This window comes from Vulpes lagopus, chromosome 21, assembly GCF_018345385.1.
Source record: "Vulpes lagopus strain Blue_001 chromosome 21, ASM1834538v1, whole genome shotgun sequence".
NCBI classification, from domain to species: Eukaryota; Metazoa; Chordata; class Mammalia; order Carnivora; family Canidae; genus Vulpes; species Vulpes lagopus.
Window position 1 is genome coordinate 1,163,010 of NC_054844.1, and position 54,500 is coordinate 1,217,509.

At 49.3% G+C, this 54,500-nt stretch overlaps 2 protein-coding genes across 5 annotated transcripts; one reads left to right on the top strand and one right to left on the bottom strand.

Annotated features, from left to right (window-relative positions):
• The first annotated feature begins 2,111 nt into the window (after positions 1-2,111).
• On the top strand, positions 2,112-6,855 carry TMEM121B (transmembrane protein 121B). Its single transcript, XM_041735498.1, has one exon. It carries the CDS (start codon positions 2,230-2,232, stop codon positions 4,051-4,053), a length of 1,824 nt encoding a protein of 607 aa, XP_041591432.1. The 5' UTR covers positions 2,112-2,229; the 3' UTR covers positions 4,054-6,855.
• A 4,568-nt stretch (positions 6,856-11,423) lies between these two features.
• IL17RA (interleukin 17 receptor A) lies at positions 11,424-35,233 on the bottom strand. Of its 4 annotated transcripts, XM_041735685.1 has the most exons (13): positions 34,389-35,233; positions 24,573-24,597; positions 23,704-23,850; positions 22,665-22,777; positions 21,275-21,401; positions 19,666-19,713; positions 19,363-19,526; positions 18,659-18,742; positions 18,201-18,285; positions 17,445-17,456; positions 17,107-17,208; positions 15,033-15,074; positions 11,424-14,437 (listed from the first exon to the last, which is right to left on the bottom strand). In XM_041735685.1, the coding sequence occupies exons 1-13, from the start codon at positions 34,530-34,532 to the stop codon at positions 12,936-12,938; spliced, it is 2,595 nt and encodes an 864-aa protein (XP_041591619.1). In that variant the 5' UTR covers positions 34,533-35,233; the 3' UTR covers positions 11,424-12,935. The 4 variants fall into 4 exon arrangements, with proteins under 4 accessions (XP_041591619.1, XP_041591621.1, XP_041591620.1 ...); XM_041735687.1 differs by lacking the exon at positions 17,107-17,208; XM_041735686.1 differs by lacking the exon at positions 17,445-17,456 and having other exon boundaries at positions 34,389-34,764.
• Between the last annotated feature and the right edge of the window lie 19,267 nt (positions 35,234-54,500).

The window sequence follows — 54,500 nt, forward strand, 5'->3', positions numbered from 1 at the left end:
GCTCCCCAATCTGCTTTTTAACCTGGACTGTCTCAGCCCTGACATCTGCTGTTACCTGCTGTGGTGCTCACATGTGAGTGCAGGCTGCATCCGCTGTTTGTTCCCCACCTTACCCCACGTTGGTGGGCCTTGGCACCAGCTGCCATAGCAGAATCTCTCACACTGTGCAGTCTGTGAAGACCCGCTCCAAGTACCACTGTCCTAATGAGAGCAGCTTTGCTCCCTGGCACTTACTGGAGTGCAAAGCTGTTGGGGACAGACCTCTGAGTGTGGCCTCAGGAAGGAATCCAGCCCAGAAAACCATCATTAGTGCCTTGAGTAAATGTGTCCTAGGAGGCTAAGACAAGAGCTAAGTGGGATGATGATGATAATACCAGCTGCCTGTAGCTGAGTACATACTCTGTGCCAGACACTAGGCTAAACACTTTGAACTCATGACCTCTCTTAGTATAACAGCCTGTTAAGGTAGATATTGGTCTCTTTTTGCAGTTGGATAATGTGAGGCTCAGGGAGGGGAAATAACCCCTAGTTCAAAATCACACGAACTAACTGGCAGAGCCGAGACCACTGTCTCCAGAGCTCATGTTCTTGCCACCAAATATCTCTGGCATGACTGGACACAGAACTTTTTAAAGGTTGTGTATGCCAGAGGCAGGTGGAAATTGTGCAGGTTGGTGGTTCTAAGGCCTATATTTACCACGAATTAGTTGTAGAGACTGACCTGCGAGAGACTGGAGAAACTGACTCTTATTCACCAAGCTGATTGAGGGGCCAGGCACAGGGCAAGCAGCCACCATGGAGCCAGTGGGTCCTCCTCCCTGGCACTGCGTGGTGTCACCTAGGAAGGTGAGCCCTGGTGGCACAAGTTTGAACAGCACTGAAATCAAGGCAAGGAACTTGCAGCCTGAGTATATGGAGAAGGAGGAAGGGGCAGACAGGCTTCCTGCCTTGCTTTGATGTGTCTGGGATGTTTGCATCATATGTTAGCCTCAGATTTTTTTATGTTTGAGCCCCAAATGCTCTTGTCATTGTTTCCTCCCCTAAACTTCTAGAGCCATAACTCTACCTGCTGCCTTCCTGAGTTATTGATGGGTATCCAGCCCCAGTCATGGAATAAATCTGGGGGTGTGAGTCAGAAGGAGCTCTGAGTTAGTTGGTGCAGAGCCTGTCCACAGTGGCAGGTTGTAACATTCACCAGCACCCCCTTGGAGCCTTGGTTTTATCAAGGTACTGGAGCACTAAATGTCCCTTCATTTTTCTCTCTCCTAGATACATCTTTATTATTCCCAATTCCCACTTCAAAGACCTCTGAGAGTACGAGAGAACCCACTTGGCTGGGGCCGAATGAATAATTCTTTTACCTATGCTCTCTCCTCAAGTAGTTATATTCAAAGAACTGCTCGGTTCACCGGAAACTGGGACCTCCCCAGGGCGGCTACCGCTGAACCCCTCGCAGGGCACACGGGTAGACTGGAATTCATGTCTGGGCTGCTGTTCCGGGGCTGTTGAATCCGTATGGCCCCATCCCTCCGTCGGTTTGTAAGTGCCTGGAGGAGAGGCGGGCTGCCCCAGGGGAAAGCCGCCCCGCTGCCTGCAGAACAAGTTGTGCTGACCAGGGGCAGAGGCCTGAACCTGTCGTCTGTGCCTGCGGCTCAGAGGCTCGGTCTGAGGCCCTCGGGCTGCTAAGGCTTCAGCGGCTCGGCCGCGGGAGCGCTGAGCGACTTCCCTGGGCATCCTCCGCTCGGGTGAGGGCCTCCCGGCGCCAACCCGCCCACCTCCCGCCGCTCGGTCCCTCCCAGCCCCTCTCCCCTCCTCGAGGCCCCCCTCGGGGCTCCCACCCCGACGCTCGGGCCTCCGCTGCCCTTTCCCCCTTTTGTTCCTGCCGATCCAGGGAGCCAGGCTTTCTCCTCCTCTGGTCTCTGCTCCTCCTCCGCCCCTTGAATCCAGTCCTGGTTTCCCCGCCGCCAGCCTCCCTTTCCTCCCGCCCCCGCCCCCGCCGCGCCCGCTGCCGCCGCGGGGCTCCGCTGCGCGCCCACCCGCTGCCACCGCGGGGCTCGGCTCGCCCAGTCCGGCGGCTCCAGTCCGGGTCTCGCTGCTGCCCAGGCCGGGTGCGAGCCCCAGCCGCTGGGGCGGAGGCAGCGCTGGCCCCGGCTCCCCTCGGCCGCCTCGCCAGCCCGGGGTCGGCGGGGAGGGAGCAGCCGGGCCGCCCCCCGAGCCCCTCCGAGGACAATGCACCCGGCGCTCGGCGACCCGCGCTCGGTCTCGTCCTCGTCCGGCTGCTGCCCCCCGCCGCCCCCGCCGCCCGCCGCCGCCCGGCTGCAGCCCCTCTTCCTCCGGGGGGGGTCCTCCCGCGGCCGGCGAGGCTCGGGCGACAGCAGCACCAGCACCAGCACCAGCCGGGGGGGAGGCGGCGGCAGGCGCGGCGGGGGCGGGGGCGGCGGCGGCGGCGGCGGCGGCGGCGGCTCCCCCAGCAGCAGCACCGGCGCGGAGAGGGAGGACGACGACGACAGCATCAGCATCAGCATCAGCATCAGCAAGCCGCTGGTGCCCGCCGCCGCCGCGCCCCCGGGACCCCCGGCCCAGGGGGGCGCCCCGGCCGCCGGCCCCGCCCCCGCCGCCTTCGCCGCCGCCGCGTCCTCCTCCTCCTCCACCTCCACGCCCACCTCCTCCGGCAGCATGACCGCGGCGGACTTCGGCGGCGGCGCGGCGGGGGCCGTCGGGGGTCCCGGGGGCCGCGCGGGCGGGGGCGGGGGCGCGGGCGCGGGCGCGGGCGGCCCCGGGACGGGCGGCGGCGCGTCCTGCTGCTCGTGCTGCTGCTGCTGCTGCGGCCGCGCGGGCCGCTCGGGCCGCAGGGGTCGGCGCCGAGGCTGCGCCCCCCGCCCCGGGTGCCGCTGGGGCTACCAGGCGCTGTCCGTGGTGCTGCTGCTGGCCCAGGGCGGCCTGCTGGACCTGTACCTCATCGCCGTCACCGACCTGTACTGGTGCTCCTGGATCGCCACGGACCTGGTGGTGGCGGCGGGCTGGGCCATCTTCTTCGCCAAGAACAGCCGGGGCCGTCGGGGCGGCGCGGCGGGCGGCGCGCACACCCACTACCAGCACCACCACCACGCGGCGCCGCCCCTGCACCTGCCCGCCGCCCCCGCCGCCTCCGCCGCCTCCGCCGGGGCCAAGGCGCGCGGCGGCCGCGGGGGCGCAGGCGGCCCGGGGGGCGGCCCGGGGGCTGCCGGGGCGGCGGGCGAGTTCGCCTTCGCCTACCTGGCCTGGCTCATCTACTCCATCGCCTTCACGCCCAAGGTGGTGCTGATCCTGGGCACGTCCATCCTGGACCTCATCGAGCTGCGCGCGCCCCTGGGCACCACCGGCTTCCGACTCACCATGGCGCTGTCGGTGCCCCTGCTCTACAGCCTGGTGCGGGCCATCAGCGAGGCGGGCGCCGCCCCCGGCTCCGCGGGGCCCCTGCTCCTGCAGCCCCAGCGGCACCGAGCCGCCGGCTGCTTCCTGGGCACGTGCCTGGACCTGCTCGACAGCTTCACCCTGGTGGAGCTGACGCTGGAGGGCCGCGTGCTGCTGCCTGCGCACCTGCGCTACCTGCTCATCGCCGTCTACTTCCTCACCCTCGCCTCGCCGGTGCTCTGGCTCTACGAGCTCAACGCCGCGGCGGCCGCGCCGCCCTGGGGCCCGGCTCCTGGGCCTGGGCCGGGCAGCTGTAGCCGCCTGCTGCGCCTGCTGGGCGGCTGCCTGGTGGACGTGCCGCTGCTGGCGCTGCGCTGCCTCCTGGTGGTGAGCTACCAGCAGCCGCTCTCCGTCTTCATGCTCAAGAACCTCTTCTTCCTCGCCTGCCGAGGCCTGGAGGCCCTGGAGGGCTGTTGGGACCAGGGCAGTCGGGCCTCCCCCGGCCGGGGGCGAGGGGGCTACGGAGCCCCGCCCGCCGCCCCGCCGCCGCCGCCGCCGCCGCCGCCGCCAGGAGGCTCCCAGCTGGGCCACTGCATCTCGGAGAACGAGGGCGGCGCGCACGGCTACGTCAACACCCTGGCCGCGGCGTCCCAGAATTGAGGAGGCGTTGCCCCTGTCCTCCGACCGTCCCTCACCCAGATGCCATCAGGCTCTATTTAGAGGACGGAGCTGTTAGTTGGGCTGAGGGCTGCTGTGTCCTGCACCCTCTGGTCAACAGCTTGGAGGGAGATGAGCAGCCAGTGTGACGGAGGAAGAGCCACCCGCTGCTCTGTTCTCCCTTCTCCTGCCCTACCCTCATCCAGCCTCAGGGGTCCGGGTACTTCTGCTTCTTGCTTTTCCCACCGCCATCCTAAGTCTTGTACATTGTGGGGGAAAACGGAGGACACGGGGTGCCCAGACAGGGGTGCTGGGCCTTAAGCCTTTCCCCTCGCGGGGAAGTGCCAGCTTCTCATAGGCTGTGGCCGTGTGGTCCTTGTCCCACGCCTGGAAACTGATCCAGAATCCACTGTTCCCCTGGTGGGTCTCTTTGGACTTTTTTTTTTTTTCCCAGATGGTAGGTGCAAAGACTGTCTGTGTATAGTACAGTTTTCTTGTGTCCACACTGTGGCCCCTTGCAATCAGTAGGAGATCTGGGGAGGCCCTGTCCTTCCTTCCCGCCACACACAGGACCGCCCTCTTCATTCCTACCTGAATTTGTGGCCATGAATTCCCAGAAAGAACTGGGCTCCTGCGAGCTGCCCAGTTGCTCCCCTCCAAGGGAGAAGCTCACCCAGGATCTTCCTCAGTTCCACTCCTCTCTTCTCAGCTTGGAGGCAGAGAGGGTCCATACACTAATGACCAAACTGCACCCTTTCTTGGGTGAGTGAGCATTTCTACCTCCGTGCTTTCAACTTTTGTTGCATCGTGCACTGATGCTGCTTGCAAAAAACAAAGGCAAAATACTCAGAAGTTACATTCAACATGGCCACTGGATCCAGCTGGGGTTTGGTGCCAGTCTTATTACAGGGTCTGTGGAGTATCAGCCATTGGCTTGCCCTCCCGCTCTCACTTCCTCTACACCCAGGACTCTTACTCCTCCCAAGGTTTGTTGCTGACTGGGTCAGATCTTGGCTCAGAATGACAGCTTTGGTGGGGCTCCTGAATAGATGTGATGTTGGGGTTCCCATTGCTCAAGGGAATCCATTCCCCATCTGTCCTTCCTCTAGGAAGCCTGGTATAGATCAGAAAGGGCGATGATGACCTTTGTCCTCTGCTCTGGCTAAGGGAATTTCTAAGGAGAAGGCAGGCTGCATGGAGAGGCTGGGCAAATCCTCCCCCTGCCCTGCCTTCCTCCCTAGTATTCTTGAGATGAATGACAAGGGACACCTAGGGGTTGCCCGCTTATAGTCTCCATGTAGGACATCACTCTTAGAATCTTTGAGGATGGGTAAGTATTTTTAGGAGAGGTAAGAGTGCTGGAGGACAGTTGGCAGCAAGGCCAGGAAATACTCACTTTCTTCCACCCCAACTAGGATGGGGTGGGGGACAAAACTGTAAGAATTTTTGTTTCCTGTCCCCCCTCCTTATACTTCGTGTGGTGTAACAAACCCTGGACAAAGGACCAGAAGTCATGGGTTGTAGTTTTGACTGTCACTCACTAGCTTTGAGTGACACATCACTTTTTGCTTTCTGGGCCCCAGTTTTTCACTTGGGGCCCTTCTCTCTCAACTTCCTGGGGGTTTGTTGACAAAAGACATCCATATAGACAAGACACAGAGGGGTTGGTATCTTGACCAGAGTTCTGAGCCTCCCCTACTGTCACAGTGGGGAACAACAGTGGAAAAATATTTACTCTCAGTGGATTGTCTGTGCTTTCAGCCCCTCACCCTACCAGGTCCAATATAGGGGGTTGGATTTTGCAACTAGTCTTTTTTTTTCTGCCTCCTCCTCCCCATATCCTTTCCCTTTGAATTCTCTGTGCTCAAAGTTCTCCACCCAGACCCTGGGTGCAGGGACCGACCACCATAGCTGCTCCCCCGCCACCGACCCCATAGCTGCTCCCTGGATCTCCATCCTCTTTCTCCAGCTTTGCTCTGTTTCTCTGCTACCTAATCTCAGTGGCTATGAAAGGACAATGTGTCCAAGCCATAGCCAGCTGCTCACTGGACCCTGCCCTACCCCTTTTCTCTTGTTTGGATGGTGGTCTCCTCTGCTGAGCAACTGACTGTAAAATCTGAGTGCTGTTGAGTTTTTTGGTGGGAGGCTGTGATAGGTTCCGATGAGCTACCACTTGCCCAGGTACATCGAGACACAGATGGCAACCGGGCCAGCTCTGCCTTCCGGCCACACTCACCCCTGGACACTGTCCTTCAAACATCTGGTGCAAGTACTTTGTGCTCAGGGGTCAATCCCTTCCTTCTGTTTTTTTTTTTTTCTTGAGTGCTTTTGCTTTCTTTCCTTACCCTACTCACAAAGAGACCTGACCCCTCAAGTTTCATTTTTCTTGCTTTCTAGGGGCTTCTGTAGTGGGGGGGGGGGTGTCAAACGGGAGATGTTTTCCCTGAGGGTCTCATAAACAAGAGGTGCGCCTGTCTCCTGAGGCATATGCCTGCAGTATAGTTCATAGAAAAGTAGCCCGCATTCAGAATTCAGTCTGCCTGCCTCCAACGTTTACGAAAGTAAGGTGCGCCCTTGATTTGAGCCTCTGACTCATTATGGATTGTAAAAGGGGACTGAACTGGACCCTGTCTCAAGGCTGTTCTGATAGAACATGGCTTGGTTCTGAGTCCATGTATTTTTGGGGAAGAGAGCTGGCTGGAAGTTAGAGTCTGGAAGAAGGGAGGTGGCACCTCACTAGCATTGACACATCCCCCCCCCACCTTTTTCTTTTTAAAAATAAAACCAGCCTTTGTTCTGAAAATAAAAAACTTGAGACTTGTGACAAGCTTCCTGTGTGGTTTGTTTTAAGATCTTTCCCATCCTGGTTTCCTTACTAAATTCTTAAATGTCAGTGTGACATTTGTCATCATTTTATAGGCTTGTGTTAACATTGTGAGTACACTTGGCCATTTCCTTTTAGGTGGTTGGCACTCTTCGGGGAGGCCTTGACCTGGAGGGTGTCTAGCCAGGCTTCCTATAGGCAGGGCTAACTCACGTGGGCTCTCGGCCTGGGAGACATTTCCCCAGCCACTGGGGGCTTTCACTCCCATTTCTAAGAAAAACTTACCAAAGGAAAGACTGAGCAATTTATTTTCAAATACTTTGCCCTCCTGTATTACTCTTGTCCCAGCCAGAAGCATGAATTATGTATGAATGAGAAGAACAAGGCTTTTCTTTTTAACATCAACAACAATAACAACAACAAAACAATACAAAGGAGACTGTGAAGTCTAAGAACATTGAGTCTGCACAAAAATAATAGTGTGTGTGTGTGTGTGTGTGTGTGTGTATGTTTTCCTTTAGTACAGAGACAGCCAATACTATTCAAAGGACTCGGTGCTGTTGCCCTGTGATGCTTGTGGCCATTCCAAAGACCAACAGAGGTTGGACCCAGAGGGAGAAAGAGGCAAAATCAAAGCTTCAGAACAACCAGGTCCTGTGCTTGGTCTGCCTCCTGCCAGCTGCAACTGCAGGCACTTACCTCACCTCCTTGGATGTTTTCAAACAGGAGCACTGTTACCCCACGAGGCTGTGGTCATAATGAAATGAGGTGGCATATGCAAATACAGTCCTTTTCCTCAGACATCTATAATAATAATGGTGGACTAAATTCACATGTAAAAGAATGACAGAGAAACATAGGAGCATGTCTTCCTTCCTTTCTAAATCCAGATGTAAAATAAGATGATGAATGTGACTAAGCATGTTATAAATATTCACGTTTCTCATAGTTAAGCAAGCTAGGTCCCACCCCTGTGTCAGTGGGACGGTATGTGAAAGCACTTTGTGAAAGATGAAGAAATGGCATATGAACAGGCAGTGTGTTCTGGGTGGGTAGGGCTGAGGCCACATGTGGGCCTTGCCCAGCAGTTGAGTCGGACTTTGTGGTTCTGGCCCTCCGGAGGAGCCTGGGCATGCGTCCTGTGCTTCCCTGCAGCAGGCTCTTGATGCATGGCGGCTCATTTCCATCTTCACAGCCATCTCCAAGAGAACTTTAGCTCCATTTTCCTGAGGTCCAGAAAAATAGAGTAGCTTGCCGAATACCACATGAAAGTTGGGAAGGGAATCCAGATTTGAGCCCAGGCCTGTCTGTCTCCAAAATCTGCACCACCCGAGGCAGCCTTCAGACTCTGCTATTGAGTTCAACTTTCCTTATTAAAGCTGAACGGTCTGGCTAAAAAGCAGGGGCTGGTTTTCCTATTCTGTGTGAGTCCCAAGGAAGCAGCATTGAGCAAAAGTCAACCAGCAGGACACCCATGTCAGGGCGCAGGCAAAAGTCAGGGGCCAGAAAATCTACTCTCGCTCCTCTCAGGTCATTGTTGTATTTTCTTCCTGTCTAATTGAAATGGAAGGATCCAGTAAACTAATAGTCTTGGGAGCTACTCCTCCTAGGAAGGGAATCTAGGACCTGGGGTCTGGGGAGGCATGTTAGACAAGACCTCTTTGTATCCGTCAAATATGAGAGTGGGGATTCCATATTCCTCTAACAGACAAGGCTGGCTCGACAGGGCACAGCACCTGCCTCAACCAACCCAAATGGACAGCATGTGAGTGTGCACCCAGCGCCAAGATCTGGGAGAGGTGTCAGGGCAAGGAGGGTTGGGGAGAGACCCAAAGCAAGCTGATGGACCTTGCAGCCATTTAGGAGTGATGTGAGGCACCCCATCTTCACAGCCTGTACCCATGGGCTGGGGGAAGTCGCTGTATTTTATATTCTCCCACAATATAGAATATTGGATCATACATTGCTTTTGTAATCTGAAAAAGCAAACACTAGAGCAAGAAAGTCCTAACAACAGGAAGAAGCCTAGATAAACAATGCCCCACTTTCCTAAACTGCTCCGACCCAGAACCAGGTCAGAGTGCTCTGTGCTAAGAGGCACTAAGACCTAGGGGAGCCTCTGGGCTCCTCACGTGGGCAACACCTGGACAGGGCGAGGGCCTCCATGTACTGAGTGCTCCCACGCGTGGGACCTGAGACCTCAGGATGATTACCTGATCACATGAGTTGTAAGCAGCGGAGCCAGGGCTCCAGCCTTGGGTAACTGTTGCCAGCCTCTTTTTAAAGAACCTCTCTCTTCCTCCACCTGACTGGAGACACCAAGGCCAGGGCTGGAATACCAGTTCTGCTTTTTATTCTAAGCTCAAGCATACTTGGGCCCTCCCTTTCTTGCATAGCCTGGGGCAGCCAGTGTCCAATGGCCCTTAACTGGTAGGTCTTTCCTGGAAGCTCAGGAGCAGAAGTGGGCCTGGCACTCCCCTTATTTATTTGGGAAGGGAGGGCATCAAGTGCAGAGTCTAGAGGCCATTGGATTAAAGCCTCCCACTGCATTGTAAGTACATCTTCCTCTCCTTTGTGCCATATTTAATATTCAAGGACAAGCAGAAACCAACTAAAATCCATCATACCCTGGCATTCAGAGATTCCAGCTCAAACTGCTGAATGAATCTTGAAGTGACTGACCAACTCCCTTAAAGACGAACACCTCTGAGGTTCTTCCTAAGCAGTAAAGAAAAACTGGTGTAGAAGCAAAATTGGAAAGCGTGTCTGTATCACCATCTAATTGTTCCCCAACCCTCCTCCACTGGCTTTTTTTTTTTTTTTTTTTTTTTTTACTAGGATAAAGACAGCATGCAGGGAGTCCTGCAAATCCACTCAGGACTGGAGCTGGCCAGGTGGCAGCGTGCAGGCCCGTGCTGGACACCAGCCACAGGTACAGGACATTTTGGTCACATGTTGACTGTGGGTCCTTCCACCTATTTGAGCTGCTTTTGCTGTATTGTTTTAGAGAGGGGTTTGACATGAGAGACTCCTGACTCTGGGAAACAAAGGGTTGCTAGAGGGGAGCTGGCTGGGGGCATGGGGTAACTGGGTGACGAGCACTAAGGAGGGCACTTGATGGGATGAGCCCTGAATGTTATACTATATACTGCCAAATTGAATTTAAATAAAAAATTTAAGAGGAGAGGGGCTTGAGTGGTAGGAAAGTCACAGCTTGGAGGACATCTGTTTTTGGAATGGCATTTCTGGATGAAGCAGGATTTTATTAGCCACGTTTCACAATAATACAAAAAGAAAGGCAAGGCTTTATTTATATATGCTCCTGAAGCTCTTGGCATTTGGCTGACAGCAGACACCACAGGTTGATAGGACCTCCTGCATTTATGGGGAGCAAAGGCCAGTGTGAGACTGGGGACTCGGGAAGGGCAAGGACCGTGGGAGGAACCCAGGAATGACATTAAACGGTCCAGAAGCCCTTGGGAACTTCATGATTCCATTTATGTATGTTATGTCCACAACAGGTAAACCGAGAGATGGGAGGGAGTTTAGGGAGGTTGGTGAGGTTTAAGGGGTGTCGGATTTCTTTTTGGGGTAAGAAAAATGTTCTAAAATTGATTATGTTGCTGGTTGCTGAATTCTGAATTCTTAAAAGCCATTGAACTGCACAGGGCCAGCCAATACGACGGTAAGTGTATCAAATCTCACTAATGTTGGTAGGAAAGTGAGCAGCAGTCCTGGAGAGAAAGGGGACACAGTGACCAATGTTAATTGAGGACACTTGGCCTCAAAGGCCAGCAAAGCTACAATTCAAGGTTTGTAGGGAATGCAATCTAAACGGCTGGTATGCTTCTGGGCACCGGGACCACGTTGGCTGGGGCCAGTCTACTGCGACGGAGAGCCATGGCTCCAGCAAGGGAGAGTCGCCATGGTGTTCCACACTCTGGGAGCTGGGAAACGTCCCAGGAACCTTGGTAGGCATCTGGAGCCAGGGATGCCCACTTCCAGCTTGCTGGAGGGGACACAGAGCCTGAGAGGCGGCGGCCGGGAGACTGCAGCTCCCTCGCTCACGGTCTCAGACTGGGAGGGCTGCTAGAACAGGACCCATAAACTGGGGAGCCTATAGACACAGACATTTCTTGCAGTTTAGCAGCTGGCGAGTCCAAGACCAAGGAGCGGGGGACCGGGTGTCTGGCGGGAGCTTACTGCCTGGCTTACAGGTGACCATCTTGCTGGGCTCTTGCTCATGGAGGGGCTGAGGGGGCTCTCTGGGCTCCATCCTCATGACCTAATCACCTGTGCCTCCGCTACTGTCCTACTGAGGATGAGGTGTGAAGATATGTATTTTGGGGGTACACCGACACCTTGTCTGCAGCACTGCCTCCCCTGGTCCTTTGCTGTTGTCAGGCTGCGTACGGGCCACCCTACCTGGGCTCCAGACCGGAGGCCCTATTGCTGTGTGGTGAAATCACACTACTGACGGGACTCCACAGCCAGGAGCTTCTTGGCCTATAGGAACATGTGACTCAAAATAACTAGCAGGAGTTCTTACCAGAGTTAATGAATTTATTCATTCTTTTATTGAGACTCCCCCTTTTGCACACATGTATGCATGTGTGGGACACACACACACACACACACACACACACACAGGACCTGCGATGTTTGGTTTCCCATTACCTGTCAGAGTCCTCCCCCCTTCACTGAAGCCAGGAGCTCCAGCTGAGGGGCTCGAGGACAGGTAACGGAGCACACCCAAGTCCACAGCAGACAGCATCCCAGCATTGTTCACCGGGACCCCAGACAGACAGAAGCCTCGTTTCTCCCCAGGGGCACTTCAGGAAAAACTTCTTCAAACACTGAGCCTTAGCATCTCTCCTCAAATACTGTCTTTGCACGTCAGACTTCTAAGTACAGAGTGGCATATTTTCCTTGCCCCTGAAAGAGGGCCGGGCTCTGCGTGCCTCCCGCTCCTGCCCGGACTTCCTGCGCCCACCTGCTGTGAGGCCTCCACACCTCACACTCAGGCCTGGGGTCCCAACTCTGGGGCCTCCCAAGCTTGGGGGCCCTGCTGCCCAGGGGCCCGGCCACACAGTCCCAGAGACTCCTCTGCTGTAGCTCTCCCACTGACGGCAGCGCCAAAGTGAGAGCTCAGGATTTCAGACTTTTCTCCCAGCTGAATGCTGTTAGATTTCCCACCACACATTTCTATCCTCTTTCCAAAAATGATCTGAGGTGGCTTTCAGGTATGTTTGGTCCTCAGGACCCTTGTCTATAGGATAGCAGCTCACCACATCAAAGGAATGCCAGGCTACCCAGCTGATGGCCCAGCCCTCCAACCCCCAAGCCTGGCCACAGCCCTTTTCCAACAGGGGCTCCGGCCTCTCCCCTGGGACCAGCCCTCTCCAACCACTGTCTCTTGGCCCAGGTGCTCCTTCTGTGTATTCTCACAGCCCTGGGCAGACCTCTACTACGCCTTTTCATTGCACAGGACCATCCTGTTTACTAATCTGTCACTCTCACTAATCGTCAAGCCCCTTGGTGGCTAGGGCACCTGTGCAATTTACCTTTGTTAATCTCAGATGCTTGGCACCTAACAGGTGCAAAATCAATGCTGGATGATTGGATGACTGCATGATGGAAACTCAAGAACACTCTGTCACTAGCTCCTGGGAAGGGGCTGTGGATTCTTGCTGGGATAGAACATGGCCAGAGGGTCAGAGAGAGAAAATTAAGGGGGATGCCCAGGGATCAAGAGGTCTACATTTATTTTATCTTATGATTTTATTTATCTATTAGACACACACACACACACACACACACAGAGAGAGAGAGAGAGAGAGAGAGAGAGACAGGCTTCATGCAGGGAGGCCGATGCGGGACTCGATCTCGGGTCTCCAGGATCGCGCCCTGGACCAAAGGCAGGCGCTAAACTGCTGAGCCACTGGGGCTGCCCAAGGTCTACATTTAAAGGCAAACATTTCACACATGAACAGATGCATATATACAGACACTCGTGTACATACACACTCCCTTTGCTCAACACCCTGAGTCTGGGGAGGCCCTAGGGCACCTCCAGCTCCACACTGTCCCAGCCAGAGTTCTTCTGAAGCTCTTGGAAGAAGAGCTGTCTCTGGAGGCTTCTCAGGCTCTCCAGATCCTCAGGAGAGAGCTGCTTGGCCGATTTTCCCAGGTCCTGCTCTGCTTCTTCTTCCTCCATTTCCATAAGTCCTTCAGGGGGCTGTGGGGAGCTCCTGGAGATATACCCCTGGTCGGACTGTACCGACTGCCGCTGCTCCTCCTCGTAGGGTGTGCGGAGGTCTTTGAGGGCCACTGCGGCTCTGTCCCACCCCTCCTGGGCCTGGCAGCTCAGGCTCTGTTGTAAGAGGGAGAACATCAAACCTTCGAGCTGCTCCCTTACGTCTTCTGGGAGGTAGCTGGGTGATGCCATCGGGGTGCTGCAGAGGGGAGGCTCCTCCGAGTCCATGGGGAGGCAGAGGACGCTGTTGCGCCAAGGGCCACAACCCTCCAACAGCGGGCAGGCCTCATCTCCCTCCACCACGGCCAACCGGCCAGCTGTGCTACTCTCAACGGTGTGAGGGACAGGTTCCACCGCCTGAGCGGAAGGGACCTCTTTCACTGGGAACACCACAGTTTGCAGGGTCTGGGCCATCAGCTCTCCCTGGGGCTGAAGTTGAGGTTCAAGTCTTGACAGTCCTCTTCCTTCCTCACCAACAAGCAGATCTATCACCAGGCAGCCCTCAGGGGCAGGTTCATGCACCAGGGGCTTCTGCTTGACGATCCCTCTTCCTGGTGGCAGCAGTGGCTCTTCAAACACCTCTTCGTCCAGGGACGGGAGGTCCTGGTCATCTGCTGAGCCCAGGTTCTCACGCTCAAACCAATCAGGGCACCGAACCTGCCACTCCCGGAACCGCTCCACAGCCTCCTTGAGCTGCCAGCCACTGGGGCTCTGCAGGTAGTTCTCACCTGTGAGTTCCCCAACACGGTGCATCCGGCCAGGCTCAAACATCTCCAGATCTTGTATCCGGAAGTAAACTTCCTCAAATTTGTCCATGAGTGGGTACCTGGAAGTGATGTTGAAGAGGTCAGGGATATCGCTCTCGCTGCTGATGTCACGAAAGTAGCAGATGACGTAGGTGCCGAAGCAGGCTGGTTTCTTGAAGTCCGGCAGGATCATGTTCATGGCTGCTGTGAAAAGGTCCCCTGCGGGCTTCCAGCGGTCACACCGAAGCTGGACGGCGGGCTCCTCCCAGCCGAGGATGGCCTGCCACTTGGCCCGGGTGCCTCGCGAGCACAGGATTATGATCTTGGAGTTGGTCTCTACCATCTCCTGTTTCTGGCGGCCCACCCAGGTCATGACCCCCACCTCTGAGATGACCTGCTCCTCCAGCAGGTCAAGGGCAACCTCAGTGCCACAGACGGTGAGCAGGAACTGGGCAAACTTAAGGACCACATCCACGTAGAGGGGGTGGTCGGCAGAGTAGACAATCCAGACCTTCCTGGGCTTCAGGGGTGGAGGGGTCAGGCTGGTCTTGGGCTGGATATCTGAGGGAAAGAAGGAAAGCAGGAAAGCCAGGCCCACAGGTTCAGGTGTGCACCTGCGCTCATCCTCAAACCACAGGCCAAGGGCAGCACTCCTAGCTGGGCAGCCCAGGGGGCAGCCTGGATTAGGCACACACTGGCTCCCTAGTGTAAGTGATACAACCAAGGCCTCAGAATAAGCCAAATGTTGCTATTTCACTCATTCCGGCTGCCTGCAAAGAATCACAGTCTGGTGCCTTATGGGAGGGTGAATTTCCTTCTCAAGATTCCTATCTGTCTTTTAGCCTGTACTTTAATTATTGTAATCAAAAAGAAAAAAGGTCCAAAGGTCTGCCTTTGCAATACAAACCTGTTATAGGTAGGACCTCTTTTCATAAAAGATGGTGCCCTTCCCTTCTTTGCTTGTCCAGGTGATTTCAAACATATTATCCTAGCCTCACCATTTGCGGTCCCCTCTGTGTGGGGGTCCCAGAAGGTAGGTCCTCCCTGGTGAGGCCTCCTGAAGGAAGCCAGGAGCTAAACTGCAGGAGAGCCCTCCGTTATGCCTCCCACAGCAACACTCACCAAACCCAGCCCACCCACACCAGGAAACACTGACCTGTGTATTTAGTGTCATTACCGTATTTTTCACAATGAGACCCTGAAAGAAAAAAAAAAAACAACATACCGAAGCAGCTGTTTTGGAAGAGAAATAGGGATCAATTTGCTGGGGCTTGTGATGGGGTGCTGTCCCACCCCGACACAAGGCAGGCCCTGCACTGTGAGGGGCCGCCGGGTGTGAGCGCCAGGTGTGCCGGGGGTGGCTGTGAGGCCTGGGAGAGTTACTGGTATGTCTGAAGCTCAGCACCCTCCTCTGTGAGTGGGTCTGTACAGCAGGGATTCAGCGAGACTGTGTGCAGGGCCTGGCACACAGTACGTGCTGTCGGCGGGAGTCTCCAGCATTCTGCACTGCTCCTACAGTGGTGACCTCTCCTGCCCCCAAGGAAATGCCCCGTGCAGGGAAGGCCTCTTTCCCCAGAAGCGTCCTTGCACAGGCCTACGACACAGCTTCAGACACTGCCTGCTTATGACACTTCCTCCTAGTATTTTTGATGCGAGGAGGGAAACGACGTTCTTGTGCAAGTGCTCCCTCAGAGATACAAAGAAGGAACCTGTGGTGTAGGAGGCCGTCCCTCAGTGACGTGCAGGATGGACAGAACCCACGGATGGCCAAATAAGACCCCAAGAGCCTGAGTCCCGATTTCCACCTTCTGGGCCTTGTCCAGAACTACCAGAAGACCGTGGGACGAGCATCCTCTTCTTCAGCCCGTGGTGCGGGGCACTCCGAAAGAAGGCCGGAAGTGCAAAGGCAGAAATGAAGCAGAGGGCCCAGCTGGCATGTAGAGCGAGTTTTAGTTTATAAAGCACTCATGGGGCACCTGGGTGGCACATCGGTTAAGCGTCAGACTCCTGGTTTCTGTTCAGGTCGTGATCTCAGGGTCAGGAGGTGGAGCCCGTGTGGGGCCTCAGTGGGGGGTCTGCTGGAGAGTCCCTCTTTCTCCCTCTCCTCCTGCTCCTCCCCCACTCTCTAAACTAAATACATCTTCAAAGTGCTCCTAGAGATGTGAACTTATCTGACCCTGTTAACAGCCCTGCGGAGAAGGGCCCTCTCTGGGGGTCTTCCAATGCCTGGTGCAGTACTCCTCCCCTTGAATGATAATCCATGATGATCCATACTGAATGCTGACTAAGCCGTCAGTGTGGAAACTGCTCTCAGGCCATTGAAGGAAGGGCCCCGGGGCTGTGGAGGGCCGTGGAGGGAGCGTGGAGGGCCGAGCTCCGAAGCCAAAGGCCCATGGGCTCTCCTGCTCAGAATGTGACCAGAGAGGGCTGCAGGGAGAGGGAGTGGGTACTTATGGGCACCCCCTAGGCAGCCCCTCCAGTGGCTGTACCATTTAATCCTCACCACAACCTTGAGAGGGAGGCATTATCACCCCATTTGACAGAAGACAAAACCAAATCTAGGGTTTGTTAAGCAATCTGCCTCTGTCTGCAAAGCAGGGAGGCAGAGCTCAGAGCCCACCCAGAACCTTCTCTCTCACATCATGCTGTTCCTCACTGTTCTCCCCGACTGACGTACGAGCCTGGGGGCCGCAGGATGAGCTCCTTCAGGTTCTCCCATCTGCCTGGCTGATCATGTCTGATGCAGGGAAACCCTTTCCTAGCAACTTCCATCCAGTCTGTTTTAATACTATTGATTTCAGTAGCAATTAACATAATTGTGGCTGACATATGTCGAGCAAATATGTGCCAGGCTCTATGCTAAGAATCCATGTATGTTATTTTGTGTGATCCTTATATTCATCTTACGATGTGAGTATCTTTATAATTCCCATTTTATAAAAGAGGAACCCGAGGCTCAGAGAATGAAGTAATTTGCCCAGGTAGTTAAGTGCTGGAGCTGGTATCTGAGCCCAGGTCAGCCTTCCTGCAGGCTGACCCCTCGACCACCGAACTTGCCGTGGCCCGAGAGAGCCAGTGTCAGGACTTCATCTGAGATGGGAGGGCTGGCACTCAAGGGTGCCCTCTGAGCACAGCCTCACAGAGACGGGAGCGGAAAGAAGAGGACACAGGGAGCAAGGGGGACAGAGGAGCAAACCCCATGATGTGCCCCCACAGCCCCTGCCCCTTACCGGGTAGCCTCCAGGCCATGCAGACGATCAGCAGGATGACAGAACCCACCAGCAGGATGGCGATGCCCGTGATGAACCCATAAACCCACAGGGGTATGTAGTCTGTGGGGGGCGGAACAGTATAGTGAGGCGGCTGAAGCGGCCTGCTACAGCAGCCCTGAGGTCCCCAGCCCAGCTGCCTGGCCCCCGGGCTGTCCCCTCTGGCCTGTGCCACAGCCCCCGGGCTGGTCTCTGGGTTCAGCCTTGTCTGCCTGGCTCCAGAGAGGCTTAGGCAGGGACTTCTGACATGGCCTGAGGAATGGCCCCTGGGGAAGGACAGGAAGGACGGCTGGGCTTACCTGCAATCAAGACTGCAATGAGAACAAAGGGAAACAGTGTTCTTCGTTATTAGCAGTTACTACAAAACCCATTGCCAACATCCACCCCGGCCCTCCACTGAGCGCTCCAGGCACCTGCTAAACTTCATGACAACATCTCCATGCAGCAGCCGGTTGTTGGTCTACTGAGAGACGCCCCAACTCCCACCCAGGAGGCCAGCCTCTCCTCTGGGCTGATGTGATGCCTGTGGCTCTCTGCCCTGCTTCTGAGTGAAAAGGCGGCCGTGGCGCAGGGGGCAGGAATGGGCTTGGGTCAGAACCCAGAGCGCTGCCACTTCCATGCTGTGTGATCTTGGACGACTTACTGGATATCTCTGCGCCTCTATTTCCTCATCTATGAGCTGGGGGAGGGATGCTCTCCTTCATGGTATGAGGGGTTACCATTTGTGAGGATTAAAAGCAAACATGGTAAAGCACTCATGCTCTGTGGCCCAGACTGCAACTCTCGGATAATTACAATCCCCAGTTTTTTAGTCACAGAAGTTGAGGATCAGAATGGTTAAGTATTTTGCCCACGGCTGCACAGCTAAGGACAGGCAGTCAAGAGTCCAACCCAGGAGTGTCTCCACAGCCCCACATTGCAGGCTTGAATACCTCCAAGGAAAATTAAAGCCCGCCCCCACCCTGAGAACCAAGTTAGGGTTCAGCTCAAGTCAAGGAATGACCTTCATTCACTCTCCTCTCTAAAATGCCTCAAAGCGGCGACAGACTTCCTACCTGGAGCATCTGGAATCTCTGGGCAGGGAACAGTCACAGAGTGTCTGAGACAGTCGTTGAGACAGCTACTGAAGAAAGGCTGGATCTGGGAGAGTGGTGAGAGCAGGGCAGAGTGGGACCCTGAGACATTGGTTGGGGGGCTTGGGCCCTCTCCACTACTGCTTCCTTGCCAGCATAGGCAACAGACCCTGGCCAGCTACCCCAGGATCTCCACCTGCCTCCCAGGAAGGTGGCCTATTGCTACAGGGGGCCAAAGAAGCCCTGTCCAGGGGAGGCCTGGAGTATGGGGCCAGGAAAGGCAGAGATGCCGTCTCTGCAGGCAGGGAACCCTGGGGGACCACGGAGCCAGGTCCTCGGAGAGAGCATAGGTCCTTGAGCTGGCGCCTTCCTTACTGTGCCCCCCAGGAGTGCCCACCTGTGCAGGTGCTCCCACACTTGTGTGCACCACACTCACCCACCTGCACTTGGTGGCGGCAGCACCAATTAGAGCTTGACCTGGTGAGCGTGATGTTGGCCCGCTGATGGTGTTCCTTGAGTGTGGGCTATAGGGAGGGGAGAGAGTGGGTCAGGCTGGCTGGGCACGAGCTGTCCACCTCCCCCAGGAAGGCTGTCCCCAGAAAGGCTCCCCAGGCTTTCATTCCAGAAAAGACTACATTTCCCTGGGGCAACCAGCTCGTTGTTGGCTCGGGAACACATTTAGTGACTGGCATTTCTCTCTTTGCTTTGGCTGCTAGGGACCGTGGAGATAAGTCTGTGTTCATAAGCCAAAGGCCAGACACATGGTTTCTCCAGTAGCCCCATGCTGGCTTCATATTATTTCATCTTTATTCCCCCTTTGTCTTAATATCTTAAAACTCTTCAGATCCTTTTTGCAACAGGTGGAATAAGAAAACAGAGAGAACCAGGGAGACTGTGGGGAAGGAGGAACTAGAAGGACGGGGGAGGTGAGCAAGGCAGAGATCAGACTAGACGAGCCAAAGGAAAGATCCAGCACTGACCTGCCTGGACACCACCATCAGAAGGAAAGGACAGGAGCAGAGCAATGCAGAACTGGGAGCAGCCAGGCACAGTACCTGCCAGGCTCCGGGCAGCAGTTATGTCAGGACCCGTGGAGGTGGTAGCACAGAGCTATGGACGGGACTCAGGACAGGGCTGGCCTTACCTCGGGCACCATCAGGACACGATGGAAGCAGCTCCGATTCTCCGTGTGGGGAAAACTGGTCAGCAGGATCTGGTATTGGGCAGACTCATTCCACAGGGTGAAGTGTACCCGCAGCTGGTGGGCCTCCAGGGCCTCTGCCATGATGTTGGGGTCCCACAGGCTGCCTGGGCAGGGTGCAGACCCAGATAGAGGGGGAGGGAGGGTGAGTGTGTGTGTGTGTGTGTGTGTGTGTGTGTGTGCGCGCGCGCGCACACGCGCACATCCGAGTCAAGACCCCCACCACAAAGCTGCCGGCGCGGTTACCTGAGCTCACACATGGTGTGGTCATCCTCATCCCGGGGTCTTCGCAGCCTGCCAACCCAGAAGAAGGGGAAACCACTGAGCCTCTGCCTTAGAAAGTGTGCCTTTTCAGACTCCTGACACCATAGATAACAAGCTCTTTCCTTCTGGGGAGTCTGTTCAAAGGTGGCCCCTTCAAAGTTCAAAGGACCAAACTGCTGCCCCAGCCGGAGGCCCCACAGAACCAGGTATTGACCTGGCTGTGCCACACCTCCTTTCTCAGAGAACCTCCCAGACTCAACTGCATGCCTCCTGAGCTTGCTTTGAGGGAGAGTTTCAGCCCACTCCAGCTCCCCCCTACCCTGCCCCCATCAGCTTTCTCTGCAGCTGGCCTCTGATTCTTGACACGGGCAGAAATACTTTGTCCCCTCATGGCAGCATTTCTCAAACTTTCCTATGCATGTCACAACAGGTAGTTTCTGATTCAGTTGGTCTGGGGTGGGTCCGTGAAAATCTGCATTTCTAACAAGCTCCCAGGTAATTCAATGATGCCTCCACAGGCGTGGAGAAAGCCTTGAGGACCACAGCTCCACAGACATCTCCCTGAACTCTCCTCCCCAGTGGCCTTGACTATAACATTTTCACTTTGGTTTAAGAAGACATGTGACAGGTAGGACTTGCCATAGAGGAATAGGGCCTGAGTGGGTCTACTATAGGAACAAGGGAGGGGACTGGGGACACTCACTCATTTGACAAGCACTTGCTGAGCACCCAATATGTGCCAGGCACAGGTTTAGGCACCAGAGACAGACTGGTGAATAAGGTAGAGCCCTTGCCCTCTGGAGAGCATATTCCAGTAGAAGAGACCAAAGAAAACAAAGGCATAATGTAACGTCACAAAAATATCACGAAACGTGTCAGGGAGTGACAGGGTAAGCAGGCAGTGTGTGTCCATGTGTGTGTGCATGTGCGTGCATGTGTGTGTGCATGTGCAGAGTGCTCCAGGAATGAAGAAGGCTGTCATCATCCCTAACAGTTCCTGCTAGCAGTTCCTGAATGCCTACTCTATGCAAGGCAGTGAGGCTCTGGAGCTCGCATGGATGGGTATAGGTCACAGACCCGGTCCTCAAGGGGGCTGCGGCTCCAGACGCAGTTGGCTTCAAACAATGGGAAATGTAGGTCATGGCTGCATGCTGAGGAAGACAGAGAACTGAAAGGCACACAGACATAAAATGATGTTTTAGAAGACAAACCCAGCAGTTTTCCCAGGCAGGATGGATTACAGGGGGAAGAGGAGACAGTGTCGCACACAGGATGGTGATAGAGAAATGCAGGTAGTGTAAAGACAAAAAAGCCAGGCAGGGCAGGCGGGGAATGAAACGGACAAAGGTGCCGAGCAAGGTGATGGGAGCTGGGACAAGGCTCGAAGCAAGGGTTAAACTCCCCTGAGAACAGCTTGTCTTCCTGACGCTTCCTGGGCAGGAACTTCCCGACCACCTCAGAAGGAGCCACATGCTGACAATGCAGCCACAGCCCAGCTGAGCAGGGAGGCTGATGTCTGAGCCACCTGCTGGTTTCTTCTCAAAGAGGAAGAGCTGAGTGGTGGAAGGAATGGCTTGGAGGGCACTCTTACCAGGTACGAGGAAATTCTTGGACTGGTGGTTTGGGTCCCCGTCAGGGATGGGTTTGGGCAGGTGGTGGACAGTCACCTCATACTCCTGGCCAGGTTCTACCACAAAGTGGCTGAAGGTAAAATGCCACTGAAGAGAGGGAGGAAGGGGAGGTTGGACAGGTCACACACACCTCTTACCCAGTAGCGTGTGCCCAAGAAGTCCACCCTCTGCTACCTCCTGGAAGGTCAGTGACGAGGAAGAAAATAACCCTCACAGCAAGATCCAACATCAGGGTAGGTGCATCTTTACCCTCGGTTTCCTCTGGTCTTTGCTGTCTACCTAAAAACCCTGGGTCTGGCTTCATCAGTAGGCAGTAGCGTCACACACGGGAGAACCAGGGGAAAGCCAGTCCTCCTCTGGGTCAGCCCTCTCAGATTCCAGGACGATGGTGTCAGGGAGCTGAACCAGAGGATTCAGGGCTATTGGGAGAGCTAGCACACCACGGGCAGTTAAAAGCCATTTGTTAAGTGACTCTTCCTCCTTAAATGGCAAAGCCAGGATCTCTTGAGAATGTTCTGGAGCTCAAAAGGGCAGACAGAGGGAGGGCTACAGACCCCACTCACCCTGCGCCTGCAGACACGTTCGTTGCAGAGACAACAGAAGGTGTGAGGGTATTTTCTGGATGGTGCAGATGACATATATTGATTCCAATTCCCATTCTAATTTGCCTGGGGGTAGATGGGGTAGGGGCCCTTTGCTTTTAAGCTGATCTAGGCACCTGGGCCTCACCATCCACCAGCAGTCAAGTTTGGGATCATCATTAAGTACAGGGGAAGGGACCTATCTTGGCTGAGTGTGTTTGTGGAGATCTGCAAACAGGCACTTTTGCAGATTACAACAGGCAGTTTTCAAACTGGACCTTGCCCCAGAGTTACTTGGTAGGCTGGTTAAACATAGATTGCTGGGTCCTGCCCTCAGAGTTTCTGATTCTGGAAGTCTGAGGTGGGGCCCTGGATTCTACCTTTCTAACCGGTTCGCAGGGTCCTGGGACCACAGTCCGTGATTCGATGCTTTAAACAAAGGAGATGAGAATCAACATATGACTACTGGGCAGCCAGAAGCAAAGTAAATGGAAAGGGCTGCACACTCCTTTGAGTGTGCCCCAGCCAGTACAGCACTCTGGTCTGGGCAGAGCTGTTCCTCCTGGAGGCAGGCCCCAGATCACTCTGGGTTACAAAGAAGGAGGCAGGAGAGGGGGCCGTGGAAGTCCCTTTCCACGGGACTTACAACGAACAGCTAGGTAAAGTCGGAAGCAAAGGCAGGGTGGGCATGTCTGGAAAGCTTTCAAAAACCCTTCTGCTCCTCACTATTGTTGGAAGAACACAATCTACTCTGGGGCCGGCTGCTTACCCGCTTGTGATGATGCTTCAGTTTAGACAGAAACTCAAACTTGACACACACACGTTCATTGGTGTTCAGTTGCAGGACAGATAACTCTGCACCCTCCAGGAAGAGGATGCTGGCTGGAGGTCAGAGGGAGAAGAGGCGAACAGACTCAGATCAAAAACAGACAAACCACTGGGTGTGTCACTTCCCTGCCTGTCATGCTTACTCACTCTTAAGAGAAAATCTGCTCATGGTACCTAACCCTCCACTTCCTGTTCCTTCCAACTCACTCTTGGGCCCACTGCTCAGCAGACACTTACTTCCCTGCTGGGCAAGGACCAGTGAAACTTCACACTGGGCCAGAGGCAAAGGCTGTGCTAGGGTGTCGGCACCATGGCCTGGGTGTCAACCCTGGCTGTCCCCGTGTGCCCTGGAGAGGTTGCGGTAGGCACCAGAGACTGGAGGCTGATAAGGAGGCTGACCTCCCTTAGGCCTTGGTCACACATGTGGGGCTGGCTCTTGTCAACTTCAACTCTCTATCCCTGAAGAGGTTTGGGGTGGGGGGGGGGCGGTTGTTTTAAAAAATGCCAGCCCCTAGGTGTGGCTGGCTGGCTCAGTCAGTAGAGCAGGTGACTCTTGATCTTGGGGTCATGAGTTTGAACCCCATGTTAGGTGTGGAGGTTACTTTAAAAAAATGCCAGCCTCTAAATCAAGGGACAAAGCACACTGGCCAATGTGTTACCATCTTCCAATAAATATTTGGTACTGCAGCCAGAGAATTAACCACCTGACTTTCTTTTCCAGGGTAGCAAGGATTCTAGGCTGAAGGAAGGAATGGTGGCTTGAGAAGATACCATCGTGGGTTAATATCTAAATCACTAAAAACTTATTCATTTATTTCATGAAACAATGGAGGCTTTCAGCATGAAATCTGGGCCCTTGTGTCTTGAGCACAGAACTAGGAGCCCAATTCTGAGTCTGGTGGGAGAGGGGGGTGGTCTAGCCTGTGGATTCACCTGGAGGTGGGTAGACCCTCCCGAGCCCCTCTGACATGCCCACTCACCGTCTGTCTGCAGGGTCCATCTGATGCCAACTACAGGCAATAGGTCTCCATGCTGGGTCTGTGCAAAGTCCAGGTGGACCTGGACATCTTTTGGGGATGAAGGGGTCAGATTTCGAGGGTGGATCCAGCTGTCATCCAGGCAGGTACCTGGAGCAAGAAAACACAGAAATCAGAGACCTGCATGCTCTGCAAGAACCTGAAGAAACTGCAAAAGAATGCGGGGTGCAAGCAAGATGCCCCAGCAGCGGCTCCAGAGAGGTAGACCTTAAACACCCAGGGGCCCGTGACCCTCAGCTGGGTTTATTACCCTGCCCCTGTCTTCCCCAGTTTGTCAGAGTCACTGCAAATCTTAGAGGTCTATAGGGCACTTCAGGAGAGGAGACAAAGCAATGAAACTTGGTTTTGAGATAAAGCAGTGAAAGAGGGCACAGGAAGGATGGGGTGGTGACAAAAGTTGATTTATTTTCTATGCTAGGGCTCATCTCTAATTAGCACAGACACCTGAAGTATGTGCCTCCTTGAATTAAAACACAAAATAGGATCGACATCACAGATGTCTCTCACTTTACAGTGACAAGCTTTGGCAAATCAGATCGTATCGTAGACAAACACCAGGGCAGCACCCCAGACAATATTTTCAAAACCCAAAATAGCAATTCCGTTTCTCACTTTCTGACTTTTGCATAATGGGTATTCTTGATAAGAAACGTAGGTGTATGCATCCTGGATTCTCAAGGACACCTCCCAATGAAAGGTGTAACCTTCACCCAGAGCCCAGGTGCCGGGGCGGCACTCGTGTCAGAGAGCAACATGAGGCTGGCACTTTATTAACAAGGCAACAACAGGAAGAGCAAAAACGGATGACTTACTATTCTTGACTGTGCAGTTTAGCCCCTGTGGAAAAAAGGAAGGAGGTAATTAGAGGCGTGAAGGAATGGCAATTCAGAAGCCAGGCTCCCCATGCTTTCCCTGGCTCTTGCTCCAGGATAAAACGTACACGGCACCAACCTCAGTTTTGGGGGCCGCTCCTGGGGCAGGGAATCATCTCATCCTCTCACTTCTCCCATCCTGCCCATCCAGCAAAAAACAGGATGGCAGGTGGTGCACTGGACAACACGTAAAGGGCATTTTCTGGGTAGCTGTTAATAGCCGGGAACTCCCCAGTTTTAAAAGATATGGAGAGGGCTCTCCAGGGGCATCCTGCTGAAAAGCCCTCCAGCTGTCCTGGGGCTTCCTGCTGGCGAACAGCGCTGCAAGAAGGGGAACAAAACCCACAGCCCCTGGGACAGGCTCAGCCATGGAAGAGTCACCAACTGGTTACCAGCTCCCTTCGATGCTAGGCCCTGTTCTGGGTGACTCGGAGGTGTTCTTTCACGAATCCTCACTCATGCTCAGGACAAAGTGTGATCCTCAGCCCTGTTTTATAGATCAGGGAGCTGAAGCACAAATATTACCTGATGCTGCCTCCCACTTTGGTGGTATGTGTGAACTCTAGCCCAGGGGAGCTCTGGAGAGCCAAATTTAGAAGCCCTAATTACAAACATTAGAGAATGTAATCACTGGCTTAGGTTTGGCCAGCTGGCTCTACTCTGGAAGGCAGGCACACGCATCCTTGGAACTGAGTCACCTACTCACCACTTACCAGCTAAGTGACTTTAGGCAAGATACCAAACATGGGCAGGCCTTGATTGCTTCAACTGTAAAATCAGAATAACCAGAGGTACCAAACTTCATAGCATTGCTGAGAATTCAATGAAACACATAAAGATCTAGGGGCATGGAGTGGGCTGGTGGTGATAGTGTGTGGCTGGAGGAGGGAGCCCCTCATTTTCCACTTCTAATCTGTCTTACAAAAACTTTCAGAGAGTGGAAATGTATTTGTGTTAATTGTACAATTAAATAAAGTAATACAGTGCCCCCAGACTGTTAAACAGGCAGCTTACTAGAAGCCCTAAGGAAATCATTATGAGGAATTTTGTTGGCTCCAGTGCCCAGGGAATCATGTCAATTCCTGCTAATGACACAATATTTGCCAGGGTCTGGCACCTAAAGGCTGCTCTTTCATCACTGGCAGCCCTTCCTTAGAGCTTGGCACATAGTAAGCACTCAATAAATGGAAGCTCTTATTATAAGGGGTGACCTCCACATCCTCAGATTTGGCAGTGGAGCAAGGGAAGAACTCAGGCTCCGGTATTTCTAGTTAGCTAAACTGGAAAGGCAGACCAATCATGCCATGTGGAGTCGAAAGTCAGATGGTGAAGCAGATCAGGAATACAATTTTCAGGACAACAGAAGGATTTGGTATAGGGGTGTACTCTGGGTGCTGGGGTCAGCCTCTCCCTCAGGAGGGAGTAGAGAGACAGGGTTAAAGATGGGAGAAGACGCTCTGCCACCTGGGTTCATTCACAAAGTGGATACAAGGATAACAGCCTTGAGCACGCTCCAGACGGACTCTAAGCATGGCATTGCCTCCATACCCTACTTTCTGGGACACTAGGTTCATGAGCCCCAGGCAGTCCTGTCCAGATCCTGGTGCTGAATTCTCACTCACCCAGGGCCACTGAAACCCTGAGAGGTTCTCCTCAAAGTTCAAAACCCACCGGCTGCCTCTGCTCACTCTAGTGCCACTCTGTTTCCCGACCAGTCAGGACATTAGCTTCCATGCATATGCTCGTTTCTTCTTCCACTGGAAACTCCTAGGAGTGGGCCACAGAGGACAAGAAACTGGTTCTTTTACCTTTAGATGGGAAGCTCTTCTAGGGAAGGAATACAGATACCATTTGGGTAGCCCCCCATTATTTCATGATAGCTACTCCAAAGCCATTGCAAGATGATGGACATGAGGAAAGACTCCTGTTTTCATGCAGACCAAGAGGAAGTTGGAAGGGTCTGAAAAGGCGGTTGATTAACAATGATGTGGGTGGGTATCCTCTTCCTCCTGGAAGAGCTTGCCTTGTCACCTTTTGGTACTGTTTTTGGTCTTGGTTTTTCACAGTCATTATTATATGTAAGTATTTTCCTTCTATTATGGTTTTGCTTATAGTTTTTATTAAAATGGCTTTGGAACCTTATCAATGACCTCTCTAGCACTTATTTATATAGCTGTCAATTTTCTCCTTCAATTTATTGATGTAAATGAATTATATTGATAGATTTGCTGATAATGGACCAACTTCACAGTCTTGGGTGAGTAAATCCTACTTGTTAAATTTGCTAAAATTTTATATAAAATTGTTTGCCTGTATATTCATAAGTAAGATTTGTCTATAGTTTTCTTTCTCTCTCCCTCCTTTTTCTAAGGGCAGGGGGAAGTGGGTAGAGGGAGAGGCAGAGAGAATTCCCAGCACAGAGCCTGGACCTGGGGCTCCATTTCATGACCTGAGCCAAAATCAAGAATTGGATGCTTAAATGACTGAGCCACCCAGGTATCCCCGTTTTTCTTTTTCTGTACATAATTTATCAAGTTTTAGAATTAAGCTTGTGCTATTTTAAAAAATGGGTTAAATTTCGCTCTTTTTCTGTGATATTGAATGCCCATGCATTCCCATGGCTGAATAATGTGAGATCTAGTTTGAATCCCAATGTCCATCAAGACAATGGTTACATATTCTGCTATCTGCTATGGATTATTATGTAAAGATGAAAGAAAATTAGCTACATAGGGGTGCCTGGATGGCTTAGTCGGTTAGGTACCTGCCTTTGGCTCAGGTCATGATCTTAGGGTCCTGGGATGGAGCCCCACATCAGGCTCCCTGTTCACTGCGAAGCCTGCTTCTCCCTCTGTCCTTCCCCCTACTTGTTCTCTCTCTCTCTCTCAAATAAATAAATAAAATCTTTAAAAAAAAAAAAAAAGAAAGAATTAGTTACATAGATTTCTATTGACCTGGAGTGATGCTTAAGATGTGTTGATGAGTGAGAAACATAAGTTGCAAAGAACTTCTTATCCTGTGATCCAATTTCCTATGGAAATAAGTGATGAAAAAACCCTTCCATATATCTACATATATTTGAATATGATTGAATAAGCATATAAAAATACACAGACAGAAAGCAGGTCATTAACACATGGGTTACTGGGGTAAAGAGACAGAAGCAGAAGAGATGGAGAAAGGGAAGATGAGGGGACAAGATTTAAACAGAGAGAAAAATATGCATATCAGTGAAATATAGAATAACTCATTCCATTAGAGGTCATGGCATGTTGATCATGGAGATACATTATCTTCTCCCCCTCCCCAAACCATAGGAAAGTTCTGGGAAAGAGAAAATTTTTATAAATTTTCATGGACAAAGAGGAAACATCAGTGGACAAAAGATGTGAACAAATTTTTAAAAGCCAAAGTAGAAGGAGGAGTAAGCAACTGGCTCAGGCCAAGTGGAGGAACTTGCCTCTGAGTGCTGCAGAAGGGAATAAGACAAGAGAGAAGCCAACAGAACCTTTTAAAGCATCAGGTCTTAAAGGTATCACGTGTCCAGGGAGGTATAAACAAAGAAGCTGAGGGGGGTATAGTTAAATGAAGGTCTGCATATAGAATTTTGTGAACTCTCACTTCTCTCTTCCTGCTCTGATCTCAGCCAAGCCCTGGAAAAGACCTCCAGATTCTGACATGTGAAAGTCCACTGATAGACGGGCATGTTCACCATTAGCCTAACCCCCTATAGTAAAGTCCAATGATCAATACGCCTTATCTATACAGAGTATTTAATCAGCTTTTTAGGACCATATTCTTTAAACGAAATTTTTTAAATTAAGTTTTTCATTTTGGGACGCCTGGGTGGCTCAGTGGTTGAGTGTCTGCCTTTGGCTCGGGGCATGATCCCGGAGTCCTGGGACTGAGTCCTGCATCGGGCTCCCTGCATGGAGCCTGCTTCTCCCTCTGCCTGTGCCTCTCTCTCTGTGTGTCTCTCATGTCATAAATAAATAAAATCTTTAAAAAAATAAGTTTTTCATTTTTTAATTTCAGTATAGTTAAAATACAGTGTTATATTAGTTTCAGGTATACAATCATGATTGAACACTTCATTACATTAGTCAGTGCTCATCATGACTAGGACCTCATTCTTAAAATATTCTCAGACAGCCAAAGAGTATCAGATACTTAGGAAGGGCTTCCTGTAATGAAAAACAGATCAAAACATACAATTAAAAAAAAAAATGCCCTTGGAGGAAATGAAACAATGCTGGGGACAAAACAAATTAAAACAAACAGAATTGTAATAGTTTCAAAGAGATAAGAGCAGACACTGACAAGGACAGGATACTGTGGCAAAATGAGCAAGGAGGGAATAAAAATGAACCTTGGAAATAAAAAAATCTCAGAAGAGTTGGGCTGTAATTCAGGAAATTCCCCTGAAAGTAGAATAAACACAAACACAGCAGAGAAAATATATGAATATTAAGAGAATCAATTCAAGGTCTGATTAACTGGATTTCCAGAAGATTATACAGAAAACAGAAGAAATTAAAAAGGAAAGAAAACACTCCACAACTAAAGGATACATATTTCTAAATTAAAAAGGTTCATTGAATGGCCTGGAAAAAAAAGCCCAGGCCAAGGCCCAACATCATGAAACTTCTGGAATACCAGGAAAAAAAAAAATAAAAAAATCTAAATGTTTCTGTGTGTGCGTATGTGTGTGATAGGTGCCACACACAGAGAGTCAGAAAGGCACTGGCATCCTTAGCATCCGTACTGTTTGCTAGAAGGCAACAAAACAATGCCCTCAAAACTCTGAGGGAAAATTATCTTTAACCTATGAGTTTTGTGACCAGCCAAATTAATCAAACAAGTGTGAGGACATATATGTGTGTATATATATATATCCCTCAACTCCTTATACATTTTCTTAGGAAACTGCAGGAGGATATGTTCCAGCAAAATGAGGGAGGTAAACTCTGGGAAGAAAGACACAGGAGCCAGGACAGAATACCTAGTACAACAGGTGCCACAGGCCTAGACTGTAATCCATCCAGGCTGGAGCTGGAGAATTTGGGGTTCCAGGAGGGAGTTCTCTAGGGGAACGAGGGAATGGAACTGATGGAATATCTGATGTGTGGGGAAAAGCAACACCTGACAAATCTGATAGAAAAAAAACTGACTGGTTACATGGAAAAGTGTGGAGGAATTAAAGGAATTATCATCTCGGGAGGGAAAAGGAATTACACCAGGAAAGGAATATAATCAAAGTACACTTATCTGCCTCAGCAGTGAGGATTACTCGCTTGTTACAAACAGATGATGGATTTCACTGGAATTATGATGTAATTACAATGGGGACACAAGAGGAAATGTAGTGGAAAAAGAAATGTAAGAAATTAAAATTGTTATCTATTATGAGTCAATAGCTAATATCTAACGTTGACAAACCAAGAAAAACAATATAAGTACATCTAGAAATGTGGAGGCAAATGCCAGGAAAAAAAAAAACTTAAGTAAAAGTGATAATTTTGGGGAAAAGGGGGGATCCCTGGGTGGCGCAGCGGTTTGGCGCCTGCCTTTGGCCCAGGGCGCGATCCTGGAGACCCGGGATCGAATCCCACGTCGGGCTCCCGGTGCATGGAGCCTGCTTCTCCCTCTGCCTGTGTCTCTGGCTCTGTCTCTCCTTCTATCTCTCAAGAATAAATAAAAATAAAATCTTAAAAAAAAAATTGGGGGGAAAAGGTTTTAGGGAGTGGAGAGGGCTGGGACAGAGATCTGTCGGTTTGGGTTTTACTCTGATGTTTTAAAAAGATTTTATTATTTGAGAGAAAGTGAGTGGGCGTGCAGGTGCACAAAGGGGGAAGAGGCAGAGGGAGAGGGACAAGCAGACTCCATGCTGAGCGCACAGTCCCACACAGGGCTCATTCTACCACCCTGAGATCATGACCTGAGCTGAAATCAAGAGTCAGATGCTTAACCAACTGAGCCACCCAGGTGGGAGGTGGTGCTCCCCATTATCCCATCTCTACTGATCAAAAAACAGAGACACAGGGCGGATGGTGAAGTGGCCCAAGGCCCCACAGAGCTGACACTCATGTGACTTTTGCTCCAGAATCCATGCTCTGAATCACAGCTATACCACATGAATAATAAAAAGGACACCTACAACATGTAGGGCCAATATTCTCCATCCATAGTGGTGAAGATTAAAAGGAAGAAATTTACTTCACTGTGTCTACCTCTGTGCACTTGATAAACATTGAAAGTGTGGCCTCTGAAGTCAGAGACTGCTTTGATTTTCGGGGCAGCACTCACTAACCGTGTGGCCCTCTGCCAATCACCAGCCTCTCTAGAATGGCTCAGTCGGCTCAATAGTGCAGCCTGGTGCATTGTGAGTGTGTAATGAAGCTGTGCATGTTAACCCCCGGTCCAGGGCCTGGCACCGGGCTTTAGGGGAATGTTAGTGCCCCGGCACCTTCCAAAGCTAGTGCACATACTCTGGTGCTTTCACTTACCTACATCTTATGTGCTCTCCCCATAACCCCTGTGAGGGGACGGTCTTTAATAGGTGAGAACCCTGGCTCCTCAGTAGTGGAGTGACCCACCCAGGGCTGCAGAGCCGGTGAGTGGGGAAGGCTGACCTGGCATGACCTGGAGCCCAGGTCTTCTGACCTGGCATGTCCTCCCCCTTGCACAGCACTGCCATGTGCTGCTGGCTGCTATCTGATGTTACAGTCTCTAGATGGTAGGCCTCCTGTGAGCAGTCAGAGGAAGAAGGCGGGTAGGATGGCCAAGGAATCTGTCAGCTATGCTGGTACCGCTGCCAGCAACGACCCTAGCCCTGACTGCCAGAATGCCTCTACCATGTAAGAGCGTCCACAGAACACAGCTTTTCACAAGAGAAAAGAGGCATGGCCTCATGCCTTCGGCATGGCCACCCGAAGGTAAGGGTTAAATCTAAGAGTTGTTCCACCACCAAGTCAAAACCACAAAGTGCTCAGGAAATAAAAAAATTTGTAAGACAACACACATCCCGTCTGTAAAATTGTAAGTTTAACACTCATCCTGACCAAATCCAAGTCACTGTCTTGCAATGAGAGCTTTCCTCTGGGCTAGCAGGTGTGGCTGGGGGAAGGGCCAACTAGGAGACCGCTCAGGCAAATGCAATTACTTATGGTTACTCCAATACTGATTTCTGTGGGGGAACTCAAAGAGTCATCTAGGTTTTGAACCCAGGAAGCCAGAAAGAGCTCTATGCCTGGTCTCAGGTAATCTCGTTTTTTTTTTTTTTTTAATTTTATTTATTTATTCATGAGAGACACACACACACACACACACAGAGGTACAGACACAGGCAGAGCGAGAAGCAGGCTCCATGCAGGGAGCCCGACATGGGACTCGATCCCGGGTCTCCAGGGTCACACCCTGGGCTGAAGGCGGCGCTAAACCGCTGAGCCACCCGGGCTGCTTTTGAAGCAGAGCTTGAGATTCATTCACTCATTGCACTGACTTTCTTTTTTTTTTTTTTTTTTTTTTTTTTTAATTTTTATTTATTTATGATAGTCACAGAGAGAGAGAGAGGCAGAGACACAGGCAGAGGGAGAAGCAGGCTCCATGCACCGGAGCCCGATGTGGGATTCGATCCCGGGTCTCCAGGATCGCGCCCTGGGCCAAAGGCAAGCACCAAACCACTGCGCCACCCAGGGATCCCTTTTGCACTGACTTTCATTCCACAAATATTTATCAAGCCCCCATATCCTGTGCTTGCACTGGAGGCCTAGGAACAGAACAAGCATGCAGAAGGCCCCTGTCTGTCTTGGGAGAGAGTCACTGAGCACTATCCAGGCTTTGGACAGGCATTTATATTCTGGAAAGTGGTACGGACACACTTTGTGATGGCACTTCCAGCTCTTCCACCGTGTAAGTGAGGAGACCCAGGCCTAAGCTGCCCAAGCTTGCAGAGATTCTAAGTGGTGAAGTCGGGATGCAAATGCAGGCCAAATTTGTGGCCTTCCCTCCCGTCACTATATTGTGCTGCATCCACTGAAATGCCAATGGAGGCAGAGAAATCTGAAGGGTGTTGTTTCCTTCTTTTGAAAGGGACTAGTCATGAAGCAGGCAAGCTGTGTGGAGGTGAGTGGGCCATGAGCCGGGTGTATATGTAAAGGCAAGGTGGGGAGAAGGAAGAATGTGGGAGATCACAGACAACTCTGGTTGATGTGTAACTCTCTGCAGCCCTGCCCCTGCTCAGGACTCTCAGGAGTGCTTCCCACTGAACAATTAAACTCTCACCCTCAGTCTAGCTTTGACACCAGGTCACCCTGGAGTTCCACCTGCCTTTCTAGCTTCTCTCACTTCCCTACCATACGCACCTTATCCTGCCCACCCAAGGGCCTTGGCTCAGCTCCCTTCTGCCACCTGGACTGTTCCACCATCTGTGTTGGAGGCTCTGACCACCCCTCAGGGCTGCCCAAATGTTTTATGTACCGTGAAGAACATCCCAGCTGGAAATAATTTCTCTTTTTTTTGGAATTCTGTATACTCTCTGGCTGCCTGAGAGCACTTGCTACAGGTTGCCTCAGACCACAGTGAGCACCTTCAAGCCTCTTCCCCTCCTAAAGGATTTAAGTTCCTAGACATCAGGGTCACAAGGGTGTCTCTTTATTGTTCCGTCCAGAGCAACAGTAGTACCTTATATTTTGCAGGCTCCTGGCAAAGGGCCATCATAATATGAACATGGAATTCTCTGGGTAGAATAGCTGATACCAAGTCTGCGGGAAGGATCTGCTGAGCATATATCCCCTGCTTTGCCTAAAAGTGGGAGTCACGAGACCATTTCCCAACATCTTTCACGTTAAAAAAAAAAAAAATTCCTGCTAAACAGTCACTCATCTTCCACCCTCTTGGCAAATCTTCCACAAAATTAGATAAGGAGAAATATCTCCTCGGTCGTTTCACATCCTCTGACTCAGATACCGGGTGAGAAGCAGTGGGGGAAGGGGCCGAGGAAAGCGGACGGGAGTGGAGGGCGCGGGCAGCCGTGAGCGAGAGGCTGAGGATGAGCGCGGAGCTCTGCTGCTGGTTTGCTTCCCTGTGACGGTCCTCGGCAGCGCCACTGCCCAGCGGTGGCTCCGCCGTCCCCGCGAGCACGGCGGGGTGCGGACCGGGCCCCCGTGGGGCGCCGGCGGGAGCTGGGAAGGCAGCGTCTTGCCGTGCGCCCAGGCCCCAGCGCTTCGTCCCTCTGCAGGGGTGTCGGCGCGGCACCGCCCGGAGGCCTCGGCCACCCAGCCCTTGGCCCCCACGGGCCGTCGGGGCTCGCGCTCAGGGCTCCGGGCCCGCTGGGTCTGGGGGGCCGAGGTCCAGCGGGTCCCACGTCCCGAGGCCGGGGGCTGGCGGGCTCCTCGGAGGGGAAGCCTCGAGGGCAGGGACCCGCAGGCGCACGGCGTGGAGGCCGCTGGGCCAGCCCCGGCTCCCCGAAGGGCCCTCCCCGCCTCCCTTTCCGGCCGGCCCAACGCCGCCGCCCGGCCGCCCCGCGCCTCCCTCTGCTCCCTCCAACCCTGGGCCCCCGCCGCCGCGCCCCCTCCTGCCCCCGACGCCCGGCAGCTCGTTTCTCCCCAGACTCTCCCGCTCTCCGGCGCTGCGAGCGTCCTCCCGAGCCGCAGGTCCGCAGACCCGCCCCAGCCCCCGCTCAGGCCTCCCGCAGGTCCCGCCCGGCGCACCTGGTCGCCCCCGCCCCCGCAGGGCCCTGGGCGCGGCGGGTCTCACCTCCTGGGCGCACGCTGGCGCCGGGTGGTCCAGGAGCCGCGGGGAGGCGCGGGCCGGGGCCAGCGGGCTCAGGAGCAGGGCCAGCAGCAGCCGCCCCGGTGCGGGCCCCGGGGGCACGGGCGGCCTGCGGCGCGGAGTCCCCATGGCCCCGCACTGTCCCGGGGCGCCGGCGACCGCGACGGGCCGCTGCGGGGCACGGGCCCTGGCCTTCCCCTTCCGCCCGGCAGCCGGGCGCGGGCTCGTCCCAGCCCTCTTCCGGCTCCCAGCCGTCCGGGGCGGGCCGCGGGGGCAGGGCTTCGGCCGCGCACCCGGCGCCCGCCGGGCCTCCCCGGGCGGTGCGGCCGCTGCACGCTCCTCCCGCGCCCAGAGCCCGGCCCCTCCGCCCGGCCCCCGCCCCCCGCTGCCCCGCCCGCGTCCCGGCCCCCGACTCCATCCCCTCCCGCCGCCCGCCCTCCGACCTCCCGGCCGCCTCGGCCCCTGGACGCCGGGCCCAGCTGCTGACGCCGGGAGGGCCGTCCCCTCCACCCCGCCCGCCCCGCTCGGCTCTCCTCGGTTTCTCAGGGCCGCGGCGGCTCGGCCCGCGCACGTCCCCGTGGGCCCCAGGACGGGAACCGCGAGCGGTCGCTGCCCGCACGGTTGGCGCCGACTCTGCCAGACCGAAGCCCGGGGTCCCGCGCGCCCGCAGCGCCCCTGAGACTCGTCGCGGGACGAAGCCCCCGGCTCCGGCTCCGGCTCCGGCTCCGGCTCCGGCTCCCGCCCCGACGACCTGACCCCGCGGCGAGCGCCTCCCGCAGGCCCTCCCGTGCGCACCGCACACTGCCCGGGATGGAGCCGCCAGGCGGGCCCCAGCAGCCGCCGCCGGGCCCCTGGCCACCCTCTGCGCGCAGGCTCCCTGGCCTCCGAACATCTTGGATTATTTCTAAAAGAACCCTGGAAAGCTCTGCATCCTCTCACCCGTGTGTAAGACGACACCTAAGACTTTTTTTTAAAGATTTTATTTATTCATGAGAGACACAGAGAGAGACAGAGAGAGGCAGAGACACAGGCAGAGGGAGAAGCAGGCTCCACGCAGGGAGGCCCATGTGGGACGCCAGGATCACGCCCTGGCCTGAAGACAGGCGCTCAACCACTGGCCACCCAGGTGTCCCCACACCTAAAACTTTGCATCCTCAACTTAAACGGAGTAGAGGATATAAATATTATTAAGATTTGACATTTGTAGCAGGTGGCTTCTGAGATGGCCCCCATGATCCCAGTCCTGGTAGTCACATCCCTTTGTTATCTCCCTCCCTTTGAGTGTGGGCTGAGCCTGGAGCCTTGGTTCCAAAAACAGAATTCGACTAGACTAAGACAAAGGGGATGGGATGTCACTTAGAGGATTAGGCTACAAGGAGACCACAGCTTCTGGTTAGCCTCTTTCTGGGTTGCTGTGAGCTGCCCTATGGAGAGGTCCAAGTGTCAAGGAGCCGAGAAGAGCCTCTGGCCAACAGTCAGTAAGAAACTGAAGTCCTCATTTCATAATTATTAGTATATAATTCATCAAAATAATGTAAACACGACACAGGATTGATAAAGTAATTTTTTAAAAAAGATTTATTTATATATTCATGATAGACAGAGAGAGAGAGAGGCAGAGACATAGGCAGAGGGAGAAGCAGGCTCCATGCCGGGAGCCCGATGTGGGACTCGATCCAGGGACTCCAGGATGGCGCCCTGGGCCAAAGGCAGGCGCCAAACCGCTGAGCCACCCAGGGATCCCCAATAAAGTAATTATTAAACATAATAATAAACTGTTATTTGAAATTCACTTCTTATGAAACCAATAGTTTTTTCCCTCATGTATCTGTGGACAAATACTGCTTGTTTATAGAATGGGACTGCATTCAGCATTTTAAATATTTTACACGTAAGCCTTGAAAACTTTATGTAAATAATTACACTGGTTTTCCTCATAACCATGTTACTCAATTCTTTGAGCCCCGTCTGAGTTACATGCCAAAAATCACATAGCCATCCATCATCAAATATTTTTAGTGGTTTGGCAGTTGACAGTTGACCTTTGGTTTTGGTAATGAAATATTTTGAACCCTCCTGACCTGAAAACAAAAATGTCCTTAGAATCCTATTAGACACCAATATTCAGGGGAGATACTTTTGTTTAGTGCCAAGGAAGTTTTTACATCCCTAGGGCTGGTGAGAGGTCTCCTTTTCTTTTGGAAGTGGAAGAAGGGCAAATGTGAAGAAGAGGTGAGAAGGGAGAAGATTGGACCCATACCTGACCCCTTGACAGCTGGCACCTTCCCAGGGAGGTAAGTTCTTGGAAGAGGACACAGAAATATTCAGGTTCTAGAAATCCATTCCCTTCAAGCTGGGGTCAGCAAACCTTTTCTGTAAAGGACCAGATAGTAAATATTTTAGGCTTTTCCATATGGCCTCTGTCCCAGCTCTTTAACTCTGCCCTTATAGCACAAAAGCTGCCACAGACAATATGTAAACTAAGGAGTGTGGCTGTGTTCCAGTAAAACTTTATTCATGAACACTTACATTTGAATTTCATATAATTTTTACGTGTCCCAAAGTATTACTCCTCTTTTGACCTCCCCCCATTATTTAAAACTGTAAAATCCATCCCAGCTCCTGGGGTAGTAAAAGGAGGCCAGATGTGGGCCACAGGCTAATCTTTGCCCCAAAGCATCCATGGAGGCATGCCCCTTGAGAATGTGTATATTCTAGTTTGAACTCGTGATCCTGGTTTTCAACTCTAGCTACATATGAGAATAACGAGATGCTTGCTTTATTTATTTTTAAATTTCAGTTTAAACTATTATTAGTTTCAGGGGTAGAATTTGGTGATTCATCAGTTGCATATTACCAGTGCTTATTACCATCAAGTGCCCTCCTTAATGCCTGTCACCCAGTTACCCCATCGCCCCACCCACCTCCCCTCCAGCAACCCTCAGTTTATTTCCCAGAATGAAGTGTCTCTTATGGTTTGACTGCCTCTCTATTTTCATCTTATGTTATTTTTCCTTCCCTTCCCCTATATTCATCTGTTTTGTTTCTTAAATTCCACATGTGAGTGAAATCATATGGTATTTGTCTTTCTCTGACTGATTAATCATGCTTAGCATGATTAGATCATGCTTAGCATGATACCCTCTAGTTCCACCCATGTTGTTGCAAATGGCAAAATTTCATTCTTTTGATGGCTGAGTAATATTTCATTGTGTATAAATACCACATCTTTTCCCATTCATCTGTTGATGGACATCTGGGCTCTTTCCGCAGTTTGGCTATTGTGGACTATAACATTGTGGACTATAACATTGTGGACTATAACATTGTGGACTATTGTGGCTATTGTGGACTATAACATTGTGGACTGCTATTAACATTGGGGTGCAGGTGCCCCTTCGAATCACTATGTTTGTATCCTTTGGATAAATACCCAGTAGTGCAATTGCTGGGTTGTAGGATAGCTCTATTTCTAACTTCTTGAGGAACCTCCACACTGTTTTCCAGAGTGGCCGCACCAGCTTGAATTCTCACCAACAGTGTCAGAGGGTTCCCCTTTCTTCACATCCTCTCCAACTGTTGTTTCCTGAAGTGTTCGTTTTAGCCATTCTGACAGGCGTAAGATGGTATCTCATTGTGGTTTTGATTTACTTCTCTGACGATGAGTGATGTTGAGCACTTTTTCCTATGTCTGTTGGCCATATGTATGTCTTTGGAGAAATGTCTGTTTGTGTCTTCCGCCCCTTTCTTGACTGGGTTTTTATTTTTGGAGTGTAGAGTTTGAGAAATTCTTTATAGATCTTGGATACTAACCCTTTATGTGATATGTTATTTGCAAATATCTTCTCATGTTCTGTTAGACTGCCTTTTGGTTTTGTCGGCTGTTTCCCTTGCTGTGAAAGCTTTTTATCTTGATGAAGTCTCAATAGTTCATTTTTACTTTTGTTTCCCTTGCTGTATAAGGTGCTTTAAGAAATACCAATACCCAGCCCCACCCTCTCCATACTGATTTAGTTGGTCTGGGTGGAGTCCAGGCATAAGCTTCCTTTTTTTTTTTTTCCCTTTAAGAGTTTCTCAGGCAATTTTAATGTTGCAGCTTGACTTAGGCCACTATTCTGATTGCCATAGGCTGTGCCACAGCTCTCAGGGCATGATGCTGCTCTGTGCCATGGTTACTGCATTTCATCCAGTGGAAAGCATCACCAGCATAACATAAAGTGCAACCTGAAAGATTATAAAATGTAAGGGCCAGAGACACAGGCAGAGGGAAGAAGCAGGCTCCACGCAGGGAGGCCCATGTGGGACGCCAGGATCACGCCCTGGCCTGAAGACAGGCGCTCAACCACTGGCCACCCAGGTGTCCCCACACCTAAAACTTTGCATCCTCAACTTAAACGGAGTAGAGGATATAAATATTATTAAGATTTGACATTTGTAGCAGGTGGCTTCTGAGATGGCCCCCATGATCCCAGTCCTGGTAGTCACATCCCTTTGTTATCTCCCTCCCTTTGAGTGTGGGCTGAGCCTGGAGCCTTGGTTCCAAAAACAGAATTCGACTAGACTAAGACAAAGGGGATGGGATGTCACTTAGAGGATTAGGCTACAAGGAGACCACAGCTTCTGGTTAGCCTCTTTCTGGGTTGCTGTGAGCTGCCCTATGGAGAGGTCCAAGTGTCAAGGAGCCGAGAAGAGCCTCTGGCCAACAGTCAGTAAGAAACTGAAGTCCTCATTTCATAATTATTAGTATATAATTCATCAAAATAATGTAAACACGACACAGGATTGATAAAGTAATTTTTTAAAAAGATTTATTTATATATTCATGATAGACAGAGAGAGAGAGAGGCAGAGACATAGGCAGAGGGAGAAGCAGGCTCCATGCCGGGAGCCCGATGTGGGACTCGATCCAGGGACTCCAGGATGGCGCCCTGGGCCAAAGGCAGGCGCCAAACCGCTGAGCCACCCAGGGATCCCCAATAAAGTAATTATTAAACATAATAATAAACTGTTATTTGAAATTCACTTCTTATGAAACCAATAGTTTTTTCCCTCATGTATCTGTGGACAAATACTGCTTGTTTATAGAATGGGACTGCATTCAGCATTTTAAATATTTTACACGTAAGCCTTGAAAACTTTATGTAAATAATTACACTGGTTTTCCTCATAACCATGTTACTCAATTCTTTGAGCCCCGTCTGAGTTACATGCCAAAAATCACATAGCCATCCATCATCAAATATTTTTAGTGGTTTGGCAGTTGACAGTTGACCTTTGGTTTTGGTAATGAAATATTTTGAACCCTCCTGACCTGAAAACAAAAATGTCCTTAGAATCCTATTAGACACCAATATTCAGGGGAGATACTTTTGTTTAGTGCCAAGGAAGTTTTTACATCCCTAGGGCTGGTGAGAGGTCTCCTTTTCTTTTGGAAGTGGAAGAAGGGCAAATGTGAAGAAGAGGTAAGAAGGGAGAAGATTGGACCCATACCTGACCCCTTGACAGCTGGCACCTTCCCAGGGAGGTAAGTTCTTGGAAGAGGACACAGAAATATTCAGGTTCTAGAAATCCATTCCCTTCAAGCTGGGGTCAGCAAACCTTTTCTGTAAAGGACCAGATAGTAAATATTTTAGGCTTTTCCATATGGCCTCTGTCCCAGCTCTTTAACTCTGCCCTTATAGCACAAAAGCTGCCACAGACAATATGTAAACTAAGGAGTGTGGCTGTGTTCCAGTAAAACTTTATTCATGAACACTTACATTTGAATTTCATATAATTTTTACGTGTCCCAAAGTATTACTCCTCTTTTGACCTCCCCCCATTATTTAAAACTGTAAAATCCATCCCAGCTCCTGGGGTAGTAAAAGGAGGCCAGATGTGGGCCACAGGCTAATCTTTGCCCCAAAGCATCCATGGAGGCATGCCCCTTGAGAATGTGTATATTCTAGTTTGAACTCGTGATCCTGGTTTTCAACTCTAGCTACATATGAGAATAACGAGATGCTTGCTTTATTTATTTTTAAATTTCAGTTTAAACTATTATTAGTTTCAGGGGTAGAATTTGGTGATTCATCAGTTGCATATTACCAGTGCTTATTACCATCAAGTGCCCTCCTTAATGCCTGTCACCCAGTTACCCCATCGCCCCACCCACCTCCCCTCCAGCAACCCTCAGTTTATTTCCCAGAATGAAGTGTCTCTTATGGTTTGACTGCCTCTCTATTTTCATCTTATGTTATTTTTCCTTCCCTTCCCCTATATTCATCTGTTTTGTTTCTTAAATTCCACATGTGAGTGAAATCATATGGTATTTGTCTTTCTCTGACTGATTAATCATGCTTAGCATGATTAGATCATGCTTAGCATGATACCCTCTAGTTCCACCCATGTTGTTGCAAATGGCAAAATTTCATTCTTTTGATGGCTGAGTAATATTTCATTGTGTATAAATACCACATCTTTTCCCATTCATCTGTTGATGGACATCTGGGCTCTTTCCGCAGTTTGGCTATTGTGGACTATAACATTGTGGACTATAACATTGTGGACTATAACATTGTGGACTATTGTGGCTATTGTGGACTATAACATTGTGGACTGCTATTAACATTGGGGTGCAGGTGCCCCTTCGAATCACTATGTTTGTATCCTTTGGATAAATACCCAGTAGTGCAATTGCTGGGTTGTAGGATAGCTCTATTTCTAACTTCTTGAGGAACCTCCACACTGTTTTCCAGAGTGGCCGCACCAGCTTGAATTCTCACCAACAGTGTCAGAGGGTTCCCCTTTCTTCACATCCTCTCCAACTGTTGTTTCCTGAAGTGTTCGTTTTAGCCATTCTGACAGGCGTAAGATGGTATCTCATTGTGGTTTTGATTTACTTCTCTGACGATGAGTGATGTTGAGCACTTTTTCCTATGTCTGTTGGCCATATGTATGTCTTTGGAGAAATGTCTGTTTGTGTCTTCCGCCCCTTTCTTGACTGGGTTTTTATTTTTGGAGTGTAGAGTTTGAGAAATTCTTTATAGATCTTGGATACTAACCCTTTATGTGATATGTTATTTGCAAATATCTTCTCATGTTCTGTTAGACTGCCTTTTGGTTTTGTCGGCTGTTTCCCTTGCTGTGAAAGCTTTTTATCTTGATGAAGTCTCAATAGTTCATTTTTACTTTTGTTTCCCTTGCTGTATAAGGTGCTTTAAGAAATACCAATACCCAGCCCCACCCTCTCCATACTGATTTAGTTGGTCTGGGTGGAGTCCAGGCATAAGCTTCCTTTTTTTTTTTTTTCCCTTTAAGAGTTTCTCAGGCAATTTTAATGTTGCAGCTTGACTTAGGCCACTATTCTGATTGCCATAGGCTGTGCCACAGCTCTCAGGGCATGATGCTGCTCTGTGCCATGGTTACTGCATTTCATCCAGTGGAAAGCATCACCAGCATAACATAAAGTGCAACCTGAAAGATTATAAAATGTAAGGGCACCTGGCTGGCTCAGGGGGAGGAGCATGTGACTCTTGATCTTGGGATCTTGAGATTAAGCCCAACGGTGAGTATAGAGACTACTTAAATAAACAAATAAATCAATAAATAAATATAAAAAAATAAAAGATTATAAAATGCAAAAGGGTGGATGTCTTCAATTGAATAGAATCTTTTTTCTTTTTCTTATTTATTTATTCATGAGAGACACAGAGCAAAAGACGGAGACATAGACAGAGGGAGAAGCAAGACCTCAGGATCATGACCTGACCCAAAGGCAGATGCTTAATCACTGAGCCACCTAGACACCCCATCTGAGTAGAATCTTGCCTACAAGGCTGATCCATCCTCACAGCAAGGATCCTGGCTTCCTCCCCACTGTGTTCGTCTCACTCTTTGGTGCATTGCTAGGTGTGACATGTTAAATAAATACTTGCTGAGTGCACTATTGGGTTGGTTTGTTTATTTGTTTTTTTTTTTTTTTTTTTTTTTTTTTTTTTAGTGATAGTCGCACAGAGAGAGAGAGAGAGGCAGAGACACAGGCAGAGGGAGAAGCAGGCTCCATGCATCGGGAGCCCGACGTGGGACTTGATCCCGGGTCTCCAGGATCGCGCCCTGGGCCAAAGGCAGGCGCTCAACCGCTGCGCCACCCAGGGATCCCGCTTTGTTTATTTGTTATTTGTTCTCTGGGCTCTGACTTTTTTCTCTTCCTATCTTTTCTGCCCAGAGCCTCACCCTGAGAAAATAGGGGATGCTTTGTAAGTATTTATGGATTCACTGACTGATTATGAAAGGTGTAGTAGGCTGATACAGGAATTGGAGTCAGGCAGGAACTGGAAAACTTGGTGGTGTCCTTTTCTCAAACAGGACATTGACCACTTTCTTGGCCTCCTGCTTCTTCGCAACAGCAGGGGCAGGGCCACTTTCTTCCCCTTTGCATTCTTTCCTTTCACATCTTGGATGGCTGGAGGAGAGGGAAACACCACTGTTTCTATTCCTGGATGATGAGAGAGAGGATAGAGTGGTTTTTGCCATGAGGAAGACGACTTAGAGTCTGGAGATAAGGAAATAATCTCTGATTGTCTCTCAGAGACATTTGTCTCTCTATTATCTCCCTGCATTTTCTGCCAGTGTATAATCTCAATGAAGAAAGGTCTGGGAGTCTTTATCCACTGGAGTCCAGAAAGCACCTGTCTCCCAGCAGATGATCAGTAAATATATTTTGAATAAACTATCAAATAAATGTGTTCACTGAGGTTTCCTAAAGCCTGAGGGAGGTTTTTGTGTGTAGAAAAATTATTTACAATATTGGTGTTTTAATTTATTATTCACGTGCACTTGAGTTATGAAGTTTAAGTCCTAGTTTTTCCTCACCTTTTATTTTATTTATTTATCTGACAAAGAGAGAGAGCAAGCACAAGCAGGAGGAGAGGGAGAGGGAGAAGCAGGCTCCCCACTGAGAAAGGAACCTGATGTGATGCAGGGCTCAATGGTCCTAGGATCATGACCTGAGCCAAAGGCAGATGTCCAGCTGAATGAGCCACCTAGAAACCCCTCCTCAAGCTTTTAAATACAATTACAGATCTTGGTAGTACATTTGGTAATCTAGTAATATTCATTTAAAATAAGAACAATCACTTTAAAAAAATATTTTATTTACTTATTCATGAGAGACACAGAGAGAGGCAGAGAGAGAGAGAGAGGCAGAGGGAGAAGCAGGCTCCATGCAGGGAGCCCGAAGTTGGACTCAATCCCGAGACTCAATCCTGAGACTCCGGGATCACGCGTTGAGCCAAAGGCAGATGCTCAACCTCTGAGCCACCCAGGCATCCCAGAACAATTACTTTTATTTGTTCTTTGATTCATGTACAGTTAACTCATAAATTTAAGATTAAATTGTCTTTAAATATTTAACACAACTCAAAACTTGATTAATTACATTTTCTTAGACATTTCAAACCACATCACAAATTTTATGGGGCTGCTTCTCTCAAACATTTCTAATGCTAACCAAGCAGACTTATCAATTTAACAAAGTATGTCTAAGCACTTAAGCAACACTTGCAAATCTAATGTTAACAAACTCTAAGAGGTTATTGCAGTAATGTTTCATATCCTGATTTGTTCATACTTTCTTGAGTAATCCCCTCTCACCCTTACTCTGAGTGTTGTCATTGGAATTGCGTTGACCAATGGGACAATAGCATATGTAACACACTGGGGCTTGTTCTCTCTTACTGTATTGGGAACCTTAGACTACCATGTGAGGAAGCCTTGGCTAACCTAGTGGAGGGTGAGAGACCATGTGGAGCAGAGGCTAACAGACCAGTCACCCTTCCATCCACCTGACATTGACCATTCAGCCTGACCATCAGTACCAGCTGGAAACAGACCAGATCAGAAGAGCTGTTTAATTGACCTACACAATGAAGAGAAATAATAAAGGAGAATTTAAGTCACTAAGTTTGGGGTATTAATGCAGCAAAAGCAAACTGACATTTAAACTGAAATTCTTAAAAAAAAAAATAAACTGAAATTCTTCTTATTTCTTTTTTTTTTTTTTAATTTTTTTTTTTAAATTTTATTTATTTATGATAGGCACACAGTGAGAGAGAGAGAAACAGAGACATAGGCAGAGGGAGAAGCAGGCTCCATGCACCGGGAGCCCGACGTGGGATTCGATCCCGGGTCTCCAGGATCGCGCCCCGGGCCAAAGGCAGGCGCCAAACCGCTGCGCCACCCAGGGATCCCGAAATTCTTCTTATTTCTAATAGGCCTTTTCAGGCCAGAGTTTTTCACTTGAAACTTGGACTGTCCATTCACTTTATGACAGAATCTCTTTCCTAGCCTTTGTGCTCCTGATGTGAGTTGATGAGGTATTGAATCCTGCATCCAGATTGTTACTAATAACTCTACTGCTTGATTGGATTCCATACCCTTCATTTCACTTTCTGTTATCAACTTTCATTTTAAAGTCATTAAAAAAAAAGATTATAGTTATTTATTTATGAGAGACACAGAGAGAGAGAAAGAGAGAGGCAGAGACACAGGCAGAGGGAGAAGGTGGCTCCATGCAGGGAGCCTGATGTGGGACTCAGTCCCAGGACTCCAGGATCACTCCCTGGGCCAAAGGCAGAGGCTTAACCGCTGAGCCACCCAGGCGCCCCATTAAAGTCATTTTTAGATATTTCTCTAATGGTCAGTGGGGTCAGTTACCCTTCTAACTGTAAAGTTTGATCTTTTTATTTATTTTATTTAAAGTAAAAAAAATTTTTTTAAAGTAATCTCTATACCCAACATGGGGCTCAAACTCACAACCTTGAGATCAAGAGTTGCATGTTCCACCAACTGAAGCCAGAGGCACCTCAAGTTTGATCTTTTTATTTTATTTTATTTTATTTTTAAATTTATTATTTATGATAGTCACAGAGAGAGAGAGAGAGAGAGAGAGAGGCAGAGATACAGGCAGAGGGAGAAGCAGGCTCCATGAACCGGGAGCCCGAGGTGGGATTCGATCCCGGGTCTCCAGGATCGCGCCCTGGGCCAAAGGCAGGCGCCAAACCGCTGCGCCACCCAGGGATCCCTTTTTTTTTTTTTTTTTTTTAATTTATTATTTATGAAGTTTGATCTTTTTAAACAAATAAATGCATTTGATAATTTCTTGACATAATAAACAATGCCAGTGCAACATAATTAATATTAATACCAAGGTGGTAAGAAAGAATAACACAATCATCATTAATATATTTTACATAACCATCCTTTTCAGGAGTTGAAATTTTCTCCTAGGACATTTTGTGTTTTTCCCCTTCTGGAGAATCATTTTAGGGTCATGATTTTTCTCAGATTTGTTCCAGTGAAATGTAATGATTATTTCTTTTTTATTCAAATTGTAATATCTCAGCCAGTGAAAGAGGCTTTAAATTTGCTCTTGTCTTCTCAGTGCCACTCCAAATGGTCTAAAGCATCTCACTTTCTGGGAATAAGGTATTTAGGCAACAGAGATGGAATTAGCTACTTTTCACCAAGTTTTGGTTAATCCCACTCAGGGCTCTGAGGGTGCATTCAAATTGTTCCATATAAGTCTGAAATGGGTGGTTTTGCTGTGGACCATTTTAATACTAGAAAAGTTGTACGATAGTAACCACCCCCCCGCCCCGCCCCTTATCTCCAGTTTTGCTTTCCATGGTTTCAGTTATCCATGGTTAACTGTGGTCCAGAAACCGATACTCTTTCTTCTGAGGTATGGTCAGAAGGTCAATAGTAGCCTGACATTTTATCTCAATACTATGTCATTCCCCTCACTGCATCTCATCACAGAGGTGTTTCAATATCTCCCATCATCACAAGAAGAAGGCTGAGTATAATAAATATTTTGAGAGAGAGAGAGACTACATTTGCAAAACATTTATTATAGCATATTGTTGTAATTGTTCTATTTTTAATTAGCTATTATTAATCTCTTACTGTAACTAATTTATTAATTAAAATTTATCATAAATATATATGTATAGGGAAAAAAGCATATATAGAATTTGATACTATCCATGGTTTCAGGCATCCATTGGGGGCCTTGGAATGTATCCCTGTTAAAAAGGGGGATACTTTATTATACTTTTAAAAGTAGAGTTTGCAATGATGTTTTCAGTATAATTTCCACTTTAGCCAATTCTTAATTGTTGTTCTGACATAAAAATATTTTATTTACCACATATGTATTTAAACTCAATACAACATTTCCAACTAAATTTAGCAGAAGTAAGAGTTTTAAGTTGCTAAACATTTGGTCACATTTTATGGAACAGATTGAAATAGAAACATTACATAAGTGGAGAGTTCCATCAAATTCTACAAATGATTAGCTTTGCTTTCTGGCAGGCAATATAAATGCATTGGGCTTTCTTGCCTTTATCACTTATCTTCAAGGCAGAGGAACCTCCTAGCATCCCAGTCACCAGAATGTATCTATAGGATGTCAGCATCATTCTTCTCAGAAGCATGTTCTTAGCAGGGAGGAAAATTGCTGCTTTTCCATTTCTATTTCTAAGGGGGATTAGAATTAGAGAAAGAAAGAAAATGAAAGAAAGAAAGAAGAAAGAAAGAAGGGGAAAGAAGGAAAGAAAGAAAGAAGTGAAAGAAAAAAAGAAAAAAAAGAAAGAAAGAAAAGAAAAAAAAAGAAAAGAAAAGAAAGAAAAGCATCCAGTCCAGGGATTGTTAAACTGAAGTCCATGGATGAGTTCTAGGAAGTTTATAAAGACTCAGAAATAATTTACAAAATGTTTATGACTTTATGTCTCTTTCCCTGGAAAGAGAATTCACAAATTTCATCGAATTCTTAAGGAAGTTTTAGTATTACCAAAACAAAAATAAAACCACCACTAGCACCACAACTAAACCACAATATTGACTTAGTCTAATCTTTTCCCTTAGTGGTAAGTAAACTGATAAAGTAAATCACTTGCCTGAAATTACAGTCTGTGGCAGAGCCTAGTTTAGAGAGCCAGGTGGTAAGCCTGGTAAAGAAGTTAAAATTCTGGCAGTCCGGGATGGCTCAGCTGTTGAGCATCTGCCTTTGGCTCAGGGCAAGAACCCGGGGTCCTGGGCCTGAGTCTCACACTGGGCTCCCTGCATGGAGCTTGCTTCTCCCTCTGCCTGTGTCTCTACCTCTTTCTCTCTCTGTGTCTCTCATGAATAAATAAATAAAAATTTAAAAAATATTTTAATAGACATTTCACAAATTAATGTATGAATAGCCAATAAGCACATGAAAAGATGCTTAGCATCATTATTCATTAGGAAAATACACATTAAAACCACAATGAAAAAAATCACTGAACTCACAGATGGGAGTTCTTTCTCTAGCAAGCCAGAGTAGGGAATCATCACATCCAGGAATAAATGTTAAATTTATATTTTAAAAGGGAGCATTGAGATTTGAAAAAAAGAGAGGGAAGGGATGTAATGTAATGTAAATGGTGGAATAGAAATGATATTGGGAGAAATTGTGCAAGATGAGTCAAAAGAGGGAATCCCTGGGTGGCTTAGCAGTTTAGTGCCCACCTTTGGCCCAGGGCGTGATCCTGGAGTCCCAGAATCGAGTCCCGCGTCAGGCTCCCTGCATGGAGCCTGCTTCTTCCTCTGCCTGTGTCTGCCTCTCTCTCAATCCGTGTCTCTCATGAGTAAATAAATAAAATCTTAAAAAAAAAAGATGAGTCAAAAGAATCAGAGGTTTAGAAGTGGTTCCCATTTATGAGAGACAGAGAAAAAGATGTGATGAGAGATACAGAATTTTGTGGAAGTGCTTGTTAGTAACGTGGGTAGAGGATAGTGGTCATTGTAAAGGAAATAAGATATAAAACATTTGAAGAATATCTCTTAATCTGAATCCCAGCAGGCTTCTTCATAGGAATTGACAAGCTTGATTCTAAAATTTATATGGAAACTCAAAGCACCTAGAATACCCAAAGCAGTCTTGGGAAAGAATAAACTCGGGGAACTTATATACAATTGGTCTTGAAGATGTTTTCAAAGCTACCACAATCAAAACTTTTGGTTGGCACTGGCATAAGGACTAAGAAATAAGTCAGTGGGACAGAGAGAGATTCCAGAAATCATGCACTTGTATGGCCATTTGATTTTTGACAAGGTGCCAAAGCAATTCGATGGGAAAAGGAAAGTCTTTAAAAAAATAATACTGGAAAAACTGGGGATCTCTATAGAAAAAGTGAATCTCTATCCCTATCTCATACCATACACAAATATTAATTCAAGAGGGATCATAGATCTAAACATAAAAGTAAAAACTTCAGTGCCTCTAGAAGAGAACATAACAATGTCTATGTGACTTGGGAAGAGATAAAAGTTTCTTAGACAGGATGCAGAAAGTAATATCCACAAAAGGATATATGATAAATGACATATGAAAATTGAAAATTTCTGTTCATTAAATACACTGTTAAGAAAATGAGAAGATAAGGGGCAGCCCAGGGGCTCAGCGGTTTAGCGCCGCCTTCGGCCCAGGTATCTGTATCTTACACAGATACCCAGCTGTATCTGCTCAGGGCCCAGGGCATGATTCTGGAGACCAGGGATCGAGTCCCGCATTGGGCTCCCTGCATGGAGCCTGCTTCTCCCTCTGCTTTTCTCTCTCTCTCTCTCTCTGTGTGTCTCTCATGAATAAATAAAATAAAATCTTTAAAAAATTTTAAAAAAAGAGAAGATAAGACACAAACAGGAAAAGACATCTTGTGAGACATACATCTGACAAAGAATTGAAATTCAGAATATATAGAGAACTGTTTTTTTTTAAAAGAACTTTTTAATAGTAAAAATATACTCAATTTTTAAAAATACGCAAAACATAGAGGTGCCTGGGTGGCTCAGTAGTTGAGTGTCTACCTTTGGCTCAGGTCATGATTCTGGGGTCCTGGGATCGAGTTCTGCATCAGGCTCACAGGGAGCCTGCTTCTCCCTCTGCCTATGTCTCTGCCTATCTCTGTGTTTCACTCATAAATAAATAAATAAAACCTTAAAAAAATAGGGAAAATGTTTTAATAGACATTTCACAAATTAATGTATGAATAGCCAATAAGCACATGAAAAGGTGCTTACCATCATTTTTCATTAGGAAAATACATGTTACAACCACAATAAAAAACCACTACGAGAATGGCTAAAGTTGAGAATATTGACAATACCAAGTGTTGGCAAGGATTTGGAACAAACAGAACTTGCTACATTGTTGGTAGGAATGTGAAACTATAGCTACTTTGGAAAAAGTTTTTAGAAAACTAAGCATACAACTATTTTTTAGCCCAGCTATTCAATTCTTAGGTGTTTTCCCAAGAGAAATAAAAAACATATCTCCACAAAAGACTTGCATAAAAATGTTCATAGAAATTTTATTTATAACATCCTCAAATGAGAAACAGTCCAAGTCCATTCAACAGGAGAATGGATAAACGGTGGTATATTTATAGAATGGTACAAACTATTGTTGGACATGATAGCATGAATAAATCTCAAAAATGCTATGTTGGTGAAGAAAGTCTTATACAAAAGAGTGCATACTTTATAATTCTAATTTATAAAGTTGGATAGTTGATTTTATTTATATAGGTGACTAGCAGGCAAAACTAATTATGGTGGCTAAAAAAAATTAGACTAATATTTGTACCTTGAGGGTAGGGAACCAGGACTGACTGGGAAGGAGTGGGAATAGAATTGCACCTCAGGATGCCGTTGCAACAAGAGTATCACCAGGAGCAGCACAGGCCCGGGTGTGATCCTCCTCCTTCCTTCCTGGCATTTGGTTCTCTGGGGCAATATTTGGTAGTGGTGGCTAAGAGGCCACAGACCACTCTCCTCACAGCAATTGTGTGATTTTTTTTTTCAACTCATTTTGTCTTTGACCTTTCTCAGCCACTCATTCTACATTCTCTCAATTCTCTGAAATTACCTGACTCTGTGTATTCTTGGGTCAGATATTAGTTGGATGTTAGTTTGGCTGGAGGCAGAAGACATCCAGAAGAATGTTGACTTAAAAACTGTATTTCTATTGCATATGGAAGTTCACATCGGTATGGAGACTCTGCTTATGAGACCATCGCGGGGCCAGACTCCTTCTATCCTTTTATTCCACCACCCCAGGGGGAAGATCCTCATCTGTGTCTGGGGATAGCCCCCCAGCTAGTGGAAAGGGGGGAAGGGAGAACATTTGAGTGTACAGTCTGGAAGGTGCATGCCTCACCTGTCCACATCCCATTGACCAGAATGTTTCTGATGGCAACAGAGGGTGAGAAGTATAGTCTTATTAAGGGAAGCTATGTGCCCAGATAACAATTCTTGTCCTATAAGAAAAGATGGCAGTGTCTGCCAGACAGGCTGGGCTCTTGACCTTTGTTTCCATAGGATAGGGCTGCAGGGCAGTTGTAAAACAATCCTCTACCTGCTCCCCATAGGGTGTATACATTTCCTCCTACCATGTGCCACAGTGTGGCCAGAGTTCAGATTGGCCCAAACCATGCTAGAGGCAAGGTGATTTTGAGATAGATTATGGGATGCTTATGGTCTGTTCAGAGTCCACTATTCCCTTAGATAGGGTGCTGGACTTCAGCTTCACGGATCCCATAGTCACTGCTGCTGAGATGAAAAAGAACTACTTACTGGAACAGTGTCCACATCCATCCCCACATCTGCCCCTCCATTCTGAGTAAGGTTGAATTGAGGATGTTTCCCTTTTCCTGTTGATGTTTCTTATATGTTCCTGTTTTTATAGAAAGTATATCCTCTGGTGTATTTGCTTTTCTGGCAGTCTATGCCATCTTTTATTTACTTCCACTGCCTCCAATAGATGCTATGATGGAGAAAAAGTCTGGGCTGTGTCCTGACATCAAGCCAAGGGTAATGATATGAGTTCCTACATCAGAGTAATAGTTGTGGTTCTCCCACATGCCAGCCCTTGGTTGTTGGCAAGGACCCTCATAGCTGCAGTAGCTGTATCCGCTCAAACATGCCACGCCATGACAATGGTCTCTCTGGTTAGGGTATATTGCTTGCATATATACCATGCAGTTCTAGTAAATTGGGCTTATGCCTAATACGTGGCTATAAGACCTGTACATTATTTATGGGTTAGATTAAGACCTATTTGGGTCCTGACCTTGTGGGTGCATTATGAGGGGGTAGAACAACATTCAGGATGCATCCTGGCACTGTCACTTCCTTATCTTTTGATGCTGGATCATGATCTCGTGCCCAGAGCAACATGATGACATGCCTTCAGTGTCCTAGCTGCTTATGACTACAAGTCCTCCAGGTGACATGATCTGCCTGAGATTTCAATGGCTCAAGGGGATGTCCTTATTAGGCAAATGCAGACTTGCTCTCAAATTTGAGGTATCAGTTTGCTCTTTGGTTTCTCCATGGCTCCTACCAGACAAGGAATTTCTCTTGATGATAGGTCTTCTGGCTCTGAGTCTTTTTGGTTCCTGAGCACTCTGTCATCCTCATTGTGATGGCCCTGGAATTTCTGTAGATATTTGGGTTATGACTTCCTTCTGGCTGCTGTTTCAGAGACTGTGGGCATATTGCTTGGGCCCTCCATTTGCAAGAGTACACACTTCTATCATAGTCCTTGGTTTTTGTTATCTGGTTTATTTCTGGGGCAATGTGTAGCATGACTGAATTTAATTCAAACTAAGACAGTGTGATCATCACATACATCATCTTAAACATCTCTCTTAGCTTTAGTGGGGGCTATTACTTATTACTTATTTAGCTCCTTCAGATAGTAGGTAGGGGTGCCACAGAGAGAACAGAACAATGTCCTAATGTGAGCTAGTATTACAAAGTGGTGGTTTGATGAATGTTAACCACCTCTAATGGGTGGGGCCACTTGAGGGTTTCCAGGGTGGCTTCCTTACCACACACAGGGTGGGCCTCTGTACTGATGCTGCAAAGTGGTACCACCTCCCTCAGCTTCCACTAATGTTCACCTCTGTCTCTCTTAACTGGTCTGCTTCTTCTTTTTTTTTTTTTTTTAAAGATTTTATTTATTTATTCATGAGAGACATGGGGGTGGGTGGGTGGGGCAGAGGCACAGGCAGAGGGAGAAGCAGGCTCCATGCAGGGAGCCCGATGTGGGACTCGATCCAGGGTCCCCAGGATCAAACCCCGGGCTGCAGGCGGTGCCAAACTGCTGCGCCACTGGGGCTACCCAACTGGTCTGCTTCTATGGAAGTTGCCCCTTACTTTGCTCAGGCTCATGCACTCGGACCTCTGGAATGAGGGAGTGAGGAGGTGTCCTGACATTCTTACTCTAATCAAAGACCTGTTCTTGAGATGATGGAGGTTGCCTGGAGTTCTCATACCTGGAACTCATGGGACATTGCTTCTTCACTCCCAGTCCACTTCATTAGTACCTTGACTTTCCCATCTCTTGGCTGTCCTGGAGCTAGAGCCTTAGCCCTAACAGCACATACATCCTTGTGCTTTTAAGTCTTTGCTGGTGGCCCTAGGGATGCAGATGGACCTCCCCTCACCTTTCTATTTTCAAAAAACATGTTGCGTTGGATGCAGGTGTTGGGTTTGACCTACTGTCTTCATTTCCTCTTACTCATCATCAGTTTCACTACTGAGGAGTCCCTTTTTCCTAGAGCTGGGCTAGAAATTTCCTATTCCTTGCATTTCCCTCCTAAATTCCTTCCAAGCTCACTTGTTCCTCCTTCCCTGGTTGTTGGCACCAGATCAGTCAGAGCTGGGAAGGTGGAATCCAGTTAAAGATTGGATTGAGAGAGGGCTGGGCAGTTCTACGGGAAAACCCCTTTTAAATGTAGAGGCCTCAGCACCAGAAGCTGCCTTCAGCTCCCAGCCTTGGGCCTGTAGATTGTCCTGATGCCCAGAGAGTGCTACTTGCATTTATTTCACCCAGGACAGGGATGCTACCCTGAGTGGCTAATTCATGGAAAGCTCCACCCAGGAAGTGGAGAGTACCCATTTTGAGAGCCCTAATTCAGCTCCTGCTTCGAGTCAGCAAGCAGCACTCCAGAAAGGCTGACTTGAACCACAGCCCCTCACTGCCTCTGAAAATTCAGCTCATCTAAACCTCTGGGTCTCATCCAGCCCACAGTGGGGCATCCCCAAAAGAGCCATAGCTGGGGGCCCAGAAAGGTAGCAGGATATGGGAGCCTTTTGCTTACCTTGAATTTATCTTGTTCCTGTCTTGAACCACAGGTCTTTCAGACAAAATCCTGCCAACATCTGCCAAATGGGATCTTCCAGCTACCCCAGGTTTTGGCTGGTTTTGATGAGAATGATGACATGGTTGTTTTTGCTTCATTTTATTATGAACCTAGCACCTAGGCTGTACAAAGGCCATCAGTGGGCCAGGATTGGCAGTGCTGAGGTTATTCTTGTTCCCCATGCCTTCCTGGAATCTCATGGAGGCACTCCAGAAATTCTATGGTCGTAGCAGCCTCAGGGAGAGAAGAATCTGCCAGGTCAGGTCCTCTTACAATCTCTACTCCCCTGGTTTCTGGGGCTCTCCTTCTATCTCTTTGACCATTCCATCTCTTTTCCTTTGTGGACTTCTTTCCCAGGTTCTGTCTGCATCCAAGCCAGGGCCACCACCAGGGAAGCTGGTAGGAAGAAGTTAGGGATCCAGGTGTCAGAGAGTGGCATGAGGTCTGAACAAATCCAGAAGTCCAGAAGTTAGCAAATGGGGTAGGGAGGACTGGGGGCTAACTGTATGTATGAAATTGCTGATATTTGATCATTTTTGACCTATAAAATCAGCAATTTCATTTGGTTCAGCTACAACTTCAGAAATTGCTTTATTTTATTTTATTAAAAGATTTTATTTATTTATTCATGAGAGAGAGGGAGAGAGAGCGAGAGAGAGGCAGAGACACAGGCAGAGGGAGAAGCAGACTCCATGCAGGGAGCCCAACGCAGGACCCGATCTCAGGTCTCCAGGATCACACCCTGGGCCGAAGGTGGCGCTAAACCGCTGAGCCTCCTGGGCTGCCCTAGAAATTGCTTTAGTAGGGCCCATGTCCACCTATACTTTAAACAAGGCTATTAGAAGCTTCAGTAGCTTACACAAGGTAAACAATCAAT

Bases quoted from the DNA above. Each gene is read 5' to 3' on its own strand.
- TMEM121B (XM_041735498.1), top strand. From the start codon at position 2,230: ATGCACCCGGCGCTCGGCGACCCGCGCTCGGTCTCGTCCTCGTCCGGC.
- IL17RA (XM_041735685.1), bottom strand. From the start codon at position 34,532: ATGGGGACTCCGCGCCGCAGGCCGCCCGTGCCCCCGGGGCCCGCACCG. The intron at 19,527-19,665 runs GTAACCGCGCCG...CACCCTGCCCAG, and splicing joins CACACCATGTGTGAGCTCAG to GCAGCCTGTGGGACCCCAAC. The intron at 18,743-19,362 runs GTAAGGCCAGCC...CCCTCCCTATAG, and splicing joins GTGTCCTGATGGTGCCCGAG to CCCACACTCAAGGAACACCA.